General features: G+C 42.2%; 1 long non-coding RNA gene across 1 annotated transcript; it reads left to right on the forward strand.

Moving 5' to 3' along the window:
• Nucleotides 1-22065: 22065 nt before the first annotated feature.
• LOC121929734 lies at nucleotides 22066-60597 on the forward strand. Its single transcript, XR_006103730.1, has 4 exons — nucleotides 22066-22144; nucleotides 36941-37028; nucleotides 53198-53289; nucleotides 59783-60597. It is a non-coding gene; the product is annotated as an uncharacterized LOC121929734 (long non-coding RNA).
• The last annotated feature ends 2274 nt before the right edge of the window (nucleotides 60598-62871 follow it).

Genomic DNA, 62871 nt, shown 5'->3' on the forward strand with positions numbered 1-62871 from the left:
CTATTATTATTTATTATTATTAAAAGAATTAAAAATAAATTTCAAAAAAAATATTTTTTGACATTTAAAATTTTGAAATTTGAAAATTTAATTCTAAAAAATTCCAGGGCCTCACCTTTCTCCTCCCACTGAGCTTTGCCCCACTCCCACCATCTCCTAAAGCATTTTAAAGGGAATCAGATGAATGCCACAGCCCATTTCTGCCAAAAAGTAGATGTTTCAAGAGCAGTGGTGTCAACCCACTTCAGGGTGTCACCTGTTGTGGACGAAGTCCCCTGCACCCTCCAGTGATGCCACTGAATTGATCATTTGCAGAGGTTTTTTTAAAAATTCAGCCACAAGATACATTAACTAAGGCTATGGGACACATGCCATCTTTAGAGCTGCAGGTTGTCCAAGCTGGCTTAGAACAGAGATAGAATGGGACTGTCTTCTCAGTCAGAAACCATGCCTAGTTAAGCCAGGTTTCTGTGCCTTTAAATGAACAACAATGTTAAATAATGTCAAATTCTGAACTAATATAGAACAAGAAGTTTGAAAATCCTACCATTTCAGATGAATGGAGAGCCAATGTAGTGTAATAGTTTGAGGAATGTGGTGCAATGGCTTTTGCAGATGAATGGAGAGCCAATGTGGTGTAATGAGTCCCTATATTGGGAGAAAGCCGGGATATAAGATGATGATGATGATGATGATGATGATGATGATGATGATGGTTTCAGCACTGGACTAGGACATTGGGAGACTAGGGCTTGATTCCTATCTTGGCCAGGAAACCCACTGGGTGACCTTGGGCAGGTCACGCTCTCTCAGCCTCAGGATGGCAATGGCAAACCTCCTCTGAACAAATCTTGCCAACAAAAACCCATGATAGGGTTTGCCTTAGGGTCACCATAAGTCAGAAACGACTTGAAGGCAAACAACCACCAGCAAATGCTGATCATATGATGCCATTGTTCATCAAGACAGAAGGATCCATGGGACTAATAGCATACATTCCATACATCCTTACAGTAAGCACTGGACAGTCTAGTTTTGACTATGTTCCACGATTCCTCTACATCTGTGAAATGGGAGCAATTGTGGTTATTTTACTTGACACAATCACTTGTAGTTAAGGACTGTAAAGAAATATACTTCCTGGATGCATTAAAAACAGGTTACAGCAAAAAATGGCATTATAAAGATGTTTGCATCACATATATGTCATTCTGTTTGTAAAGCATAGTTGGGTGGAAGACTAGCAGCTCCCAAATAAAGGAGGCAGCAGATGAATGAGTGCCCTTTGGTGACTTCCCAGTGCCCAAGAACAGATCATGATTTATGAGGTCAGGACCTCTTTGTATCCAGAAAACTTCATTTCGCAGGAGTCATGATTTGATTTAGCGTTCTGAGAACAGCATGCAATTATCCCAGTGTGCAGAGCAAACAAGCAAACAGGCAGGCTGGCCAGCACTGGAGAAAATATGCAGGGCAGGAGAGAAGGAGCAGATTGCTTCACCACATCAAATACCCTAAGCAGAAAAACAATGAAAACCACAAACATGTGTTCCTTGTAAATGGTCTTTAAATGATGGCACAGCATTGGGGGGAGCACTCCTTTTGCATGGGGACAGGTTAGAACTACTCATTTCATGAATACTGTATGCGCGCGCACACACACACACACAAACCTGGCATCTCCTACTTTGTACCCACAATGTTGAGGAGTGGTGTCACCATGCTGTTAGTTTACCTCTAGCTACCTATTGGTGACTAGGGAGGGCATGGGTGGGAAACACATAGTGGCATGATGTTCTGACAATTTCCCATAATAAGTTGAAACACTGGTGTGACATGGCTCCATGCTATTATGAGTTTCATTTGCCAATTGTATGGAGTGGGATCAGGAAGGTGTACCATATGCGGATTTCATAATACAAAGGGAGCATTCATATATGAATACATAAACAAAGGAAATTTTTGGTAGAATCTATATACATTGATAGCCCTATGTGCTAATGCTGATAAACCACACAAAACTCTAGAGCAGGTAATTTGGCCCACTTTGAACATTTGGTACCCAAATATTTCAGGACATCCCATGAAAATCCAGATCTGTGCATTACATTGCTTTGGGCATAGGCAGTGAGTGCCTATGATGTTAGTACATGTCCATACCCATATTCTGCATGTGCATCCTTTCTTGTTAATGAGATCTTCTCACAGTGAAAAATTGATTCTTGAAGATATGTCACAATAATTTATGGTGTCATGGGTAGTTTCAAAGTGCTTTTCTATCACTGCTGGATCACAGGGTCAATGCCTTCTTCTTCTCCCAGAAATGCAGTACTGTATGTTTTTCCTCCAAAAGGAACGGGATAGTAGGGTGAAGGGAGAAGAAATATTTGAGCAAGAAGGATGGAATAATAACCTCGCATTGCTCATTGAACAGCACACAGCAATAATGAGATGAGCACTTTAAAATTACATAACTATCGTTAGCAAGGCAGCTTCAGATGCCCTTGAGTCAAATTACCAAGCTACATCAGTCAATATTTCCATATAGATGTTTACAGGATGCTATCTTTTGATTATAGATAACAGTTATAACCCACTGGGAACCGTTCTTGTAGGACAGACCTTCTGAAAGGAATGGAACTATGCTCTCATTCATGGCTGATATATTTGGGAGAAGGAGGAGGATTTTGGAGAAAAGGTGCTTTTCTTTTTTATGTTATTCTAAATTGTCTGTCCCACCTCCTACATTATTTGCACAGCAACTTGCAGCAATTACCAGACTATGATGGATCTGGGGCTAGTCTTCTTCTCCAGAACCCTATGGGGGCATTTCTCATGCACTGCCAAAAAGCCCCAAAGGGAGGGGGCAAATCCAGAAGTAGGGGTTTTTAAAAACTGAGTTCTAAAAATATTAAACAGTGGAATAGGGGAGTGTCTGTAACCTACTAGTTTATCACACAGGAGGAATCCCATGCAAAAATAGGATTTAAAGTGAAAACACACTGCAAAATTGGATTTATTATCAGATGATGTTTGGGGTAACCCAACATTTACCTGGAAAGAAAGCAGAAAAGACCTGCAAAAGCGTGAATGATTTTCAGACACATCGAGATTAACACAACTTTAACCTGGCTAGAAAGTAGACAAAACACGATTCTTTTTACTTTCGGAAAATCCCAAAAGTAAAAAAAGAATTGTGTTTTATTGATTTTCTAGCTGGTTTAATGTTGCGTTAATCCCAATGTGTCTGACTTTTGCGTGCCTTCTTAGGGTTTTTTGGGGTTTTGAATCCCATTTTAAATCCCATTTCTGCATGGGATGCCTCCCATGTAATAAACTCCCTAGGGAAAACGTGAACTGCCACGTCTGGAGGTTTCCATGAAAGGTAAAACACATTGATTTTGTGGCCAGTGAAAGATAACTCTGGGGAGTCAAGTACTGAGGGCAAGCGGCCAAAGGTATATGGGGGTGCAGCCCAATGGTCACAGTTTGATCACCCCTAGATCACACTATCGACATTGCCATCATATAGGAAATACGTATTAAAAACACAGTACCAAACAGAACAGTGAGACAGTTGATATATATAAAAAAGCCAGTGGTCAATACTCTCTCCCACTAAATCCATCACATTCCAATGTGACCAAATAATAGAATATAGTAGGGGTTATGTAGACCCTGGAGTCACTAGAGGCAGGGCAAACGTTTTCTCCTAAGCAGGCTGGACGCTCACCTGCATAAGCAGCTTCAGGCAGCTGCCAGGGTAAAGTGGGGACAGATTTTGACATCTGCCCTGGATCACCTTTTTAAAAACAATCCCTCTGATCTGACTGACAATTCAGTCTAATTCATATTTACTCAGAAAGAAAACCCAGTAGTCAACTACCAAACAGTTGGGTCCAGAATTGTATCCTTACAGTGCAATCCTATATAGTATATGCTTTACTCAGATGTAAGCCCCACTGTGTTCAGTGGAGCTTACTCCCAGGTATGTGTGGATAGGATTGCAAACTAGGTTAAAAAAAACAAGTTCTTTTCCTCTTTCTCTACAGCTATGTGCAAGAAAATGGCACATTTAATCCACGATTAAAACTTTCTGTGTATCAATGTATATAGTAATAAACAAACGACTAACCTTGGATCAGCAGAGTGACTAAAAACCTTATTTGTTCAGTCCGTATGATAATACAAGAACTGTGGATTGAAATGTGGATATGTGATTGGGTTTTGATAGTGATGATACCATTATGATTAACAGCTTATATAAATCTCCAATTTCAGGTGATGAACCAAAATTTTTACCTTCTGTGCTTAAGAGAAAAACAGTTGCTTTTGTTCAATACTATTCAAGAATCACTTATACCCGTGATGGCGAACCTATGGCATGCATCCCACGGGTGGCACACGATGCCATTTTGCCAGGCATGGAGTGAAGGAGAAGGCAGAAGAGGCACACACATGCCTGTTTCGCATCCTCCTTGCCATTTTTGGGCCTCGCGCTGTCTCTCTGAGTCAGCGGGAAGCCAAAAAATGGCACTCAGGAAAAGGAGCCAGAGGCGTGAGCTTCTTGCTAATCCTCCCAGTCCTCTCCCGGCCTCTCCCAGACAGTTGGAGGCCAGGAAAAGGGCAAAGACAGCAGGAGTGACCGGCGCGTGCCAGTGGCTCCACTCCAGAAACCTTTTTCAACCTCCAGCTATCTCCAGAGGGATAGCTGGGGGCCGGGACAAGTCTGTGGGGAAGAGGGATGGGCCACATGCCTTGGAGTCTGTTCAGGCAAAGGAAAGCCCCGGGGAGGAGACGCTTGTGTCGCGTGCCCAGTCCTTCCCCCCCCCCCGACTTCTCTTTCTCAGCCCAAAAGGGCTCCAAGGAGTCCTTTCGGGCAGAGGAAAGGCCCGGGGAGGAGAGGGCGGGCGAACGTCTCCTCCTCCTCCCCACGGGGCTTTCCAAGGACACCTCAGGACTAGCGAAACCCTGAGGAGAGGAGCAGGGGCCATGGGCCTGTTGCTCCTCTCCCCCATGGGTTCTTACTGGTCCTCAGCTGTCTCCAAGAGACAGCTGGAGGCCGGGAAAGGGCGCGGGGGAAAGTCCCCCCCCCAAAAGCCCCCCCCCCCCAGGGGGGGGTCCCCGCCCCCATCAGGCAGCCCCACCCCCAGAGGGCAGAAGCTCCGCCCCCGGCACACAGAACCAAAAAGGTTCGCCTTCACTGACTTATACTGAGATATTAGGCTTGTCTCCATTGTATATTTTGATCTAATATTACTTTACACAAGCTAAACAAAGCTGAAATTTGTGTCATTATAATGTGCAATTCCCTTCATCCCTCCATATTTGTGGCTTTGATATTTGCGGATCTGATTATTCACGGATTTCATTAATATGTTCTCTCTAGGACTGTCTAGGTCCTCCAGTGCAACTCTGTGGTCAACTTTAACTAAAAGTTGCACTGAAAGACCTAGAGATTCCTAGAGAGAATACTCTACCAGCCATTTGTAGCTACTCCAGCGCCGTTCTATGGTCAGTGTATGTTGGACATTGACCACAGAGTTGCACTGGAGGACCTAGAGATTCCTAGAGAGGTGTCCTCTCAGGGAAAAACATGGTGTTTTTGTTATTTGTGTTTTTTCCATATTCATGGGGGTCTTGTTCCCCTAACCCTAGTGAATATGGAGGGACAAGTGTATATGAAACACAAAGGTCTGTGCACAAAACAAGCACAAGGTTCAGTTAGCAGCTCAGAAGGGCACAACTTGAAGAAGTACCGTATTTTCCGGCATATAAGATGACTGGGCATATAAGGAGACCCCCAACTTTTCCAGTTAAAATATAGCGTTTGGAATATACTCACCATATAAGACTACCCCTCTTCCAATGCACACCAAATAAAAATTTTTAAAAATCAGATTTGATTTCAATATGGTAATTTTAATTCAAATGCTTATGACATGTAGGTACTTAGCAGGAAACCTTGTTATATACAAAGCCTGTTGGATTGGTCAGCTCTCCCTGCCTGCCCAGCCCTCCCTGTCTCCAAGACTATCAGAGCGGTAGCTGCTTTCATACGATCGTTGCATATGGTGGGGATGTGGCCACGGATGTTTTTGAGCTCTCCCCACCATATGCGGTGGCTCGGAAGTTTCAGCACCTGCCCTATAAGATGATACCCAGTGTATAAGACGACCCCCGACTTTTGAGAAGATTTTCCTGGGTTAAAAAGTAGTCTTATACGCCAGAAAATACAGTACTTAAACAGCCACATTTCATGAGAGAATGAAAATCCCAGCTATAGTTTCATAGAGGTTCAACATTTCTCTCTTTAGCAGGCCTGGGTGCAAGTATCTTGCTTTTGCAGGTTGTATATTTCTCCTTGGCAGGAGGGTGTACCAGGCAGCCCTTCCAACTCTATTATTCTAATTAGGTAACAATCCTGGAAATCAGCCTAATGATTTGGCCCAGAAACCAGAAGCAACACATTGATATTAATTAAGTTAACCATGTAGTGTAATTTTACAGCATTTCCCCAAAAACGATACAGAGAATAGTAGTTTCGTGTTCAACATTGCTTCTCCCCCTTTGTGCACCCATTCATTAACACTGCAGTTATCTACACAATGATCTTCCCCTTTGGAATACACAAGCAATATTTTGACCAGGTGGGGTTTGAATCATTGTCATTGGGGGTCCTAATGCTGTAGAAGTCTGTTTCAGGGTTGTTGGCTCTTAGTTTGACTTCACTTTGTTACTGGCTTTATATCCATTGTTCTGTGGCTGGAGCACTGGATTGCGATTTAGCACAAGTTCTCCATTGCTTCTTCACTAGTGCTCTTTTACAGTTATCATATTAACCAAGAATATTTTTTATTTCTTTCGTCTTTCCCGTGAACATGTAAGTATTTTTAATTGCATTCATTCCCCTCCATTTGGTGGGTGGGAGAGAAATAGTCCCCCACCAAAAACCCAATATAGCTGTCCTCTGCCAACCTTAAAGCTGTGACTAGTGGGTGGGTAGGGAGCAAAACAATGGATAGGGTTTTTCACTGTCATTCTGCTATGCTGATTTGTTCTTTTAAGTGTAGCAATGTAACATAATGTAAATTTATTTATTTGTATAATTTATTTCCTACCTTTCTCCCAACACAGGATCCATGGTGGGGATATATGCTAATATATAAATTAATTAATTAACCTAAGGCAGGATATAAATAAAAACACCAACACAGCATTAACGCCAGAGGCTGGCATCCTGTTAATGATGCTGCATCCACACTGCAGAAATAATCCAAGTTGACACCTGAGCTCTCCAAAAGAGAAGGCTAAATGTCTCACAAAACTACAGTTCCTGGAATTCTATAACACTGAGCCATTGCAGTTAAAGCGGTGTCAACCTAGCTTATTTCTGCTGTACAGATGCAGCCATGATGAATCATTCTGGTTTGTTTTGTGGAGATCAGAATTCTCTACTGACTGGGAAATAACCGAACTCTCCCCTGGCCCCACCTTTTACCTGTTTTGAGCCACTCCAACAGCCATTTACTGGCCAGTGGGGAATGATGGGAAAATATTCAGCTATATTTCAATAGCTGGACTCCCAGAACTCCTAAAGGATCCCATGGAGGTCCCAGAGGATGCTTGGCCTGTGCATCCATCTACAACAGGGATGGACAAAGAGGGGCCTATATGTGGCCCTTGACCTTCCAGATGCCCCTCAAGCCCCTCCATTTAAAAAATTTCAGACTGATTTAGTCTGAACTGCCAAAAAGTCTCCCAAAATTGCCCCAAAAGGGAACAGTGTGCTCCCCTGATCTTTCCCACCTCACCAAAACACCCGGGGGGGGGGGTTGTGGTGGTCAAAATGGTAGTCAGAAGTGATACAGTGGGTCCTTGTTATCTGCTGGGGATCGGTTCCAAACCTCCCCCCCCGCCGTGGATAACAAAATCCGTGGATGCTCAAGTCTCATTAAATACAATGGCATAGCAAAGTGGTGTCCCCTATAGAAAATGGAAAATCAAGGCTTGCTGTTTGGAATTTATACTTTTTTTGGAATATTTTCAAGCCGTGGATGCTTGATTCTGTGGATAAAAAATCCATGGATAAGGAGGGCCGACTGTATTATGCTGCTGCAGCTTGCCAGGCAGGTGCAGGAAAGGAAATTCGCCCCTGCCATGTTTGTAGTTGCCGAGTGCTGATCTGCAGGAGCTTAGCTGGACTTTCCTCTTTAGTCTCTCCCAATGGCCAGGAAGTGTCTGTGTTGGGGGGCAAGGGGTAAATGGTGTTTTTTGGAGGCAGATAAATGTGTCATAGTTCTGTCCGTATATGATATGACATATACAGACAGAACTTTATGATATACCTCCTTATGTAGGATTTTGCCCATGAGTATAATAAATATGGTGGTTTGAGCACTGGTCAGCTATGGAAACCCACTGTCACTCTCTCTTGAGTCCAATCTACACTGCGGAAACAATGCAGTCTGACACTGCTTTAACTGCCATGGCCCAATGATATGGAATTCTGGGGTTTGTAGTTTTATGAGATATTTAGCCTTTTCTATCAGAGAGCTTTGGTGCCACGGCAAACTACAAATCCCAGGATTTCCTAGCACTGAACCATGATAATCAAAGCGGTGACAAACTGCATTATTTTCTGCAGTGTGGATTACACCTCAGCCTCAGAGGATGTCAAAAGGCAACCCCCCTCTGAAGAATTCTTGCCAAGAAAACCCCATGACAGGATCACCTTAAGGTCATCATAAGTCAGAAATTATATACAATGATGATAATAAATGTACCCCTTTTAACATAAGTGTAATTAAAGTCCAGGTTTTGTTTAAAGGTTCTGAGTGTCAATGTAACTTTTACAAGTTTCCTGGACCAACCCCACTGATGCATTGAAAATGCATAATAAAGTAAGCAAAAATGCTGTACTGGAGGAGAGTCACAAGGAAGGTTCTCAGACTTTTGCCTTATGATTCTCAGGACTTGAAGTCTCATCCACTCTAGGCCAATGTTCTGTTTCCAGCTGGCCGCCAGAGCCAAAAGAAAGGAACTACTTCCTTTTGTTGATCTTGACCCTACAGCTTCACCAGCAATTAGTGACTTTTCATATCAAAAGCAGATTGTTTGTCCCTCCTCTTTCATAACACAAGAAAATAAGGGTAATCTGTTGAAGCTGACTGACAGCTGACCCAAAAACAACAACAAAAAGTACAGTCAGCCTTCTTATCCATGGATTCAACCTTCCATGGGTGGAAAATATTAAAAAAATATATACATTCCAAAAAGCAAGCCTCGATTTCCCCATTTTATATAAGGGACACCATTTCATTATGCCACTATATTCAATGGGACTTGAACATCCACAGATTTTGGCATCCATGGGTGTTCCTGGAACCAAACCCCAGTGGATACCAAGGGCCCAGTGTACTTTGCCACACAATGTATAATTAATGTAGGCACTCACTGCCATAAAATATAAGTCCAGCCTCCAGCTTGGATTGCTGTTAAAGCATGACAAATAGTCCAGCCATGACAGTTAAGTGGGCCTGACATATGCAGAGGCAATCAGGTGGAGTTCCACAATCTGGCAGCTTCCAGATGCAATGGACTGCAGCTCCCAGAATCCCTCGACTAACTGCCTGAGGGATTCTGAAAACTAGTCCGATACGTTTGGAAGGCAGGGTGTGTGTGTGTGTGTGTGTGTGTGTGTGTGTATGTGTATGTGTATGTGTATGTGTATGTGTGTGTGTTGGAGACTGCATTAAGCATCTGAATGCCAGATGCTCAGAGTAGGGGCAATACGTTACATTCCTGCCCTGCATTGGAGAGTTTCCAGACTCATCCTGTCTGGCCATTGTAGAGGAAATTGGACTAGATCTGCCTTCTCCTATTTGGTACCTTCCAAATGTGTCAGATTACAACCCCAATCATCCCTAGACAGCAATGACCATCATGCTTGAGGATGATGGGATCTGTAGTTCAATATATCTAGAAAGTGGTGAGTTGGGGAAGGATGGACTAGTTTCACCCTTGGTCTACTCTAGCAAAGCAATTTGCATGTTCCTGAAAAGTTCCTTTTTCATTTCAGAATGGTCATTAAGCAGAAATCAATATCTGGATTTGATTTTTGATTTATGGGTGACTATTAGTTTGGCTGTTAATTGTGTTTTAACTTGGGGTTTCAGAATTTAATAAAATGATAACACACAAGGAGTTGAGAGAGAGAGAGAGAGAAAGAGAGAGAAGGCAATCCTGAGTGGAGGACGGAAACAGTGTTAAAGTCCACTGGGGCCAGTTGGTGCAGAGATACATTTGCTTTAATTGATGCTGCACTCTAATGCAAAGTTATGCTCTGAAAAGTGACTCTGTAAATTAATAACACTGTTATGTTCTATATTTATTCTCCTTCAGTGATGTCCATGCCAAAATGTGCCCACTATGCAAGCAGATATGAGGTTTTGCCAACAGTCATGGCCCCGACAGCACAAACCACAATAGCTACGTCCAGATCCTGGTCTCTCATTACACTAAAAGTAAATGCAAGACTGAAGAACTATCTGGTGGAATGCTGGTTATGTGATTGGCTAAATATTGGCAATAAAACCTCTGTATTGTTAGAGTGTGGTCAAAAATTGTCTTATGAAGTCACAAATGTCCTTGTCTAAATGGCAGTCTGCCTTTCTAATTGCATTATGGAAGTGTGCAATGGCAAGAGTTAAGGTACTCTCTTCTCTAGTTGTTAACTGCTCTCAAGTTGACCTTGACTTATGGCAACCCTGTGGATGAGACATCCCCAAGCCCCCACATCTTCCACTGCTTTGCTTAGGTCCTTAAGATTCCTGTGGCCTTCCTCTCTTTCTATTACCCTCAACCTTTCCAAGGATTATAGTCTTTTCTAACGAATCATGCTTTCTCATGATGTGGCCAAAGTACAACTTCAATTTGATCATCTTGGCTTCTAGGAGTAAACCAAGCATGGGAGATTATCACACTAGCTGCCTTTTTCTGTTCTGGATATGGGCTGGGACCATGTCTTATCGCACAGCTCCATGCCCAGATCATTACAATCCCATCCTTCTCCCGTCCTTAGCTAAAAGCGCTTCTTTTCTGTAATGGGAGACGTTCTGATCGGGGATAGGATGGTAACGATGTGGGCACAGAGCTGTGTGATAAGACACGTTCCCAGCCCAGTTTCAGCCCATGCCCAGATCAGAAAAAGGCAATGCGATAATCTCCTTGATCTATTCAAGAACTCATTTGTTTGTCTTTTTGGGCATCCATGGTATCATCAACACTCTTATCCAGCACCACATCTCAAATGCGTTGATTTCCCCGTTATCTGCTTTCTTCACTATCCAATGGCTTGGATGAGTCTAATTTTAGCAATCAATTATATATCTTTTCTCTTTAGGATCGTGTCCAACTCTTTCATGGCTGCCCTTCCCATTCCTAGTCTTCTTCATACCTCTTGCCTGCAGTCACCATTTTGATCAATGTTTGATTCAAGGTACAAGAATTCTTTATTTCGATTTGCTCATTGTTACCCTGTTGCTAATGCTCTTTAGAAGTCAAGGTAACATATGGATACATCTAACATTTTTCAGGGTAGGAATAGGCAACTTCTGAGCCTCCAGAGATGTTTTTGGACCTTACCCAGCATCAGGCCTATAGTCAACACAAATAACCGCGAGGAATCATGGGAGATGCAGTCCAACAGCCTCTGGAGGGCCATGAGATGCTCACCCCTGATTTGTGGGAAGACAAGCCCCTATTTAGTTACTTTCTTCAGAGGGCTTGTTCTTCTGGTTTATCTCTGGGACTAGCTTCCCTTTTTGACAGGTGGTGTAACTGCAGGCATTTCTGAACAGGAAAACAAAAGACAAACATGAGAAGCCAGCTCATGGAAGCCCTCCTCATGGTGGCACAACAACAAGTCTGGAATATCACCCAATCATTTGAGTTTCTTAGAAGTAACATTGGGCCTCCATGTGATCTGTAATGATGCTCTCTACAGCCTCAGAATCAGGACCAGTTGGGAAAAGCTACTTTTTGGAGTACAGATCCCAGAATCTCTCAGTCAACATGGCAAGGGGTCATGCTAGTTGGGGGCTTCAAGGTATTATGAGTTTCAACAAAGTGGTTCTAAGTCTAACCTCTTCTTGGGGGCAAAGTAAAAGGCCTCATAGAAGTGACCTCTGGCCACTCCAGCCATGATCACACCAAGACTGTGGCAACTGCACAGATTGCTTCTCAAGTGATCTGTTGCTGCGGTTCCAAGGCAGTGCCTCCAGGAACCAGATTATTTTTGCTCCTTTTTGTAGTGGCAGCAGACTCCTTCTGGCAGTGCGAGAGTGGTTTCTGGCTGCTTTGGGGGTGTGCGTCCTTATTTTTGGGGGAGTGCTTCCTTATTTGCCCCATGTGTTCTGGGCCTTTGTTGCTGCAATGCTTTAAATCCATGGTACTCAAACATTTACCTTTGGGACCCCCCTTCACATCTAAATGTAGATGTCATGTCCCCAACATGGTATATGAAAAAACATTGTATTTATTTAGTGTGCATATTTTCATTCGCATATTTGTGTATATTTGTATTTTAACATTTTATAAGGAAATAACATTGTTCAAATTATAGCCATTTTATTTAAGTAAGTTAAATATGTAACTGAATACATCTGTAAATTTTATACATAAAAAAGTGTGGGGCAAGAAGGAGGGATCAGAGCCTCCAAGTCTTGTGCATCTCCTTGAGCAACTTTCGCACTTCCCTGGGGACCCCACCATTTGATAACCACTGTTTTAACTAGTTTACTCTTATCAGAACAATATTTAACTAGTTAGTGTGTTGTTATTGTCACCATTGCTGTTGTTCTGAGCAAAACCCTTCCTGCACATGTGTATGGTCTATTGGATGATCAGTAGCACATAAAATCAGAAAGAAGAGAAAAAAGTACAAATCTTACTCTCTCTGTCCCTTCAGTAAACACAGTACAGCTAAAACTTTACCATACAAAAGATCAAAAACAAATAAAGTTACACTGTGGTAAGAGTTTTCCCTATTCTTTTAAACCACAATTTTAAACCATTTCCCCCATAACACTAACCTGGAGATGTTTTCCAGTTGTAAAGATTACTCTTTGTCACAACTCATCCTCAAGAAGAAGTCAGAAAATTCAGACTGAGAGGCACAATGATTTAGCATCCATTCCCTGCAGTGTTCAAGTCTTTTACTCCAAGTTTCAAGTCAAGTCTCAAGTCTCTGCCTTCAAGTCTCAAATCAAGCCTCAAGTCCTTGCAAGATACTGTCAAGTCGAGTCTCAAGCCAACTTTAGCAGAAAAAAGGAGATGTGCTGGAGTGTTTGTGTGTAATTTCAGTAACTAGAAATCAAGAAGATGTGCACAAACCTAGGTAAAAAAATTGAAATTTATCAAGATTGCATTTTAGAAAAATGAAGTCTACTCAACAGCATCTTCCCATTGCACATTGGAGGAGCTTTCTAAAGCTTTTCTGGGGGGCAGTAGCCAAGATCACCCTGAAAGTGCAGCACATGTTTCTCAGAGAGAAACAGCACATGCGTTAGGCAGTGGGCTTGAGGTGGGGGTCTATAGGAGGTGGGAGCTTCTTGTATGGCAGGCATAAAGCACCGCTTCCCTCATGTGACTAGTAGGCAAAAACCAGTGGAATGGAAGCATTGTTTAAGGAAGGAAAACCATTTTCCATTCCGTAACATTTCTGGATGAAGTTCAGCCAGCAAATCAAGTTGCTAAAAATATACAAGTTGCAAGTCAAGTCAGTGAGAGAGACATTTATTGCTGAGTCAAGTCCAAGTTGAATAATTGAAGGGACTTGAGTCCAACTTGAGTCTGAGTCAATGACTCAAGTCTGCACCTCTGGTTCACTGTCATCTTTGCTTTGCCACCTTCACATGCTTTTAATATGCTGGCAAATTAAGGGGCTATTAAATCACATGAAAAAGTGCCTTCTCATAAGTATTTACAGTTTACTTGAAAGTATCTATGGCGCATTACAGACCGCCCTAAAGCGGGCAGTCTGCCGCTGCCGTCATTAGCTACGCCGAGAATGAAATTGATTTTATATAAGGGATGATATTTAGTCGGTCCTCCTTATAGGTGGGCTTGCCATCTGCAGCTTTGAGCTTACGCAGAAGGCAAGCCCCAGCAGAAATAATGGGGCGTGTACTTGCGCCGGGCACCTCGTGCACCACCATGAGCACATGCCCCATTATTTTCTATGGGGCTTGAGCATACACTGACTGTAATGGGACATGATCATACATGGATTTGGGTATCCACGGGGGGTACTGGAACCAAACTCCAGTGGATACCAAGGGCCCACTGTATTCTGCTGCAGCTTGAAACAATGGTTTAACACTTATATATGAGCATTTCTTCCATTGTGCAGGGGGTAGGGGGCTATTTTTCCACACTACACCTACCAAGTGGGCCAAACTGGTATGTTTCAATGTACCTGAAGTAACATGACACTTCCAGCTGCCAACTCTGGGTGAATTATTAGATTTCTTTTCTTTTGCTTTTAAAACAAACCACTATGGTTTGGGCACATTTGGGGTGGTTTTGGGGGAAAATTATTGTGGGTTCCAAGTCTGCATGTGGCCCATTGGCCATACTTTGCCTATTCCTGGGCTCAATGTATACATGCACATCAAAATTAGGGTTTCATATCGTTTCTATAAAGTGCCAATAGTGGTACTGGCCATGCTGGCTTGGGGATTCTGGGGATTGTAGTCCAAAAAGTAATTTTTCCAAGCTCTGAGAAGTCAGATGGTATGAGGGAGGACATATTAAAGACTTATTAAGATAGGGATCATAGCCCCATGCTATTTTCCTGATTAAAAACCACCACTTATCCCTGAATTGTATCTGCAGTGATGGACAAAGCATGCAGACACCTGTGCAATACTTCTGTATTGTGCTTTAGAGAATGCAAGGGATGGAACAAAGACAAGTTTAATCAGGAAAATGGGATAGGGGAAAGGTCATCCAGGGATCTGGACTATGAAATTATTAGTATGCAGATGATACCTTTCCCCTCCTCACATTTTCATCTGATGTTTGGAAAATGGCAGTGGTAACAGAACAGTTGTCTGGAAGCTCTGAGGAACCTGATGGGGCAAAACAAGCTCAATCCTGGCAAGACAGGTGTACTGATGATAATTCCCTGACTCAGGATTAGGTGCACAATCTGTCTTGCTTCCACATTCTCTGAAAGATCAGGGTTGCATTTTGGAGACACTTCTTGATACAATCTTCTTGCTAGATATAGCACTGTTTGAGAGGAATGGCTTTTCCAGCTTCGGCTGGCGCACTATCTATAAAAGAAGATCCTGCCACTGTCATTCATACTCTCCTTCTTTCCATATTACTTTGCTGTAACACACTCTACATGGGTCTCCTTTTGAAAAACCTCTAGAAACAGTAATTTGGTGAAAAATATGGCAGCAAATTCACTTGTGGAAGTTCATTGTTTTGACTAAGTCGTTATGTTCTGAAGCTCTGGGTTTATCTAGGTTGTTTGAGTTGTTCTGATTTCTGGCAACACTATTCTAGGATTTTCTTGGCAAGATTTATTTATAAAGGTTTGCTGTTGCCTTCCTCTTATTACTTTATCACATGACATTTCCTGGTTTTCTCTAGTTTAACTCTCATTTAAATCCCGTTTGCCCCCAGTGTGATAAAGCAGTTAGGCTGAGAGAGTATGACTTCTTCAAGGTCACACACTGGGTTTCTATGGCTGAATGGTGATTTGACGTCTCGTTCAATTTGATCTAGGGAGCTAAGCAGGGTCAGCTCTGGTTAGTATTTGGATGGGAGCAGCAGCAAAGATGTTCATTTTCTGACTTGGACTTCTTTTGGCTCCGGTTTTTAGCTCTGGAGTACAGCTTTGGCCTGTACCCAGCCGCTTTTGCGGTGTGCATCATCTAAACATCTCAACTTCAAAGTGGCTGGAACCCACTTTATTTTGCCCATGTGTTTCACCCCTAAGATAGACAAATGACACCATACTACTTAATGAAAAATATCATAAACCTGGAACAATTACTAAGGAAAATTAAAGAAGAAAGTGCAAAGCAAGGCTTACTTTCAATATAAAGAAAACACAAACAATGACCATGGAGGAGCTACATAAATTCAACCTAGACAATGAGGAAATCAAAATAGTGAAAGATTTCTCATAAATTTGATGAAATACTGACCAGAATAGAGACTGCAGTTAAGAAATCAGAACAAGACTAGGAATGGGAAGGACGGTGATGAAAGAACTAGACAAGATCCTAAAGTGCAAAGATATACAACTGAGCACTAAAGTCAGAATCTCCCAAGCCATTGCATTCCACATCACCATGTACAGATGTGAGGACGGAATAGCAAAGAAGAAAGAAAATCATCTCATTTGAGACGTGGTGCTGGAGAAGAGTGCTGAGGATACAGTGGATGGCCAAAACGACCGCTGCGCTGCACAGTATCCCTGCCCCAGTTTGACCCCGTTACTACCACACATACCTGTTTTAATCCAAACTGAAATCAATTTGGAGAACCAGGACGCCCATTACACAGCCACAGAGGTGTAAGGTGGTATTTGTACTGTGTGCAAATGTTTGTTGTATTGGTTTATGTCAGGTCATGCAACTACAGTGACTGTGAGAGGGTATTGACTCTCCTATGTACCTTGACTCTCATATCGTTCCTACTAACCCTCACCCCATCCCAGACTTGACATCCCTACTTATCTGTGTACTAGCACCAACACGTTACATACATCCACTCAGATCTTGAAAAGAGTGCTGAAACTTAAACAAGAGCACTTCTACACGATACTCGCATTTTGGTTTCAATTGAATTTTTTTAAACTAGAGTGCCACCTAAAATTGATCTTCAGTTTTGCTATTATAAAGAACATTGTGTTTCTCTGCCCTGTGTTTGCAAGTTATAATTTGACCAAGACAAGAGATTGAACTAGTCTACACTTAGCCTTTTTGTTTTTACAAATGGTGATTGGCCTTTGTATTTTCTCCTCCCAGAATGGATTGGTGGGCATAATCTAAATTCCTGCAACAGCACCAGTGAATGATTCATTCAGCCTCAGAATCTCAATTCTGGTTTAAACTGCAAACCTCAAGGCCATAACATCTGGCTTATTTTTTTCCCCACGTTTATGTTTCTTTATTCCATCCCTTGCTTTTTGCACCACTTAGCCTAATGAAGTGTTCTGGAGAGTCTGCATGCTTCTGTGGCATTTTAGGTAGCCTTAGTAATACTTAGCTGTGGATTTTAGCTTCTTTTAACAAGTTATTCCTTAAAATCAATGGCAATTTACGAAGGCCTTGGAGGAATAAAGAAACAGGTACTTTCTTTGACAGATATAGATAGTTGGAACCTATAAAAATGTATGCAGAATTTAATTTCCATTTTTAGGGGGTTCTCTGTGCAGGCAGCTATTTTCCCACCCCTTAAAATTTCTAAGGTAAGGGCCTTTTGTTTTTTAAGCATCCAACTACAGTACACTTTTCGGTCAGAAAAATGATAATGTGCAGTTAGAAAAATGGGAGGTAAACTAGACAAACCGAAGCATTTAAATGACAGTGTTTATCAGGCAATGTTGGTGAACAGAAGAAAAACCTCTTGCTAAATACTGCCAAAGACACCAGATCCCATGTGATCTTAGAACCTAAGCAGGGCCAGCTTTGGCTAGTATTTGGATGGGGTGCAACAGTGGCCAAAATGGCACACTTGCCCTTCTCTCCGACCATTCCTTAGTAGTTTGAGTATAAATCCCTCCTCAACCTGACAGTGTAGGAGTAGACCCAAAAGGAAACTGTGCTGAACCAGAAAGAGATCAATCCAGCAAAGGAGAGATATTGGAATAGATGAGCTATTCACTGGTGCAACATTCCCTTTGTTGTAAATGAGCTATTCAAGGCGGAGAATTTTAATTCTCCAAACAGGTTCTGTACTATGGATTGCTCCTTTAAAGTTCAAATGAAAACCCCATCAGCTGTCATTGACCCTTCCTGGAATATCAGAAAGACCCTGTCAGTTCTTGTCTCATGCTCTTGAATAGGGATTAGACCTAGGCAACCTCAGATTGGCTTCATCTTGCTTTCTCTGCTCCTAGGAAAGATCAGTAGTGGATGAGCTAGATATGAGGTGAAATGCCTAAACCTTGTTTGAATTGATACAGTGTTAAGAGGTGATATGACAGCCCTGTTTAAATACTTAAAGCAGTGGTTCCCAACCTTCCTAATGCCATTACCCTTTAATACAGTTCCTCATGTTGTAGTTACCCAAACCCATGAAATTATTTTTGTTGCTACTTCATAACTGTAATTAAATAGGTGTTTTCCAATGGTCTTAGGCGACCCCCATGAAAGGGTCATTCGACCCCCAAAGGGGTCCTGACCCACAGGTTGGGAACCACTAACTTAAAGGGATGTCATATTGAGGAGAGAGCTAGCTTGTTTTCTGCTGCTGAAGAATAGGACACAGAGCAATGGATGCAAGCTCCAGGAAAAGAGATTCCAGCTCAACATTAGGAGGAACTTCCTGACAGTAAGGGCTGTTTGACAGTGGAACACACTCCCTCGGAGTCTAGTGGAATCTCCTTCCTTGGAGGTCTTTAAGCAGAGGCTGGATGGCCATCTGTTGGGGATGCTTTGAGATTTTCTGCATGGCAGAATGGGGTTGGACTGGATGGCCATTGTGGTCTCTTCCAATTCTATGATTCTAACAACTTTCCCTTAGTCCTAGTATATGCTCGGGCCACCAGAAGAATCCTGTAATATTTAATCAGGTTCTGACTTCCAGCACAGGTTGGTTGGTTAATTCATGTCTTGAGTGTTCCCATATTCAGTGACACCATCTGGAGGTGTGATATACCCATGAATTTATTATGCTAGATTAACCAAACAAAGGATAGTCAATTTTTGTAGGGGTTGGGGACTGTGCACTCCAAAGAGCGATCTGAAAGCATATTTGCTACAAAAATATCAATTATAGAAACAGGTCAGTTTCTATAATAAAGTTGTCACCCATCTAGCAATACAAACTTAATGAGTCTGAAGCAGCAAAGATGGGAGAAGCAAGTTGGGCCCGTTATCGGCTTCTGGGAATGTAGCCAAGAAATGAATGCTATTTCAAAGATATAGCCATGTTAGTCTGTAGAATCAGTATCTACAGAGATCTTGTAGCACTTTTGAGACAAAATCTCTCTACATACTCATTCAGAAAAAAATTCTACACCCCCGCCTGCTACAATTTTGCATAGCCTTTAATATGGCTATAGGAGAAAATATTGCAAAGAGAAGCAGCAATCCTAGTGAATCTCACAGAAGCACAATAGCAATGGAAAAAAATGTTACTCCATAGCATGGATACAATGGCTTATTCATACATTATGCTTTTTATGTGTGCACCTACTTATTAAAAAGTATCCATCAAAAATCCTCTACATAAAGTCTCAGTTTCCTCTCTTAACATGGGGCCCATACAGAGAGGCCAAAATAAAGCTGCTTTGGGTCACTTTGGAGGAATGCTATTTAAATGATGCATGCGTCCTAAGAGCCCGGAAGCCATGCCAAAGCCAAGCTCCAGTCCTAAGGACTGGAGTGCAGCTTTGGCACAGTTTCTGTCCTCTTAAGATGTGTGTCTCATTTAAACAGCATACCTCCAAAGAGACCCGAAGCAGCTTTATTTTGGCCTCTCTGTACGGGCCCATGGTTACCCTTGACTCTAGAAGGCTATGCCAATGGAATACAAGCTGTGGCAGGTTCTATCAAGTTGGTAATATTTTAACTCAGTGGCTCTCAACCTGTGGGTCACAATCCCTTTGGGGGCTGAATGATCCTTTCACAGGGGTCGCCAGGGTTGGCACCATAATTTATAATACTCTAGTGCAGCAATCTGTGGGTTGTGACTCCTTTGCAGTTCCCAACCTGTGAGTCACAGCATTAGGAAGGTTGAGAACCACTGCTTTAACTATAGCCTTAATGGCAGTCTGTGGGCCTGTTGTCCAAGGATCAGCCGACTTAAGAAGAGAGACACTTCCCGCTGGAAGGCTGGCTATTGGGTCACACAGTAGTTCTCAGACTTTTTACTTGTGTGACCCTCTTTACATCTGCATGCAGACGTCACCCCTTCCCGCACTCAATCTAGTAGATGAATAAAAATATTCTGTTTGTTTAGTGTGTGTATTTTTGTTCACAGGTTCATGGATATTCATATACAGTATTAACATTTTTATAAGGAAATAGCTCTGCTCCTTCTCCTCCTCCCTCAGGGAAAGGTTCCAAGCATCCTCCTTACCTTTTTCTTCTGGTACAGGAAAAAAAGTTTGGGAAGAGGAGGAGGAGGAAAATCAGGCCCTCCAAGTCTTACACACCTCCTTCAGCAACTCTCAAGCCCCCCCCCCAGGGGGGTCCTGCCCCACATTTTGAAAACTACTGGGGTAACTAATTGGTCACAGCAATTACAAACACAGTAACAATGTTGAATCTTCATTGTTGGAGGTCTATCCAAAAATCAGAGATCTTCAAGGTATTCAAAGATATACATCAATGATGAATGATGTTAATGTGAAAAAGAAATGGTTGGAAAACTCAGACATGACATACTTTTAGTCATCTTATTTGCCAGTGAGTTCAGTCAAAGGCACAAATAAACCATACACAGTGCAAAGTATACAGGGAAGTGTGGCTCAGTGGTTAAGATGCTGACTCTGATGATTACAAGGTTGGCAGTTCGAGGCACAAACGCCATGTGATGGACTGAGTTCCTATCACTAGTCCCAGCTTCTGCTAATCTAACAGTTCAAAAGCATGTAAAAGTGCAAGTAAATAAATAGGTACCACTTTGGTGGGAAGGTAGCAACTTTCTGTGCAATCATGCTGGCCACATGATCACAGAATTGTCTTTGACAATGCTGGCTCTTTGGTTTAGTAATGGAGATGAGCACTGCCCCTTCAGCTGGACGTGACTTGATAACCTTGTCAAAGGAGAAAGGTTTACCTTTAGTGCAAAGTATATGGCAAAGGTTATTAATCCTTCTTGTGATCCTCCCGTCTCACTTTATTATCACTGTTAGTGCACATGGTGCTTTATAGGAAGGGCAGACAGACATTAGACAGAGGTTTACCAGTAGATCTCCAGATGATTTGCAGTAGATCAGAAATGATTTTCAACTTGCAATGGTTTAACAGTAACAAAAACTGCTTGCATCTTCCTTAATTAGATGCTAGCATGAAGAATTGATGGGCTGTGGAGGGAAAGTCTGAGTGCAAAAGGATTGTTGTCTGAAGCCTGTTACAGACAGCCAAAATAAAGCTGCTTCGAGTCACAGTGGAGGTATGGTGTTTCAATGACGCATGCATCCTAAGAGTCCAGAAGTCGCACCAAAGCCACGCTCCAGCCCTAAGGACTGGAACGTGGCTTTGGTGTGGCTTCTGGACTCTTAGGACGCATGCATCATTGAAACACCATACCTCCACTGTGACTCGAAGCAGCTTTATTTTGGCTGTCTGTAACAGGTTTCTATTCTGATACAGAAAAGAAACACCTGGTGATCAGAAACACATTTTGCCTGAGATCTATATCTCCCTTCCTGTGGCACTATTTTCCATTCGACTGTGGCAGGTGAATACTGAGGCTCTAGCACAAATTGTTTGGCTCCCACAGGAATAAGTATGTTTTAAAGCACGTGTGAGGAAAAGCTCAGGTGTATTCTAATTATTCTCAATTTATTATTTAGATAACACGGTCAGTGTACATGGCAGTCTAGACAGTACAAAGCTACACATTCCTATCCTTAGGAGTTTGCAGTTTAAAAACTGACATGGGTGGGAAAAGTCACTGATGGAAGGGGAAAGGAATGGCAGGGAAAATAGAGAAGAAAGATGCAATAGTTTCAAGTCAAGTCACATGTGCTCCTCCGCTGAATTACTGCCTATCTTATAGTGAGTTAATGAATTGAATAGGAGCTTCTGTTCTGTGTCACAGCAAAGCTTAGTTCTGAGGAGACATTTGAAGGAAATGAGAGAAGGACTTGCCTCACAAACAGCACTTGGAACTAATGTGCTACAAGTAATGATGTTTCCCAGGGTGTAGCTACAGCGGGGAAGAGGTAAGTTGAAAATGTTGCCCCTCCAAAGAAGAATTCTGCCCACCCTCCATGAAATCTTCCTCCATTGCATTGTTTTCAAGCACTGTTAACTTAAAACTTCATTTGACTATCTGGAAATATGGCTTAGGCATGTAAAGAAAAGGGACAGGCAAAGTAAACAAGGGAATGCAAATACAAGTAATATAACAGTTCTAGGTGTCAACAATTTTCAGCGTCTCACTGTCTGCAATGCTACAAATTTTGGGACCGAAGAAAAATTTCAGTGGGGAGGTAGAATCATTATTTGGAGGGGCAACATATTACATTTTGGAGGCAACAAAGGCTTAATGGCATAATCATCCCAGCATTTTGCATGTTAAAAGCAACATTACTACTTGTTACTTTTTAAAAAGTTACTTTTAAAGTGCAAGTGCTGGGATGATAAGGTCAGTGGTGGATTTTTGTTTACCACCGTCCTTTTTTTTATAATGGTTAAGCATATATAAAAAAGAGAGAGTCAGCGTGGCGTAGTGGTTTGAGTGTTGGACAATGGAGATTATTACACTAGTGTCCATAAAGTTCCGATCACGTCCCAGAAATGCTCTGTAAACTAACAATATGGAATAGGTGTTATCGCATTTGACTCAGAATAGCGCAATGTTAACATAATTACAACGAACGCCATCACACACCTTTTGCTGTTCTAGCAGTAATGGCAATCAAGTTGTTTGTAATGTGACCCCTTTTTTGCGCATGTGTGCTGCTGCTGTGAAGCTTGTAGTACTGCAACCCCCCCTCCTCCCATGCTGATATTTGAAGGAATGCCCACAATATGTTTTGGTTAGGAACATGCATTGTTTTTATCATTAACACAGCGCCATAATTGCAATATTTTTTTAAAAAAAATGAAAACAATGGGGGGGGGAATAAAATTACTTGTGTCACCCTTCTCATGTCACCACCGGAAGAAGAGTAGACTTTGGGGATGTTCTAAGATGGGTGCGGAGGAAGTAGTCCTGACCAATCAGAACACAAGGACGGATTGAGACCGGTAGAATTATTGCACACACATCACCTGGAACGGCCAGAAAGCAGTCATGTCAGCTATGAATGGAACAGGAGAAGGCTGGACTGGGTGCAGGATGAGTACTGAACGAGAACGGGGCTGTGTGATAACATTTGTTATGTTCAGGTTACATCCTGTGCCCAGCCCATTAGGAAAATGCTGTGTGATAATCTCCTATAACTCTGAAGGCCAGGGTTTGATTCCAAGCTCGACCATGAAAGCCACTGGGTGATCTTGGGCAAGTCACATGCGCTCTGCATCAAGGGAAGGCATTGGCAAACCTCTTCTGAATAAATCGTGCCAAGAAAACCCCATGATAGGTTCACCTTAGGGTCTCCAAAGGTTGGAAATGACTTCAGTCTACATACCGACAAATGACAAGTAAAAATAACTAAAGTAACTAAAAAATTAAAGCATTGGTATAAAAATCAATGACAAATTTGGTTTTTTGTATTTAAAAAAGTGCGCAATGGAAAAGACCAATGAGTTATCCTGAACAAAATATTGAACAATGAACTACAAATTACATCTTTAAAAAAAAAGTCCCAAACCCAGCTATAAAAAAAATAAATTTTTACACACCAGAGAAAGAATGGGTTGGAGCCAGAGAAACTGTAAAAGCAAAGATAGCTAGGGATGAGCATGAGCAAATGCAGTTACACATACACCATCTTTGACTCTATTCTGATTAATGATGAAGATTAGGAGTGGAATCCAATTAAGTTCTTCTGCTGATAGAACTGCTTCCCCATGGTCATCATGGATCTACTCCTATGTGGCTCATCCTCTGATAGAATGTCATCTGGAGGAAGCCATTCCTCTTATACATTAAACTTTTAAACATCTTTGTGCCTAAATTTGCTTCTTTTCCTGTTCCTTCTCTCTTCCGCCCTACTTTGCATTGCAATTGGCCTGTAAGAGAGAAAGAGTCATGTGCATAGACTAGGCATGGATGGTATTGGTTGTTTGTTCTTTTTAACAATAAAACTTCAGGCATTAATCAACTAAATAAGTAAATTTAAAAAGGCAACAGTTTTAAGCACGCTTACTGGAGAGCTGACTGTATCAGTATCAGGGATACTGGGCATGGGATTTGTTTCTAGATATAATATCTTTAGGACAACATTGGAAAGGCAAACACACTGGTGACTAACAATCTGGACACTGTTCTTCCATTTTGTGGTAAGTGGGCAAGTACTATTTCATTTGAGAAGTAGGGAAGCTCTATGCTGCAAGACGGCTGAACCAGAAGGGCTAGGAACTCCTCTTTTGGGGCCTTCATACTGTTTGATCCAGGCTGGTTGCATTAAACCAAACCAAAACAAGATCAGTTTTTCATTTTCTTAGCACCGGGACTGGGAAGGGAGCTAACCAGTCCTATCAGAAGGCTCTTGCATCTCCCAACCCATCACTGCAATGGAAGAAGAAGCAAGGCGATGAAGAACTCAGTGGCAACAATTCTACTGGTCTTTGACCATTCAGAGAGAAGGATTTTGCTGTCTTCCCTCCTGCCTCCATCCATGACAGGGAGGGGGGATGTATGTATGCACATGCACATACGTGGGGCTTCCTGGCATTGCAGTGGGGAAATAAGAGGGACATGGGGGGCTGGAGAGGTGCACTTCCACATATTGCCTCTAGGCCACCAGCCCCAAAGCTTTTGCAGCTGCCTGCCAGTAACCTCTTATTTCAGAGACAAAACTCCTCAGGACTTAAATAGGGCTGACAGGAAGACTGACTGTCATTTGTTTTCCAACTCCACTAACCTCTTTTTATTGCAAATTGGCAGTAATAAAGAATATTAGATAAGCAGCTGAACTGACGTCATCCCAGCTGCCCTTCCTCCACTCTTTCCATGCTCCATTCTGCCTCAGCTCGCCTTTGCCAGCTCTTGCTTTTCTCTCCATTGTGTTTTCTTAATTCAATGACATGTCTGTCTGTCAAATTAGTCCTGTTTCAGTCTTACCAGAATCTTCTAAAGGGCCTGATTGGAAAAACAGTGAGAGGGTCTACCATTTCTAAACATATTATGCTGACAAAAGTCGAGAATGGTTTAAACCCACCCCAATCTGAATGATTTAAAAGCAGGTTGAGATGATTCCATCGCATGTGCAGCTAAACAATATAAACCAGGACTCTACTACATACTGTTAGGCCTAGATTCCCAGGGCGGATTCATAGATGCATGTACATAATTTGATTTCTCATCCATTGACATTTGTATCTCAGTGTAGTGTGTGAACTCTATGAACTGCACCTTGACATAGAATGAAACATTTGTTTGTGGTTTCTGATCTGTGAGAGCTCTTCCACATATAAGCCACCACTAGAAACTGCAGCCAGGGAAGGGGGATAGCAGGGTGCCTAGCTTGCGAACAGGCATAAATCCAGCTGTTTGGACAACAAAAATCACTGTGGTATCCCTGGGGTTTCAGGGAAACACCAGGGCTTCTTGCGACTTTGCTTACTCTAGGACAAAGTCATATTAACCAAGAAAACTCATTGTATTTAATTGGATCTCACTGTGCATCATGGAAATAAACAGCACTGGTGTTGGGGTGAGCATGAGGTCTTTTGCTCATGCAGACAAGGCCTTAGTTAGTCTCAAAGACACTACAAGATCCCTTTACATACTAAGATAAAACAAGGATGGGAATAAAAACAAAAAGGGGGGAAATCAATATAATGTTTTATTCTACAAACATACAAGACAATTTTCTAAAACGAGCAACAGTTGGGTGCATGTGGGCATGGGTTGTATGTGAATGAGGAAGAAATCATGGCTGCCTTGCTGAAGAGATATTTAAGCCTTTTCCTTCTGCTATTGGCCCATGACTTGCTCCAGAACTAGTGTAATTCCAGACCTCTCCAAAGGATCTTTTGGTACTAGACCCTGATACACATTATTGCTGTAGTATAAACTTCCTCGATGATAAATGATGCAGCAGATGGCACACAGCACAGAATCATTTGAACTCTTTTGCTGATATGGTCCCACATCTCCTCAGAGCCAATGGTAAAATTAGGCTGCCAAACAAATTTTGTCCAGACTTATCCCTCCACCAGCAACCAAATCAAATCCCCATCATTGCACATATAAGAAGTATCTGGGCTGGAGTGCCCTCCCCCCGATCTTCCATGAAGCTGAAGCCAACGAAAGGGACTCACAAGGGTTATATAGGCACGGTCCAGACCAGCGCTTTGTGCTGGCCTGGCCACGTAGCAATAGCAAGTACATTTCTATACTGCTTATCTGTGCACTTAAGCACTTCCTAAGCAGTTTTACAAAGTGTAAGCTAATTGCCCCAACAATCTGGGTACTCATTTTAGTGACTTCGGAAGGATGCAAGCCTGAGTTGAGCTTGAGCCCTTTCGCTGGTATTGAACTCACAAACTTATGGTTTGTGAGTGAGTGGCTGCAGTACAGGCATTTAACCACTGCGCCACCAAGGCTCCTACTGCGCCACCATGAGCGATCGCACGCCCCGCAACCCTAGTACATGGTGGCGGCATAATAACAGCGGCCCCCTGTATATATGGGCACCACAATTGTTATGTAAGCGCCGCATGGCATCTGCACGTTGCTGCATAGTGCTTACGTAACCAGTGCACCACCAGCGCACTTGTTACACCACCCCTGCAGCTTTAAAAGAATCTGCTTTCACTGGTTCTTTTTTCGCCAGAGGGAAGCCGCACAGTTTGGCGGCTGTGGCTTCCCTTTGGAAGAAAAACCGGTTTTCGGCTGTCTGTATTGTGCCATAGTGCCATAGTGCAGAAGCAAACAAAGAAAATCAAAGTTTGAAAGTGTGAGCCATCTCCCCCCACTCCAAAAAAACTATAAGAATTGTACAAGCAGGTTAGCAACAGAGAAAAATGAACTCTCCCAACCCATTCTCAGCCTTCATATCTTTTCCCAAAGCAAATGTAAAAGGTATCCAACTCATTAACTCTTTCAGGTCACTGGACAATTGTTAACATTTGGCTATTTTGCTAACAAAGACACCAAAACTCATCTGCTTGTGGCAGGGGCCCAGGTTACTACAGCCCAGTCTACTACCACTTGTTGCTGTCTGCCTTGTGGGGAATATCTTTATACGAAGATACATGCAAGCTATGTATCTAAGGACTACCTGAGCAAAGGCTATTCCCATTTAGGAATGTAAATCTTTGCTTAATTCACTCTTCAAGAATTTCAAAGCTTTTCTTCCATCTGGATAAGAGCTTACTACAGTTTTTCATGTGCTGGAAAAATGTTTGCAAATATTTTGTCTGCGCAAAACATTCATGTACAGAAAACACTGCATTTTGCACAAACTACCATGCACAACATTCACTCCCACTGAAAGACAGAACAACACCACCAACAAAATTCACTCCCACTGAAAAACAAAACAACAAAAAACCCAAACCCCATCCCTCTTGATAGTTGCCAATTTTCAACATTTTTAAACATGTCAATCCCCTCTCATTCTCTGACAGCAAGAACATTTGTGTATATTCTTACCTCCCTACTCACAGTAACAACAATTAACAAGGCATCTCCAAAACGTATCCAAAAGATCAGATAGAGACAAGAGACAGAAAATATGACAGTCTTCCCTACCTTTCAGATATGTTAGACCATAACCTGGATCCAGCTGGTAATAGGAGCTGTAGTCCAACATACCTGGAAGTTACTGGGGAAAGCTGAAAAAGGAACTGCCACTGTTAAATAATGCCATGTTTGACAAGAGTGTGGCATTTCCGAGAAATGATAATCAGATTTCTCTCAACAATGCACATCATTCTACTTTACAGATGCTTCATCCCCAACCAAGTCCTTCCTCCTTCTAAACTCTGGCATCTTTTCATAATGGACAGAGCACGTTATGGCCTCCAGCTGAGAATTCAAACTGTCAAGAAATATTTAACATGATACAAGGCAGCTGCCCTGGCACAGAAAGATCTGTATGTCTATAGTGTTCTACTCAGAGTTTTAAAGTCTGCTGTCCATAGTTTCTTGGTTTTGATTGAGCTGCCAGTTTCCACTCAGAGGTTTTGAGCAGATTTATTTCTTTTTTCTCCTCCTCCTACAAATGTCAGAACTTGAGGCTCTGTTCTCACTTGCAGAAACCATCAGTTCACAAGACAGCATGAAATTAAAGCTTCCTGGGCCACATGCTGCTGTCCCTGTTTTGTTGCTCCATGGCAAATCCTTTATGCTTCACATGATAAAGAGGAAGAAATTCTAATTTTCACTCTCATTTTCTCAATGGTGGCCCCCATGCCTCGCTGTGCAACCTGCTGACCACCGAATGCACCTGGGAGGCTGATCCTTTTGCAGTTCTTGCAGGACTTGGCAGTTCCTCGGACTGGAGTACTAACAGCTTGGGTGCTTTTGGCATTAGCTGCCATGTCAAACCCAGAATCCCCCCCCTTTGCCCTTTAAATGACTTGCTACACTTGGAGAGAAGACAGGACTTGCTTCATACTCCTGTCTGCCTTTCTCTCCCCCTATCCCACCTGCATTGTACATTTGGAGTCTTATTCATTTCAGCAGGCAGGAGAGTGGGTGAGTTGGCAGAAGGTCTGGACAAAAGGCAGGCAGGAAAAGCCACAGCTGCCGTGACTATCATTTCAAGTGATGTATTTTAAAAGAGAGAGCCAGCATGGAGCAGTGATCTGAGTGTTTGACTATGATGCAAAGACCAGGGTTCCAATCCCTGCTCAACCATGGAAACCCAAATCTTGGGCAAGTCATGCTCTCTCTGCTTTCAAGGACGACAAGAGCAACACTCCTCTGAGCCCATTGTGCCAGAAAGACCTTATGATAGGTTTGCCTTTGGGTCACCATAGGTCAGAAATGACTTGATGGCCTACAACCTGGCCTCCCTGCTAAATGGTAACAGGGAGGCCCCTGCATTGCAGACTGCTAGTCCTGTTTGGGCATGAACTTGGCAAATGCTGATACAGTATCGAGACATGAAAGAGTGTACCTACATTGTAGAAACAATGCAGTTTGATACCACTTCAACTGCCATGGCTCCATCCTACAGAATTCTGGTATCTGTAGTTTTGTGAGGCACCATGCTTTGGCAGAGAAGGCTAGACACCCTGTAAAACTACAAGTCCCAGGATTCCATAGGATGGAGCTATAGCACTTAAAAGTGGTGTCAAACTGCACTATTTTTATTGTGTAGATGCACTCAAAAAGACTGATCAATTAATAACCACAGTTCAAATCCTGACTCTACCACAAACTGACATGTTAACCCTACGCAGGCTACAATTTCCTTGCTTCTGTGCTTTCTCTGGAGTATGCGGAATAACAACACTGTCTTATCCTACAAGACTATTGTATAACAAGGTAGCAGTCTGAATAGCTAATATTAAGAACGATCTAAAATTCTTTTCCATCACCACCATTCTGTGCTGGTTTAGATGTTTTCAGACTGCAACGTGCATGAACTTTAGCCAGAACAGCCTATGGTGACAAAGTACAGGAGCTGTAGTTCACTAGTCTCTAGAGAACCATGGCCTCATTCACACTTCACTGCTGAACCAATTCCTGGATTCAGTCCAGAAACCAGTTCAGCAGCGAGTGTGGTTTCCACTACCTTTGCACCGGAACAAGGCCAGTGCTGGAGAGGCCGCGGGAAGGCCTGGCCGACCAGGTGCAGAAGGCCAGGCCGCATGGCGGAGAAGGCCAGGCCATGTGGTGGAGAGGCAAGTCCATGCAGTGGAGAATGAGGATGGAGGAGGTAGGCCGAGAAGAAGACCGGGGATGGAGAAGGAAAGGCCAAGGTGGAGAGGCTGGGGAAGCCAGGGGGCCGGGCGGTTCCCACTTGGGCTTAATTGATTTATTCAAAAATAAATCAATTCAGCCCAAAAGGAGCAGAAAAAAACAGTGTCTTTTTGATGCAGATTAAATGGGTGCAAAGCATGGCCCCCTTTCTGAATCGCTTCAGCAATTTGGATTAAGTGGGAACAATGCTTGTTTAAACCGGATCGTGTTGAATCACGATCTGCTTTTATACCATAGTGGGAATGAAGCCCATAGTTGCCTGCCTCTGCATTGGGCTGAAAGTCCTTTCACATTACACAACTGTAGCACTATGACTCCACTAGAACTGATTCGGTTGCATCCTATGGAGTCCTGGGGTTTGTAGTTTGGTCAGGGGCAGTAAAGAAGCCCTCTGGCAGAGAACTGTAAACTTTCCTTCCTAAACTGCCAATCTCATGATTCTATAGGAAGTTGCCATGGCAATTAAAGAGGAATCATAGTGCTACAACTGTGTAGAGTGAAAACTTCAAGATGCTGAATAGTAGCCTAAGAATAGGTTTAGCACCTTTGATATCTACTCTGTAGTCTGGATTACACCCCACTAGCTGCCATTAGCTCCATGTTCTACCATCTGTTGTCCCACACTTCTTTTCTGTTTGGCTAGATGGCAATTCCGTTTGATTTGACTGCAATGAGGATACTTCCAGAGCAACCATATTACTCTACAATGATTATATTTTTCACCAGCCCTTAAAAAGATAGCACCATTTTTAACTTTAAGTCCAGCTGGGAAACCTCGAGGAAACATTCTGTATTGTTCTCTTTGTTTTGGCTCTAATCCAATATGTGACTCCACCTGACAAGGGCAAACAAAAGTGATTTCTTTCTGTTCTCTTTTAAAAGGATTCCCATGAAGTGTAAAGACTTTTTTAAAAGCCCTTAATATCTTTCTTGGATACTAAACCTCATGTTGGTGACATCTTGGTTGAAGCACTATAACCCTCACCTCAACTTTCCTTCTGCTATTTAGACTTCAGTTAGTATTCAGATTGCTTTCCCGGCTTCTTAGAGCTATGATATGGTCTAAAAATTGTTCTCTAGCACAGGGCTTCTGAAGCTATCTGATGGGGGTTGGCTCAGAGCTTCCCACCCAATGGGTCAAGGATTGGTACCATATTTGTGCCCACTGACTACAATTATTGCTTTCATTCCTGGAAACCAGACTTGCAGCCAATGGCTCACAAAATGGCACCAGTCCACAGACCACCACTTTGAGTATCACTCCTCTTGAAGAAGATCCTGCTGAATTTTAGGAATTTCCAGTTTCCTTTATACAGGATTTGTTTTTGCTTGTTTTGCAGCTGGAGATTTCGGGGATCAAAACTGATATACAAAGCATTTGTTCTGCAACTTTTTATGGTTGCTCCCTAAACTGTATATACAGTTGGCCCTCTGTTTTTGCAGGGGATCCATTCTGGAACACCCTCCCCATGAAATTGGAGTTCCACATATATTCAAGCCCTACTGGCTTGAATATAGGTGCATGACCATGGGTGTACATGTGCACAGCCTTGGGCACATGCCCCATTATTTCTCCCTCCGTTTGTCCCTCACTCATAAGCAAGGACCTCAGATTCCAAAGCCGCAAGAATGGAGGGGGGACTGTACATCTCCAACTGTACCAACTGCAAAAAGGAGCCACAAAAAGTGGTGCCATAGCTGCGGCGATGTGGCTTTATGATGCCCCTTTGGTACTGCAGCATGTGGATGCAGCACCAGAAGGGTGTCATTATGGCGTGTGCCGTGTGGACTGGTGCATGCCAAAATTTCCCCCTAGGGGTGGGGTTAGGGCATCCAGTGTGTGGATGCTGCGCCCTAACTCTGCCCCCAGTCTGTATCAGGCCACAGTCCCAATGAATTCTCTCTCATCCCACTTTTTCAGCTGCTTTTGAAATGTCACAGTTTCTCTTTCCTCCTCCTACTTTCTTCCTTCATTTTCAGTTTACAGTGGTCCCTTCATATTTGCTGGGGTTGCGGTGAAGGACCTCCATGAATGTGGAAATATGGCAAATAAAAAAACACTATTCTTTTTACCTGAGAGAACACCTCTCTAGGAATCTCCAGGTCTTCCACTACAACTCTATGGTCAACATCTGCCAGACGTTGATCATTGACTCATGCTGGAGGACCTATAAATGTCTAGAGAAGTGTTTTCCCTATGAACTTCTAGGTTCTCCAGCACAACTCTATGGTCAACGTCTGGTAGAGTTGCACTGGAGGAACTAGATTCCTAGAAAGAACATATTCATCAAAACCATAAATAATCAAATCCGCAAAAGTCAAATGTACATTTAGGCTGTGCATAGGATATTGTAATTTAAAGGTATAATTTCAATTTTGCCTGTTGTTTATGTCACAACTATTACCATTACATTCAGTAATATACTGGAATTCTGATTAATGAGTAACATTAGTACGAAAACATTACTAAGGATTTTATAGGGTGTGCTATGAGAAGAGGCCAATGAGAAGGGGGGTGACACCATGAGTTACCACACTGGGTGTCACCAAACCTAGTTATGCCACTTTTTTGCCATATGCCCTATCCCTATCCACCCACCTGCACCATCTTTAAATTATCTCAGGGCTTAACAGAGAAGCAAGGGTGATGTGATCAGAAGAAGTTCAGGCCAATGGAAGGCACAGAGGGTGGTTCCTATCCTGGTGCCTCCAAACATTTAAAAGGTACATTTAAAGTTACAACAAATTTAAAAGTATGCCACTAAACCAGAAACATATATATATTTATTTTTACATTATAAACTATCTTTTTTGCTTTATCTCAAGGACTTTAACAGAGTAACACATTTAAAATGAGAGTGAGAGAGAGGGAAAGAATGGAAAACAATGTTAAATCACTCAAATTGCTTGATCACCATCACAGATCAGCACAGTACACATTAGAAGGTAAAATGGGGGGATGCCAACCTGGTGTTTTCCTCATAAGAGTAATGTGGGGTCGGGGAAATAGCTATAGGGGGGAACCAGCAGGCAGGAATGAATTTAACAATTCCTCTTCCCCGCTCTTGGTAGGCTTCCCCCCCCCCAAAATAAATCCCCCAAGTATTTCCAGGACTAGAACATATGTCCAGCTGCTGGTGATGGGAGAGCAGAAAGAAGAATTTTGTATGGCATTGGGAGCCGGGGAAGGGTTCAATGTACTCAACTTTGGTTTTTATTTTTCTGCGATAATATGTAGTTTATGGTAACAGTAACCATGGGCATGAGGATGGGCAACTGTGGTCCATCAACCCTTGACAGCATAGTCAATAGTGTTTATAGCAGCTTCAGTCCAAAAACATTTGAAGTGTCATAGCTGACCACCCCATCACATAACTAAACTATTCCCTGCAATTTCTAAAAATGGAGAATATCTTATTTTCATAGTTTTTGTGGGTTTTTCGGGTTATGTGGCCATGTTCTAGAAGAGAAAAACCACAAAAACCTATGGATGCCGGCCATGAAAGCCTTCAGCTTCTTATTTTGATGTTTATACTACACCCTTCACTTTACCAATTCTGAACAAAAGAGTTCACATACAATTTACTGTAGCCTATCACAGTAAAGCAAAATAACATTAATGTCCCCATCCTTTAGGGATGCCAGGCATATATCTGAAGGCAGTGTGTAAATATAGTACATTATAGTAATATGGCCTAAATACCCTAAAGCAGTGCTTCTCAATTATTTTCTGTCATGCCCCCCCTAGGAAGAAGAAAACATTTCGCGCCCCCCGCGCGACTGTAAATAGTATCATTTGTCTATAAAATTGTTATAAGTACACCTCTGCATAACAGAGCTTCGCGCCCCCCCTTGGGGGCCCGCCCCACTATTTGAGAAACACTGCCCTAAAGGCACTAGAACCCATCTGATCTTGGAAGCTAAGCACGTTCTCCTCTGGTTAGTACTTGAATGGTAGACTGTCAACAAATACCATGTGCTGTAGAAACTGGCAAAAACCACCCTTGCCTTTAAAAAACCCTATGAAATTAATGAGGTCGCCATAAATTGACAGGTGCCTTGAAGGCACATACACACATATGAAAAATGCCTTTTCTTTCCTGTAGAAATCGGAAATGTGGAAGTGCTTCCATCCTCAGAAGGTGCAGTCTGAGAGGACATCATTGATGTAAAATAGGAAATATGGGTGTGCCAAGGTCCTTTGGGTCATGAGGATTATAATAGAAGGGGAATGAAATGAATTATTGAGAAAATATATGCAAAGTAGGTGAGGCAATGACTTCTCACAGGGCCGTTCTTCTCTCCTCTCTTCTCAGCTACCATAGGAGATCAATTCCCAGGAGAGGCTCATTAATTCCCAGGTCCTAGCTCACTGGAAAGGAAAAGCTGACAGGTGAAAATGAAAACAGATTGTGCTAAATCATATGCGTGTGCTCCTTCATAGAACATCTAATTCCAGGACTATTAATCTATAATTTTAAAGGGGCTTGGAGAGAAATACCTACTATCATAACCTTTATTTAGGGGGGTGGGATAGAAATAAATTTTATTATTATTATTATTATTATTATTATTATTATTATTATTAGGCCTGCAACTGCAGATCACGCAAACCATTTTTGGGGTGAGGTCACCCTGCAAGCCAATGCTTCTGTAAGGAATATGCATACTACAATCCTTAGACTGGCAGTGAAGGGGGAGGTTTTTCTTTTCCACTAGACGTCTCCGTTTTCTCTACTGCTACCAAAGGCTTTTTAAAAACATGTTTTCTATGACAGGTACAAAGAGTTCCAAAGAGACCACAGTAGAGGGAATCTCTGAGGAGAAGTATTGCCCAAGTCACAGATGTGCAGCCTGAGGGGAAACTAGCAGGAAATGACCATTTAAATCCTGACAGGACACAGGGTTCATGGTATATGGCTTGTTGCTTTTTTGTTTCAGTTTCATATCAAGACACCACAGTTCCTTCAATGCATCAAGCGCTCCAGGCATCTTGACAGGAACAGAGTGCATCAGGTTCAGAACAAGGTCAAGCATTCAAGCCAGCCCTGCAGCCTGAGCCCTAAGCACATCTTGGGATACTTGGCTTCATTCATCCACAGCATGACATCTCCTTATAACAGATAATGCAAACATGGGATTTTATCAAACCGGCAAAAAAGATGAGCACATAGTGGGATGCTCCCATTAATATTGTGCGATAATGCCATATTATAACTTCACATGACATTGACATTATTATCCCACGATTATCCTGTGAATGCAGTTTTTTTATTTATGGATAGTCCTATGAATAAAAAGCAGTGCCAGAATCTCTCTTTACTCACGGGATAAAAATGGGATATTATAGTTTATTTTATTTTTATAGTGCGGTAAATGTACAGTGCGGCATTATGTGGTAATCATGGCGTTATTGCCCAATATTGACAGGAGCATTCCGTTATGCTCCTGTCTTTTTTGCTGGTGTGATAAATCTATGCTTTTCCTCACCAGAAGTCAATGTTTGTAGGCTGGTGTAGCACAGCCAGACCCGAGGCCTCATTCACACATCATTTTTTTACCAGAACAATGCAAACAGCATTTTTTGCCAGAACAATGCAAACTCGCGCATTTTGGGTTTGTTATTCACACCACAGAACTGCATCTTTCCAGGAACCACATCATATCTCTGCGAGATCAGTTGCTCACATGCGCAGACACCCTTTCCTCATCTGTGCACACCTCAGCCGGACCGGGGGGGGGGGGGGGGCGGCATCCCTTTTTCTCTCTCCTCTTTTCCTCTCACTTTCCCTCTTTTCTCCCCAATAGTGGCTATTCTAGTGGGGAACAGGGTGGCGCTTTCCCGATCACAAGGGCTGTTGATGACGCAAATGCGTTCCAAACCCATTAAAGGCATGGAAAGTTTTATCCGAGTCTATTTAGGTCTCTTTGTATCATTACAGCCAACAATGCAAATCTTTTGCAAAAACTCGGGAAAAGTCCGATATCAATTATCCGGGAATAAGTGGGTTTTTTGGCAGGCCCCTTCCCCAAACTTAATAAAGTGCATTCGGGATGCATGTGAACAAAAAAAAATTCATCCCAAATTCATCCTGGATTATTTCCATCGTGTGAATAACCCCTCGGTCTTCAACAGTGTGCAAAAGGAAATAGAAGAGGCCTGGAGCAATGATATTTGGTATAAAAACAGAGATGTTATGAGTTGATACTGCCCCTATCCCTTCTTGGAGGATATGGTTTTATGATATGGTCTGCAGTTTTGTGTGCACTACATTTCATTTGGGTGAGCTTAACTGAATCAAAACTTTGAGCAGAATCAAATGCAACAACTATAGGGAGGTCACTGAAGCAATTAAAAAACAGTTACCTATGCAAGTTGCCCACTTAGAATAATCCAATCCAACCCTCTGCCATGCAGGAACACAGTGTCAAAGCAATATGGATAGATGGCCATCCAGCCTCTGTTTTAAAATTTCCAAAGAAGGAGGTTTGGCATGTGGTCTCACAGGCTTCTGCACAGGTTATCTGCCCAAAGAACCCAATGCCCTTTTGTGTGCAAAAGCGGCTTGTGTTTGCAGTTTCCCCTTCCAGTGCAACAGCTGGGATTGGGCATGCAAATATCTCAATATGCTAAAATCCTACCAGTCAGTCAAGAAGAAATAAGACTGGATACCTTTCCCTTCAAAAGAGCAGATCAGATATATTTTTGCTCTTTTGAAAGTATTATGCCTGTGCAGCCCTGGCTGGTTAATGCCAACTGAATCTGAATGTGACCTGCCATTATTCTATATTGAACTTCAGACGGACTATAAAATGTTTTTAGTCTTATATATGGAAGCTGTTGTGCCTAGCTACTATCACAGCACACACCCATGAGCAGAGTAATGATGTTTCCAGATGGAAGAGCTCCTCACAGTATCAGTTAAAAGGCACTGAGCAGCTATTACTATCTTTTTATGCTTAATAGATTTTTTGCAGTAAGAAAAATGGCAAAAGTAGTGATGGAAAAAAACCAAGGGAAGGTTACATGTGGAGAACAACATACATTGACTAAGGTAAGAAATCCTTATTGATTTCAAGGATGCATTTTACTGTTGCCACTACTTGTTACGCTTTTATGGATGGTATATTAAATTATAGGTTTATGAATTTATAAACCTATAAACTTATAAAGCTGTATATTGCTTTGAATATGTTTTATTCAAGAAATGCTGCAACCAAGAGAGCAATATTATGCTTGCTTACAAAGAAGTAAGTTTCACTTTTTTGGATGGAACTTACTCCCAGGTTAGCATACATAGGTTTGCAACTTAACAAATGTAATAGTAGAGATTAGAATGTAGTTGTAATGGTCAGAGTCAGCATGGTGTAGTAGTTTTAAGGCCGGACTATGACTTAGCCATAGAAACCCACTGGGTGAGATTGGACAAATCACACTCTCTCAGCTTCAGGGGGAAGCAATTGAAAATTTCAGAGTAAAAAAAGGCATGCGCACACACACACACAAAACACCCAATGATAGGAGTGTCAAAAGTCAAAGTCAACATGAAGTCATATAGCAACAACAAACATTATTATTATTGCAACTATTGTTATTACTGTTTGTAAGAAAAGCCCAAACCTAGATATGTAGATGTACCTGAGCCATATTTACTATGGATTGTTACTGTTTTGTATTCAATATATTTTTGCATTTATATCTTTTGAACTGTAACCACGCTGATCTATTCTGTGTCTCAGATCAAGATTCATTGCTCAAGTTAGGGGCTAAACAGACGAGCATAAAGTGCTGTCATTGGAGTAGAGTGGGGACATAGTGACTGAATGCCACATGCCCCAGCTCTGCCCCGATGCTGGCATCACACCGCCCACCCGACCACATGGTGGGTGGCATCACATATGTAGGGTTGATTGATATACACTGTTTTCTGGCTGGCCTTTCTTCCTTTTACAGCATCAGCCATCATCTGTATCCTGCCCCAAATACAGTTTCCTTCCACCTCTCAGAATGGACAGCTCAAGAGGTGCCCCCGCTCACCAAATCTCTATAGGTTCCACAGCTTTCTCAATTAAATTAATACAACTCTCTACAGAAAGAGCTATAACATCACCACCCCAGTGAAGCTGAGTATTTTACAATGAAATGTGGCAGGTTTGTGAAACCTTCCTCAAGCGTCTAATTCAATTCATACCTCATTTAGCAGAAAGAGTGGCCAGATGGGATTCAAACATTCTGAGTCATAGTACCTGGCAGTATCACTTAATCATTCGCTATGCATAACTAAATACTTTTTCTGTGTGTGCTGCTCTCTTCTTTTACCTCTCTATTCCACAGGAACTATATAGAACATATATTGGCAAAGTTGTGAGCCGCTTTGATTGTCTCTTCACAGAAAAGCAGAATAAAAATAAAAGTTTTATTTATTATTATTTATTAAAGTATTTCTAGGTCTGAGTGATAGCTACATTGTATGTGCAAGGATGCACATGACTTTTTTATTAAAAAAAGAAAAATCAATACGTATTATAACTATTATTATTATTATTATTATTATTGACTGTGAAAATCCCCAGAAAAAAAGATTGGATTGGCAAAAACAAACAAACCCCCCCCCCATGTGCCTTAACTGAGAATTGTTAGTTGTTAGTCCATTTAAGACCCACATTACGCATACCCTAATGTCATAGAATTATAGAATAGTAGAGTTGGAAGAGACCCAAAGGGCTACCCAGACCAACCCCCTGCCATGCAGGAACTCTCAATCAAAGCATCCCCGACAGATGGCCATCCAGCCTCTGCTTAAAGACCTCTAAGGAAGGAGACTCCATTACACTCCGAGGGAGTGTGTCCTACAGTTGAATGGCTCTGTCAGGAAGTTCCTCCTAATGTTGAGGTGGAATCTCTTTTCCTCTAGCTTGTATCCATTGTTCTGTGTTCTAGGCTCTGGAGCAGCAGAAAACAAGCTTGCTCCCTCCTCAATGTGACATCCTTTCTAAGATGAAAGCTGGGGGAGCAATATCGGGGTTGATCACACTACGTTATAAACCAGTTTGCAAACTGGTTTAAAAGGGGGTCATTCACACTTGCATTGGGTTTCCCCAACCTGAATTGGGGGGCAGGGCAGTGCAAATCCCCCTTAACCTGGTTCTTTTTGAAATGAGGATTTCAATATGTCTTTTCAAAAGAACTGGGTTTTTTTTACCAGCCACAAATGGGAACATGCTGTCAATTCAATACAGAGCACAGGAAGAGAGGGGTTAATGTGCAGGGAGCGGATCATGCCCACCCTATTGCTCTCTCCCTGCCAGCCAAAACCAAAACCAAAGCAGGGAGGTGGTTCTCCCGGGAAGATCCCATTAGACCGTGTACATTTTTTAAAAAGTAAAATTTAACAACTTATGCACATCTTTGCTGTCACATAGCCAGAGTAGACAGCACCTTTAAATACTGGTGTCATCAGTCTGACAAAGGTGCACATGATTTGATTGACATTAAAAAAAACCTATCAGAGGGGCTGGGGGCTAGGGGGTTGTTTTTTCCTCTTTCCTCAGAAATAAAACCACAACCAATTCTGCTCCCAAGTTTTGCAAACAAAGCTCTCACACACGTTTCATTTATACCTTGCATTTAAACGCGTGAGGGTTTCTTGGCTGAGAGAGTGTGACTTCCCTCAAAGCTAACCTATCCCTGGGAGTTTCTTGGCAAGGTTTCTTCAGAGGCTCTTGCCATTGCCATTGCCATCCTCCAAGGCTGAGTGAGTATGACTCCCCTCAAGGCTAACCTATCCCAGGAATTCTTCAGAGGGGATTGCCATCGCCATCCTCCAAGGCTGATGGAGGGGATTCTCCCAAACAGTGTGACGTAGATGCACATCATTTGATTGACAGTTCTAAAAAAACACCCAAGAACGATCAAAATGGCACTCCATTTTAAATCAATACAAATGGTAACATGAACTTCCTCAGGGTTAAATCGCCACAGGGAGATTTGATTCAGATAAACATAGTGGGAACTTTGATTTGGTATTGCATCATTGAATCTCCCCAGAGCTACTTGTCACAAGTGTGAATGAGCCCTCAGAGTCTGGTCAAGAAGGCAAAAATTGTTAATGAGGAAGAACAGACAAACTAGGAAAGGCTGCAGCGGTTTGCTTTTGCTTGAGTCCACTGGGAAGGGCAAGATTTTATTCCCTTCTCCCCCACCCCTGCTGCGTTCATGGAGTGCAAAGTACTTTTGCAGTTTGAATTCAGCCTGCAGCAATGGAAGTAAGCAGGGGACAAACACAGAAAGTGAGAGGCAGAGAGAAAAACACAGACATTTTAAAAGCAGCTGAAAAAGTGTGATGTGAGAAGATTAATCAGGACTGTCCCTGCCAAATTTGGATTGTTGGGGGTATGAAGTTATTTTTTGCCCCTTGGATATTATTCAGAGGTTCTGCCACTCATACAAGAGTCTAGCGGTTAAATAATAAGTCTAATTTATTCCATTGGGACTACACCACCTGGGACTATTTGGATTGAACCCATTTCAAATCCTAACTTATTTTATACTACAACTAAAAGAAAACTACAAGAATCCAAACAGGTAAATGTCAAAATGTCAAAGCAAGAAAAAGCCAGAAGTACACAGCAAAAATATACAACAGCAGGAGTAAACACTCTTTAACTATAACATTTTGTAAAAACCTAACAATACTCAGAAAAAGAGACCTTTTCTTTCAGAAAAAGAAAAAAATAAATGTTTGATTTAGGAAGTGGATGCCAATAGCAGGGCAAGAAGGAACAATTTATATTCTTGCCATCCCCAATTTTAATGTCTAGCTGCAATAGATATGAAGATTCAGTGCTGAATTAAGCTGACAATTTCTGGTGCAATGGTAATGGGAAATTCCCCTTACAGTCCACTGGTTAGTAGGGAACCTAGCTTTCCATTGGGAACATGTTTATCACCCCATGATTAAACATTTTCTCTTCTTCTTTGAAAGTGAGTTCCAGCCTCATGGAATATAAATATTGTTCACCCATTTTCTAAATTACTCTTTTTTAAAACAACTCTTAAAACAAATCTCCCCTCTTCTTTTATGTTCTCCTTTATTTTTCTGGTGACTTCAATTTAGGAGATTATCACACCAGCTCTTTTCTTCTGATCTGAACTCGGGCTAAGACCAAGTAAAAATAGATGTTATTGCACAACTCTGTGCCTAGATTGGAGGTATCCCATACCTGATCAGGACTCCTCCCATACTTTGCAAAGAATAGGGCTTTTCTGTTCTTTGCAAAGTATGGGAGAAGTCCCAATCAGGTAAGGGGTGCTTCTGATCTGAGCACGGAGCTGTGCGATAACATCCATTTTTACACAGTGTCAGTCATGCCCAGCTTGAGGGGGGGGGGAGTTGTGTGATAATCTCCTTAAATGAGCCATACTGTACATAAACATACATAGCTGCACTCCAGATTTTTTTCAGCAGAATCTTCTGATTCATCAGTTTCTTTTGCGATCCATCCATACAGACCAATACAACATACACAGCGTCCTCTATCATAACAAGAAGCTTTCATTCCCCTGCATTAGCTGCTGCAATTGTAACATCATAATATCTAGGCACCTAGTTCATCGAGGGAATGAAATTTGCTGATGGGATTGCTCAAAATTTCTTTCTGGAACACTGAAATCTTTATACTGTTGTAAAATGAGGAGATAGCTGGCCCAGGCTAGCAACTCCTTGCAGAGCTATTTTAGTGCACATAGTGCACTCTGAACAATACTTTCAAGGATGGGAAACATACATTTTTCCAGATGCTGATGGGCTGCAGTTCCAAATGTTCTTCACCATTGGCTGTCTTGTCTAGGGCTGCTGGGAGTGTAATCCAACAACATCACACAATGTCCAGCCATGCCGCAGGGGAAAACCTAGTGCATTATGCTGCCTCCTCTCACTTGCATATTAGTTTTAGAAAGTGGCTCCCTCATCCATCCCATGTGGTCTCTTAGCTTGATATGTACAACAGAACCTACTTTTCATCAGAGCTCATAAAAGTCACATTTTTGAACTGCAATTCCAAGAATCTCCCACCAGCAACTTTTCCCCTTGGATGCTGCTCTAAAGCAGGACAGTTATATACCTCAAGATCTGACAAAATCCTTTCCTCGCTATCCCATGTTATTCTAGGCAGCTGCCTCAGGTTACTTAACATTAAATATTCCTGAACTCCAGCACTATGCAGAGAGCAAAAGGTCCACTTTATCCTCATGCCCGAGAAGCCCAATTCATCATATCTTGTTGAAGTTGTTGTTGTTACGTACTTCAAATCGTTTTAGTCTTATGGCAACCCTAAGGCAAAGCTAGCATAGGGTTTTATTTGCAAGAGTTGCTTAGAGAGGATTTTGCCTGTGCCTTCCTCTGGGGCTGAGGGACTATGACTTACCCAAGGTCACCCAGAGGGTTTCCATGGCTGAGCAGGGATTCAAACTCTGGTCTCCAGAGTCCAACGCTTTAACCACCAAATCACACTGGCTTTCACTCTTGCCTAAATGCTAAACGTGGAATCAGTAAACTGTCCATATGTTTTGAGTTTCTCAAAAATGTAAGAGTATTTGCTATCACAGTGGATGATTAGTATAGATTAATTCAGACACATTCAGAGAGAGAAGATGGGTATGAACACAAAACAGTCCTGCCATCTTGTGTAAAGACAAGCAACACAACAGTCAAAAGAACCTAACTTGTCAAAAAGAGGACATACACTCTATAGTTGCCAGATTTCATGGCTCTGACCTGAATCTCCCCAATCTTCAGTTTGCTTAGGTTGGCTTCAGTTGAGAGACAGGGCTTCAAACTTTTCAGTTTTTGTGGAGTCATCTCCAGGTCAGAAACAAGGACTGTGTGCAGACCTCCAGCCAGGAATGTTTTATGCCAACCACATGTCTGTCTCTTTCTTTTTTCTTTTATACTTTGTTCTGTTAACAAAGAAAAAGCGGTCCATGCAGCTCACTGCAACCTACAAACTGTAATCAATTTAAATTGATTTGGTGCAATTAGTATGCTATTTTTCTTTTAATATTAAAATAAATGCCCCTTGTCCAGTCTCCCTATGCAGATGAGAATGAATAATCCTTTCACTTCCTTCACTAGGAATAGCCCCTTTCAGCAGCCTTTCTGTCTTGATATTCAAACCGGAAAATATGTCCTGCATGTGCATACAGTGGGCCCTTGGTATTCATTGAGGTTTAATCTAAGGAACTCCCGTGGATAACAAAATCCATGGATACTCAAGTCCCATTACATTCAGTGGCACAGTAAGATGGCTTTCCCTTGTATAAAATGCAAAATCAAGGTTTGCTTTTTGGAATTTATATATTTATAAAATATTTTCAAACCATAGATGCTCAGATCCATGGATAAAAAAAATCTGTGGGTATGAAGGGCTGACTATACTTGAATGAGAAGCTGTGAGCAAATATATATCTAATTATTCTTTTGGAAGTCCCTGTCAGGAAGCAGGGGAGTAGGTTAGGTCAGGAAATATAATGTTAGTCTGAAGATCTCATGAGAGCTTAAAATTCTGGGTTGGCTTAATACAACAAATTCAAGGCAAACCACAACAGGGATGTTATTGTTAAAGTCTACTACAGATACCCAAGCCAGACTAACTGAATGATGTCTTTCTAGAACAGATGACCACACACTCAGAAAGGAGAGATGTAGTAGTGATGGGCAACTTCAACTATCCTGATATTTGCTGAAAGTCAGACTCAACCAAAAAGTTAAGGTCCAGCAAATTCTTCACTTGCCTGTCAGGCAATTTCATTTTCCAAAAGGTGGAAGAGGCAACAAGGGGATCAACTTTTTTGGATCTGATCCAAACCAACAGGGATGATCTGGTCAATGGGGCAGAAGTGGGAGTGACCATGTTATCCTGGAGTCTGTTATACAGTGGAATAGAGAAACCAGGCATAGTCAGACACACATTCTGGACATTAGGAGAGCTGATTTTAGTAAATTTAGGGAAATATTGGGTGTGATCCAATGGTGAAGTATAATAAAAGAGAAGGGAGTTCAGGATGGATGGGAGTTTCTCAAAAGGGAGATACTGAAGGCACAATTTCAAACACTTCCAATGAGGAGGAAAAATGGGAAGTGTCTCAAAAAACCAGAATGGATGACTAAACAACTTTCAACTGAGCTAAGTTTTAAAAGGAACATGTACAGGAAATGGGAAAAGGGGGGAATCATCAAAAATAGAATTCAAACAAATAGCTAGCATGTGTAGGGGGAAAGTAAAAAAAGCTAAAGCGCAGAATGAGCTCAGGCTCTCTAGGCAGGTTGTTGTTGTAGTGTGCCTTCAAGTTGTTTCCGACTTATGGTAACCCTAAGGTGATCCTATGACAGGGCTTTCTTAGCAAGATTCTTCAGAACAGGCTTACCATTTCCATGCTCAGAGCTGAGAGAGTGTGTATTGCTCAAGGTCACCCAGTGGGTTTCCATGATAGATTAAGAACAATAAAAAGGGCTTTTGGGGGCTATGTCTGTAGCAAAGGGAAGAAGAAGGAAATGGTAGGACCATTGCATGGAGAAGATTGCAAAATGCTGACAGAGGACAGAGAAAAGGCTCAGCACCTTCTTGGCCTCAGTCCTCTTACAAAAGGAAAAGGGTGCTCAACCTGAGGGAAATGGAGCAGAGGATGAAATAGGGGAAATACAGTACAGAACAATTAAAGAGGTAGTATATGAATACTTGGTTAATTTAAATGAATTCAAGTCCCCAGGCCCAGATGAACTACATCCAAGGGTATCAAAAGAACTGGCAGAGGTAATTGCAGAGCCACTGTCAATAAACCCTGATAATTCCTGGAGAACAGGAGAAGTCTCAGCAGAATGGAGGAGGGCAAATGTTCCCATTTTCAAAAAGATAAAGAAAGAGGACCAAAACAATTGCAGCCTGGTTAGCCTGACATCAATACCAGGAAAGATTCTAGAGCACATCATTAAACATTTAAGCATAATGTAAGCATTTAGAAAGGAATGCCATAATCACAAAAAATCACATGGGTTTCTCAAAAACAAGTCATGCCAGACTAATCTGATCTGGTCTGTCTGTCCGTCTGTCCATCTATCCATCCATCCATCCATCTAATTACCAGCTTGGTAGATGAAGGGAATGCTGTGAATGTAGCATATCTTGATTTCAGTAAGACCTTCGACAAAATCCCCCATGATATTCTTGCAAGAAAGCTAGTAAAAAGTGGACTAGACAATGTAACTATTAGGTGGATTTGTAATTGCTTGACCGGCCAAACCCAAAGGGTGCTCACCAATGGCTCCTATTCATCCTGGAGAGAAGTGACCAGTGGGGTCCCACAGGGTTCTGTCCCAGCCCCCCCTCCCCTGCGAGTTCCAAATCTCATGCATATTCAAGCCCCATAGGCTTGAGTGGGGCATGTGCATGCAGGGTGTGTGTCACAGTTGCGCACGCCATTAAGATTAATGGCAGTCGCCCCTCAGCGGATTTTCAAGTCCACAGATTTCAAGTCCGTGGACTTGGAGGGGTGACTGTACATAAAAAAATATTCCACCACCACATTAGGAAGAACTTCCTGACAATAAGAATTGTTCAAGAGTGAATTGTGCTGTCTCAGAGAGTGGTGGAGACTCCTTCTTTGGAGGTTTTAAAACAGAATCTGGATGGCCATCTGTTAGGGGTGCTTTGATTGTGAGTTCCTGCATGGGAGGGGGTTGGACTGGATGGCCGTTGAAGTGTCTTCTAACTCTGTAATTCTGTGGCTCTATGATTCTATGAAATTGTCCTATACTATCAGGCCTTTAACTGGTTTCCAAAAAATGCAGATTCAGTCATGCCTTAATGGGGTGTGGGGAAGAAGGGGTTACTACGCTGATCAAGTTTCCCCAGTCTTCAGATCTAAGGAGGCTGCTTCTAGAGTGATGATAAAATGAGGATTTTCAAATTGAGCAATGAATGATCTAAGTAACACTTCTCTAAACTGGTGCAGCCCCACCTTGCTGAACCTGTTCAATATTTGATGCTTACTTCTGTCTTCCTGACCAGAGAAGTGCTGATGGTTTTATTCTGAGAAGCGGCACAGACAGGTAGAGGGCAAGGAGTTTATTAAAAAGGCAAGGCGGGAGAAAGGAGGAGGGAGCAAAGAGCAAAGAAAGAGAAAGACATGCATTAGTGATGGGCCGTCCCCAGAGAGGGTTCCAGTTGGGAGGCGGAAGCCATGAGGAGCCGCCAGCCATGCGTGAGGATGTGATATGACAGATACAAATGTGTACTACACTCTCTAGACGTGTGGGGGAATTAGGAGAGCATACAGAAGGTGTTGGCTGTTACATAGGGGAAGTTGTGCTGTGCACTCAGTGTCTGCCCTGTCTGAGCAGTTAAGGAAAGCACTATATAAATGTAAAGGTCTGCAGATAACCAGCAGACTAAACTAGCATTAGATTAGAAATCTGGAGAGTAAAAGGTGCCATTCTCAAACTGGTTGACAGTCACTGCTTTATCCTGAGGGCTCTGACTGTGTATGTGTGTGATGTGATCATCACAATCGTCGTCATCATCTTTCCCCCCCACCAGAGTTACATTTTTATGACTGAGCACATATCAAATTGGAAGTGAAATCTGACCGCCAAAAATAGTAATAGAGCTTTCTGTGTAGTTGGGGGTCTCTGTAAGTCTGCAAAGGTACACAAACTTGTGAATAAAAAGGTCTCCCAAATGGCCTGACCTTCCAGACTGGCAGAATGTTGGTGGCAGTTGAGGCACAGAAATTAAAAACATTAGAGTAATTCACCCCACAGTCTGGAAAGGTACCCTTCAGATTCACACTGAATACCAAATACACTTGTTGACAGCTTTTCCTTGGAAAATAGACAGGCTGCTAGCCAAATACAGCAATGCAAAAATCTTGGATTATAAATAGCTTTCACTTCTGGCACATGGGAGAATGGAGAGACCATATAAAGGAATCTGAACTTGAGCAGATTGTGTGAGCAGAGGTGTACCTCAGTTCACAAAGCCTCTGATAAAAAGCTACTTTTTACAAAGGTTTTTTTAATGCCTGCCCAGGCCACTTATTCCCTTAGCCACTGTGTAGCTGGAATGTTTTAGTAGGATCACTATTAGCATTGGAGGGCTGACGTAACACAGATTTTCAGTCTTAGCATGGCTGCTGTAAACAATGCACTGAAATGTACAATGGGAAAAGGCAGGATTAATTTCTAGTCCTACTGTTGCTATGTGTGTGACCTATTATTACTTGTATGCCTGCCTACAACAGACAAAAGTAAACAGCAGCTCCCTCCAGAATCCCTTACTGAGCATGCATAAACTGCAAAAAGGGGAGAATAGATAAACCTGCTTCACCAGCTTCCCCTAGTATGTTGTTGAACAAGAGAGTATAGATCCATAATAACAATAATAATAATAACAAATTTGATTTATATTTCCCGCCTCTCCCTGTGGATCAAGGCGGGATTACAACCATAAAACAGCAACAACATCTAAAATCCATACAATAAAACAATAACATCGCTCAGAAAATACAATTCAAAACAATAAATTCATCATCTAAAATACACAGTTACGACCAGAAGTGGGAGTCTTCCTTAGTTCTTTATAAAAGATCAGGTGGGTAGGCCCGCCAGTAGAGATCTGTCTTCAGCGTATCAGCTGAAGCTGGTACCAAGCACTCCTGGCCATCGCATGCACTTGAGATGATAACTGTAGAGATGAGTCCAAGAGTACTCCCAAATTGCAAACTTTGTCCTTCAGGGGAAGTGTGACCCCGTCCAGGACTGGTTGACAAATCTCCCTGCCTGGAGTTGGGGTACCTATCATGAGTATCTCTGTTTTCTCTGGATTCAACTTGAGTTTGTTTTCCCTCATCCAGCCATTACTGACCCTAGGCAGGCATCCAGAGGAGAGATGCCATCCTTAGTCACTGCAACAGTCGGAGACACAAAGAGATAGATCTGGGTGTCATCAGCGTACTGATAACACCGCACTCCATGTCTCTGGATGATCTCTCCCCGTGGCTTCTTGTAAATGTTAAACAGCATGGTTTTGGGCACCAAAATGGGAATCATAAAAAGGTGATAAAAGGGGGGGGGAATCCTTGGATGCATTTTGGAATAAGTTTTCAAGTGGTTTCTTCATACTTGCAAAAGGTTTTGTTTCTTTATGTAAGGCTTACTTGACCTGGCTTCTTCATTCCACCTATGCATAGTTATTTGCTGAAACTTATTGAACTGCTCTTCATTTTTTGTGGTGTAGGAACTTAGCCTGATTTTTTCCATGTTATTTCTGTCTCTGCTACCAAAATATGTGTTAAAGGAGTAATGCCCAGGAACACGCCTGCTTTGCTAACTGAGATACCTGTATAGCAATTAAGCCAATTACAGAGAGCAGTGGAAACATGCCAGTTTCTCTCTCCCCTTCCCACCCCCTCCTTCTCTCCCTGGCAATTGCTGCAAACAATTTCAAAGTTCAAAGTAGAGTTGGCCCTCTATATTAGAGATGGTTTGGTTCTGCCTGCTGCCCAAAAACATGGGACCTCAAATCCCATTACTATCAGTGGATGCAGATAATAATGGGGCAAGGCCATGCATGGGTGCTCCAATCCACAAATGGCTAGCTTGTCAATACGGAGGGACAGCTGTAGTTTACACTGAGTTATCTTGGGGTGTGTGTGTGTGTGTGTGTGTGTGTGTGTGTGCAGATCTTATCCTACCAAGTAGGCTCAAGGTGAAAACAAAGTCCTGAAACCTCTCCTAACTTTTGTGTTCTTCCCCATTAGTAACTTTGCCCATCTTGACCCCACTCTGATGTTGCTTGGCCACATGTGTCCTGGTTTTTGTCTGTGAAATGTTGGAAGGTTTGATACTGAAGAGGATAAAATTAACATGGAGTTGGGTGAAAACTAGATCTATTGGTAGATCTCAGGGTAATCTGGAGCAAAATCATAGAATCATAGAATTGTAGAGTTGCCCAACACCCTGCCATGCAGGAAATCTCAATCAAAGCATCCCCGACAGATGGCCATCCAGCCTCTGTTTAAAGACCTCCACGGAAGGAGACTCCTGTCAGGGACGTAGCCAAGGGGGGGGGTTCTTGGGGTCTGGACCCCCCCCTTCCATTAGAAAAATGAATGGTGTGTGCTGCTGCGCTGCTGTGCCCAAGCCCCATTATAATGGTGGCACTTTACTTCCTAAAATCCTGTACAATCCAAGGGAGTTGTTCCACTGTCGAACAGCCCTTACTGTTCCTCCAAATGTTGAGGTGGAATCTCTTTTCCTGCAGCTTCCAGCCATTGTTCTGGGTCCTGTTCTCTGGAGCAGCAGAAAACAAGCTTGCTCCCCTCCTCAATATGACATCCCTTCAAATATTTAAACAGGACTATCATATCGCCTCTTAACCTTCTCTTCTCCAGGCCAGTACATTGGCAAGGCTTTTAATAACACCACTAAATAAAATGCCCCTGTCCTAAATTGGGCTCCTAATGAAAAGAGAGCATGGGAAGAAATGAGGATTGGATTTTTGTCCTAGGCTGGGCATGTGTTCAGAGGTACCCCACCTTGAATTCTCTGTATAAATCTGTCCTGCACTCCCTCTTCTTCCTCTACACTCTCTCTCTCATACCACACAAACCTTGAATTCATTGTATGCCATGGGCAGGTTTCCTCTATCTATTTTATTGTTTGTATGTACAGCGCTGTGTAAATCTACAGCGCTATATAAATAAAACATAATAATAATAATAATAATAATAATAATAATAATAATAATTTGAGTTATGCTTGCTCTATACATGCAGCAGAAGTTGGAAGGGTTTGAGCTGCCATTGGGATGTACGTGAAGGTTGTAAATGTTTCTTTGCATTAAAAATAACTCCCTGTGAGTAGAAAGTTAGCACAGCAAGGATGGTCTTAGAGCCTGTCAATAGGATGTACTAGTATTCTTCCCATAGCAACCCAGATTGTTATATAGGGTACCATTAACAGTGAGATCTTCCACCTGCAGACTGAAAGCATGTTGTCCTTTCCTCCCCCTGACTGTGCTGCACAAAAGGTGTCATATATATATACTTTTGCTAAGGTTACTAATTGTTTATTCGGGTTTCTGTTCTTGTTTGCTGGATGGTTTGTTTTGGTTTCTCTCAGCATAAGCCAATTTGAGCTTGCAGGAAAACAGCATATACACCTTGAAAGCTAAATAAATAAATCAAAGGATTGTAAATTAGACCTCAGGAACTGCTCTTCATTTGAGTGTGATAAAGCAACAGTATGCTCTCAGGGAAGAGTTGCCTCCATTCTTGGCACTCTGCTATGCCGAACTTTCTCATGCTCTAGTTTCATTCTCAATACCACTACCATGTTGTCAAAATCTGTTCTCAATTTTGATTAACATTTCATCCTCTCCTAAGATCAAAAACCAACAAACAAAACAGTTCTTTTAATCCCCAAACCCATTTGGGGAAAAGCAGTCTAGAATCATTAACAACTACCATACGTATTCTAAAACCAGCAGGGTTTTTAAAATCACATAAAGCACAATGTCTTCCAGCTATTCCAGTGGTATGATCATAATATCAAGGCATGTTGGTTATCAAAGGACAAAAGCTGATGAAGGGCTCACTGGCTAGGAAATAGTTCAGGATTTCTAGTGTTAGAGAATGAAACTTTGGCGGTTTACAAACCGCCACTTGGGACGTCCTCAGGACATCCCAGTTTAAAAAAGGGGCATCTCTTCCAGATGCCCCTCTTCCTGTTACGGACTCTGTCCGTAACAAATGGCATCTTGACGTAACGGACGCTGTGTGTCCGCACGTCGCACGGAGCTAATGATGTCGCGAGTGTGTCATTGGCGCCTCGCAGCGTCATGAGCGCGACGCCAGAGGAAGCTCCATTTTGGAGCTTCTTTTTTGCTCCGTAAGGGAGCCGTGCGGTTTGGCTGCGGCAGCTCCCTTGCGGAGCAAACAGCAGCGCCAGGAAACTGCCGCAAAGCGGCAGTTTGTAACGCCTCCCCGTTTTTCTTTACACACCTTACCAACTACTCTGAAAACAACTATTCTTATATTCTAGAACTTTACAGAACATTAACTGTTTGATTAACATGTGTACCAGTTGATGGCAGCATATACTAATACTGGAGTATACTTGCTAGTTCTTGCTTAACACTCTAAGTTTCCATTCATAACCAGAGAATTATCCAGAGCAACATATAACCGGTTTAGTACTTGGTGACCTATCTGTGAGAATGATTCATCATGGTTCAAATATAAAGGATGCTGTGTAAAAACTAATCAGTTTATCACAACACAAGCTTTCATGAACTAGAGTCCATTTCACCAGATGCAAAAAGGATTCTGCTCCACAAAACTCTGGGTTTGGTTAATCTTTATGATGCCATGGAATTATCTTTCATTTTGATTCTGCAACATACTGAGCTGCCGTTTTGAAAATTACTACAGCTAAGACTTTCTCATCACTTCAGTCACAATTATTTTCTAAAGGATACATTCATTTGTGAATCATCAAGTGCTAAGCAATGTGTTTTCCATGTGCGAACAGATGCTAAACACATGAAACTGGTCGGTTATATTAATCCTGTTTCCCTTGCCTCTCCTATCATTCTTTTTGCTTCTTCTTAATACCGCACTTTAGACAGAAAGTTTGGAATAGGTATCCCTTACTCATTTGCTCAGGAAGCATTTAGTTTGGTGCTATCTAACTAAGAAAATAAAGAATGCTGAATCTACACCAGCAAAATAATTGAGATCTAGCGTGTGCAGTACTTTGCCCAGATTTCACCCCATTTACGTCAAACTAACTTATAAAAATCCAGCCTCACATTATATTGATAGGCTCAGCCAATTTCAAATTCAAATTGGTACAAGAGAGTGTTTCTTCCAGTGTGCTTTTCTCCCTTTCCATCATGCACAAACCTATCAACTAATAGCCTCTCTTATTCTTTGTTAATCTTACCACCCACCTAGCTCCCACATCCAATCCTCTTCTCCCCTTCAAAACCCAGAGAGTAAGTGAGGGAACTTTAAATATCTCCCAACATAGGCATCCCCAAGGAGGAGGAAGCGGGGGGGGGGGATAAAACATTTCTTCCTGTTCCACTCTGAATCCTTAAGTGAATTAAGATTGGTATCTACAGGACAAACTCCCTTGTCTCAGTTTGATATCTGGCTGGCGCTACTTCTCTCTCACACACACACCCACGCTCTTCACCCCACTTTCCAGCTGCTTCTGATGGCCAAGACCTTTCAGACGTAGGGAAAACAACCCCTGGGCTTTGATGTGAAACAGAAACAGACTTTTGATTTGAATCCGTGCTGTTAGGAGAACAGGGGCTGTATTTGTTCCTTGGGAGGAAAGAGCACAAAATGGCAAAAGACTTGCTGGATGGAGGATGCCACCCATCAACCTGTCCCTCCCCCACCTCCATGCCACACCAATCTGGCAGGACGCACATTGCAAAAAAGAAGAAAACAGGAAGAAAAAAGAAAAACCACAAAGTAAAAAGTTAAATTTTCTAAATCACATTAAAGTCTAATGGAAGCACTTTCACAATGAAAACAGTCCTACGTCGTATGTTCCAACAGCACTGGAATAAAATGAGAAAAGAATGACATTGGTGGAAAGCAATACTTTCTGTGCCATGCAGAAACTGATACAGTTGGCCCTCCTTATACATGGATTTTTTTATACACCGATTCAAGCATCCATGGCTTGAAAATATTCAAAAAAAGTACAAATTTCAAGTATCAAACCTTGATTTTTTTCATTTTATACAAAGGACACCATTTTGCTATGCCATTGTATTTAATGGGACTTGAGCACACACGGATTTTGTTATCCATGGGGGTTCCTGGAATCAAACCCCAGCGGATAACAAGGGTCCACTGTATATGAATCTGTACAGTACAGTGCTTTGAAGTCAGTATTTTGGAACAGTTTGGCATGCTATCACATGGAAGTAGCTCGTCTAATTATTACTAGCACTGTGATGTAGAGCCAGCATGGTGCAGGGGTGAAAATCAGGACTGTGCTAGGAGAAAACCTGAGTCCAGCTCATAGTCACTTATAAAGTGTGAGCTAATTCATATTTAATGCTGATACTGCATATTAGCACTGACATACTACATATATAGTAGTGTTTAGAGCACAAGGCATCGTTATTTTGCTTTTCATTCTAGATAAATGTTGCTGATTTATCTATAAGCTGGAGAGGGCTTCATCTACTGATTTCAGTAGATCATCAGAGAAGTGAGAAAAGGCACTTGCTCAGGTAAGCCAAGTTGCTTAGGTCTTTATTATATTATAAACTAATAACAAAGACTTAAATCATGTTAGGGCTTTAAAAATGAATTATGAGTCCTATAAACAAAACCCTAAAGTAATAGCAAAGGACACTAGTGCCAATACTGTTGCTTCAATGGGGCTGTGGCAAGCCACTCCACAGAACAGCTAGTTGTTACATTCTTCTGTAGTCTTTTGCACTAGCTACAACTTCCAGATCACACTTATGGATAGTCCCATTTAGAGATGTATTGAAGAAGTCCAACCTCAAGGTTATCAGCACATGGGCCACTGTGACCCAGCCAGAAATGGTCATAGCTGCCATACTAGCTGAATTTGGCAGGAGGTACTCTTGCGTATTGCAGCCACTTGGGCTTCTGAAAACAATGATGGATCTAGGAGGACTCTCATGCTCCATGCGTGTTTGTTTAGTACGAATGAAAATGGGGCATGCAGCACAGGACCCATGCATATCTACATCATAACCTGGTCATTGTAGCCCTTCATAAAAGGAGTTTCTAACCAGGACCCTAACCAGAAACGTCCCTTTTATTCCAGTGGGGATGCCGTGCCCAAAAAGACGAGTCATCATATCTTGTGCCTTTTGAGAGCCACAATCACATAAATACCACAGCTCTTAAAGAAAATTGGGATTTTCTTTTAACAAGCATATTTAAAGTGGACATTATAGTTAGCTTATTCCTCCTGCAGTTTGCAGATAGCAACTCCCGTAAGATTAAGAAAAACTACTTGCAATTTGTGAACTGGGAAACCACTAAAAATATACTACACGGAGAGAAATAGTAGGCACTTGTGTCCAAACTTTCATTCAGATATCTTCAAATGCTTTTACAAACTTTTTAATTAAGGTTCACAGCTCCCTTGGGCAAGAGGTATTATTAGCTGCTTTTAACAGATGGAACAGAGAACTAAAAAGGAAACAGGGGAAAAGAGTTGGAGAATAGACTGAATAGAAAGTTTACAGCATGAAGAAAGAAGAGAGGTGTTAAAAAAAGAAAAGATAATCAGACCCAAGAGGATGATCAGTCTGTTGACCATCTGGAGAAATGAAGCAGGATGGCAAAAGATTTTGACATAGCATACCTCCAGCGAGAGGTCCAACTGTTTAAAATGAACTTGAACAAAACTTTCCCATGCAATATGTTTTGATGGCACACACTGGTTGTTTCTTGCATCATGTACATTCACTATATTCTTCCCTGTTCTCTATTCAAAAAAAGGCCAACTAAATTGCATTGCCTAAGACAAGAAAATGAAATATCTCAGTACATTAATTATTTTGAAATATGGAAGACTACGAGTGATACAGAGCTGTTTTCTTGGCTTACCCAAATGCAATATTATAAATACAAAACTTTTGAGGCACTTAAGAAACACTGTAGGCTGATATGGACACCTATAAACAGCAGAGGACCAAGATTGTGCCTTCCTGCTTTGCTCCATTAGGCCCACTTATCCTACCTCCGTGTTTGGGTGTAATACTTGAATACTGTACTGTAAACACCAGTGAAGTCTAGCATGCTATTACAAACTGCCTAGCTGATTTTTACAATTCATCTAAAAGGCATCTAGTAATCGTAGCAGACCACAACTGGACATGAGTCAGCAGTGTGGATGAAGCAGCTAAAAAAGCCAAAGAAAGACGAGGTTGCATCAATAGTACCACTCTGTTGTGCTTCAACAACAACAACAAACATACTCTGATCATTCTAAAGTAAATGTTTTTATAAGGACTCTGCCAAATATTTACTAGTTTCCGTTTATCAGATGGAAATTGGCACTTTCAGTGAGCTTAGTGGGCTCTCTTAAGTCGTTCCTCATAAGGCATGGTTTCCAGATCCTTCACCATTTTGGTTACCCTCATCTGGACACACTCCAGTTTCTCAACATCCTTTTTGAATTGTGGTACCCAGAACTGGACACAGTACCCCAGGTGAGGCCTGACCAAAGCAGAATAGAGTGACACTATTACTTCCCTTGATCTATATGTCTATTGAGGCAGCCTAGAATCACATTGGCCTTTTTAGCTGCCGCATCACACTATTGACTCATGTTCAGTTTGTGGTCTACTAGGACTCCTACATTGTCTGGTTTAGCCAGGTGTCCCCAATTTAGGGTTGCCATATCCCGCCTGGGGGTGGGACTTTCCCGGTTTTGGGCGGGTCCTCACGGTCCCGCCTCAGTTTGGCCTTTGTCCCGGGATTTCCCCCGCCCCCGGGCTTTGTTGCAAAGTCTGCAACAGCGGTGGCAGGGGAAAGAGAGAGGCCTATGTAGGCCTCTCTCTTTTGGCAGGGGGGACTTCCCTCCCCTCTTTGGCTCCGCCAGAGCCGAGGGAGGGAAAGAAGCCTCGCCGAGGCCAGACTTCTTTCCCTTCTTGGGCCCTGAGGGGAGGATTCTTTCCCCGCCTGGGCTCCACCGCCGAGGACGGAGCCCAGGCGGGGAAAAATTTCTTTCTCCTCCTCTTCATCTTCTTCTTCTTCCTACTCTCCTCCTCCTCCTCTTCTTCTTCCTCTCTACTTCCTCTTCTTCTTCCTCCTCCTCTTTTTCCCCTCTTCCTCCTCTTCTCCTCCTCCTCCTCCTCTTCTTCTTCTCCTCCGCCTCCTCTTCTTCCTCCTCTTCTTCTTCCCCTCTTCCTCCCCTTCTTCTTCCTCTCTACTTCCTCTTCTTCTTCCTCCTCATCTTTTCCCCTCTTCCTCCTCCTCTCCTTCTCCTCCTCCTCTTCTTCTTCTCCTCTTCCTCCTCCTCTGCTTCTTCCACTCTTCCTCCTCTTCTTCCCCCCTCCTCCTCTTATTTTTATTTTATTTTTCCCATTCTTTCTCCTTCTTTTCTTCTTTCTCCTCCATTTTTCTTCTCCCTGCTTCTTCTTCCTCTATTGTTGTTGCTGCTGTTCTGTGTGCCTTCAACTCCTTTCCAACTTATGGCGACCTTGGTTATGGAATAAGCAACTGAAATATGTAATAACCTATGTTAAATATATAACCATGTTAAAGGTTAAACCCAAAGGGATTGGTTATGCAATAAGCCTCTGAAATATGCAAGAAGCCATGTCAAATGCACCAATGTGCTGTTGTGTGTTTTGGAATTGGGAAGGGGAGGGGGGTTTGGTCAGAAAGGGAAGTACATTTCTGCCATATATTAACATTTTTTAAAAAAATCATCAAATTTTTTCGCATGTCCTCTATTTTTTAAAAATGTGTCCTACATTTGAAAATGTCATCCTACATTTGTCCCGGTTTGGAGGTCCTGACTTACGGCAACCCTACCCCAATTCTATATCTATGCATTTCATTTTTCCGCCCTAAGTGCAGTACTTTACATTTCTTTGTGTTGAAATTCATTTTGTTAGCTTTGACCCAGTTTTCTAATCTATTTAGCTCTTCTTGAATTTTGATCCTGTCCCTTGGGGTATTAGCTACTCCTCATAATTAGGTGTAATCTGCAAATTTGATAAGCATGCCCTCAAGTCATTCATCCAAGTCAATGATAAAAATGTTAAATAGCACTGGGCCCAGGACAGAGCCCTGTGGGACCCCACTGGTCACTTCTCTTAAGGATAAAAAGGAGCCATTGTTGAGCATCCTTTGGGTTCAGCCAGTCAACCAATTACAAATCCATGTAACAGTTACTTTGTCTAACCTGCCTTTTATTAGACTGTTTGTAAGAATATCACAGGGGACCGTGTCACAGGCCTTACTGAAACTGAGATATGCTATATCTAGATATGCTGCAACTGTCTACCAAGCTGGTAGTTTTATCAAAAAAGGAGATCAGATTAGTTTGGCATGACTTGTTTCTCAAAAACCCATGTTGACTTATTGTGATTATGGGATTGCCTTCTAAATGTTCACAGACTCTCTGCTTAATGATCTGCCCCAGAATCTTTCCTGATATTGATGTCAGACTAACTGGACGATAATTGTTGAGATCCTCTTTTTTCCCCTTTTTTGAAGATGGGGACAATGTTTGCCCTCCTCCAGTCTTCTGGGACTTCTCCTGTTCTCCAGGAGTTCTCAAAGATTATTGCCAGTTCTTTTAATATCCTTGGATGTAGTTCATCTGGTCCTGCAGACTTAGTAAATTACCACACTACATTCTTATAGTGTTGCTATTCCACTTTTACTGCTCTGGCTGCCTCCTATTGCATTCTAGGAATTATAGTTCAGTGAGGCCTAAGAGCTCTCTGGCTGAGAATCTTAAATGCCCCCTCCCTCAACTGCAAATCCCAGAATGCAACAGGAGGCAGCCAGAGTGGTGAAAGTGGAATAGCAGCACTTTCAGAGTGTAGTGCAGTAATCTCCTTAAATTCATTTAGATTAACCAAGTATTCCTGTACTACCTCTTTACTTATTCTGTGCTGCATTTCTCCCATTGCGTCCTCTGCTCCATTACCCTCAGGTTGAGCACCCTTTTCCTTTTCTGAGAAGACTGAGGCAAAGAAAGTGTTGAGCAATTCTGCCTTTTCTCTTTCTCCTGTTAGCATTTCTCCATCTTCTCCACGCAATGGCCCTTCTATTTCCTTCTTCTTCCATTTGCTATGGACAAAATAATAATAAATAATAAAAAAAATTATTTATATACTGCCCTTCTATATAACCAGGGCGGTGTACAAGCTTCATAAAATACATAGATTGCATATACATAACAAGTACATTAAAAACAAATACATTAAAAACATTCTGGCCAGCTTGCCACTGCTGACATGGGGGGGGGGGAGAAATTAGTTGGGGCCTGTATCAGGGAATGCTTGTTTAAACAAGAAGGTCTTCAGCCCCTTTTTGAACTGGGCCAGGGAGATGGCCGAGCGGAGCTCAATGGGCAGGGAATTCCAGAGGGTCGGGGCCGAGATGGTAAAAGTCCTCCTAGACATGGAAGCTAGTCTGGCCCCTGGAACCCTCAATAGTTGCTGCCCAGATGTTCTGAGAGTGCGGGGCGGATTGTATGGGGAGAGGCGGTCCTCAAGGTATCCTGGGCCCAAGCCATTTAGGGCTTTATAGGTAATAACCAACACCTTGTATTGCGCCCGGAAGCGAATAGGCAGCCAGTGCAGATCTTTAAGCACTGGTGTTATGTGACTGGCTCTGGGTATGCCAGTAACCAGTCTGGCTGCCATATTCTGCACTAGTTGTAGCTTCCAGGTGTGGTACAAGGGTTGCCCCATGTAGAGCGCATTGCAGAAGTCCAAATGAGAGGTTATCAGAGCATGTACTACCGTTTCAAGGTCCCTCTGGCCCAGGTAGGGACGCAGCTGGCGAATCAGCCAAAGCTGATAACAGGTGCTCCTGACCGTCGCATCCACCTGAGATGTAAGGTGGAGCGACAAATTAAGGCTGCGTACCGAGTCCTTCACAGGAAGCGTGATCCTGTTCAGGACAGGTGGAACCACCGCCATCCCTGGACCAGGGGAACCTATCACAAGTACCTCCGTTTTCTCTGGATTCAGACTGAGTCGGTTTTCCCTCATCCAGCCCATTACCGACTCCAGACAGGCCACGAGAGGAGAGATGCCATCCCCAGTCACTGCATCAGTCGGAGACATAGAGAAAACTATTTGGGTGTCATCAGCGTACTGATAACCCCGCGCCCCATGTCTCCGGATGATCTCTCCCAGCGGTTTCATGTAAATGTTGAAAAGCATGGGAGACAGAATGGCTCCTTGAGGGACCCCAGATGTAAGCCAAAAAAGCCCCTTTTATTGTTCTTAACCTCTCTAATAAGCTTGAGCTCGTTCTGTGCTTTTGCTTTTTTGACTTTCCCCTTGCATGTGCTAGCTATTTGTTTGAATACCTCCTTGATGATTTGCCGCTTTTCCTATTTATTATATATGTCCCATTTAAAGCTTAATTCAGTTGAAAATTCTTTAGTCATCCATCCTGGTTTCTTGAGACACCTCCCATTTTTCCTCCTCAGTGGAACTGTTTTAAATTGTGCCTTCAGTATCTCTCTTTTGAGAAACTCCCATCCGTCCTGACCTCCCTTCTCTTTAGTATTCCTGACCATGGGATCACCCCCAGTATTTCTCTAAGTTTAGTGAAATCAGCTCTCCTAAAGTCTAGAATGTGTGTCTGACTATGACTGGCTTCTCCTTTCCATTGTATAACAAACTCCAGGAGAACATGGTCACTCCAATTTAAGGATCCCACCACTTGCACCCCATTTACCGGGTCATCTTTGATGGTTAGGATCAGATCTAAAATGTCTGATTCGCTTGTTGCCTCTTCAATCCATTCAAAACTTAAAGTCTAAATCTAATTGGTAGTACTGACTAGAGTAGTTTAATGTATCAGTTGCTGAATGCTAAGTCGACACAAATGGAAATTCCATTGCTTCAGTGAGTCTACTCTAGTTGAGCCAAGCAATTGCAGTGAGGCTGAAGACTGCCAATGCTACTTCTTTATCTAATTCCATCATTGCTCAGCCACTTTGTCTCTCTAAACCCACTGATCATTTCCTGCCTCTTTCAGATATGGGGAGCTGCATGAAGGCGCCACTATGACAACTCACATTTTCAAGAGAATGCAATTAAATAAAAGCTGATGGGGAACACGACAAGAGTAACAAGGACATGGAGAAACTCAGACTAATAGAAGATCTGGACACAAGATTAGAAATCTATTGTGAAGCTTTCTCTTTACCCATAAGAAGGAAATTGCTCTAAGAAACAGAAAATCTGTTAAGGAAACTCCTTTTGCATTATGAAAGTTATGTTTTTTTGATGTGCTTATGTTGTACAAGTGTAACACTCATGCAAACATCACCACACTGAACCAGGGAGCCCTGGCATCACCTAAGACTGGGCAGATATGTAATATCTGTCATCGAAATCCCAGTGCATACCTCCTAGCTTGAGAGCACTCCCTACTACACATCCCTCTATTAGTGCAATGCTACAAAAGTGCTTATCCAAAGACCTCTCACAGCTGAACATTTTGGCCACAATGTTCCTAAATTTTACCCTTGACTTATACATGGGTCATATCAAAATCCATAACGTTGGCCCCAAAACCTGCCCCCAAATTGTATCTGAGGTCGACTTATAGTTTAGTATATATGGTAAACTGAAAACTAAGGGAGAAAGTAGGAGGAGGAGCTTGAAACTGTTTTAAAATGTTTTTAAAATAACGGAAAAGATGTAATAGCAGAGGATTAATTTTGACTGTCCCTGCTCTATTGGGACAGTAGGACATGCATATTTGGTACTGGACATGCAGATGTAACAACTGCTTTAAGTTCAGGAGGTTGGCAGAAAGAATGGATATAAAAAGGAAACACACACATATGTCAGGGCTTACCGCAGTGGCATCACTAGGGTTGGTGTCACCTGATGTGGTAACTCATGATGCCGCCTTCCCATTGACCTCCCATACCACACCATACAGAATCCTTAGTAATGTTTTTGTACTAATGTAACTCATTAATCGTAATTCCCATATATTATTATTATTATTATTATTATTATTATTATACTTTATTTATGTAGCACTGTCAATTTGCACTGCACTGTATATACAATCAATAAAATAGATAAAAATAAACCTGCCTATGGTGTACCTTCTACAGAATAATAACAAAATACATATAAAAATACAGAATAATACATGATACAGAGATATCACTAATTGTAATGGTAATAGTTGTGACATAAACAACTAGCAAAGTTAAAGTTATACCTTTAAATTACGATATCATACACACAGAATAAATATGTTTACGTATACATAGTATCGTGTGGTTAAAGTGTCCATTTGGTAAAATGTGATATTTTTCAAGGGGATTGTGATCGAAAGATGGACATTCTGTGACCTGTGTCCTCTGAGCTACATTTCCTCAATTTGAAGAAGTTTTAAAGCTCTGAGGAGGAACTATCCGGTGATAATTTAATTTCAGATGACTGAAAGAGGAGGAAATGATTTAAAGTATTCACTTTACTTGGGAAATGTTCTCAAGGCACAACTGCCCGCTATTGCTAACAGCCACTTCTTGTAAACATGCACCCTATTAATATGGCTTTTTGGTACAGGCAGGTAATGTTTGTTTGTTGTACGTATATCCTTGAATTTATCCCAAAATGAGATTCAAGGTGGCTTGTAATAGTTAAAAAAATTACAGATAAAAGACTGATTACAAAAGTCAAAAGAGAATTAAATAACAGCATTTTAAAAACAGGGTTAAAAACAATTTAAACCCCTTACAGCATATTTAAATTTAAAGATTAAAGATTTTTAAAAAATATAGCACACTATATTACACATATGCTACATCTCCATTATTAAATAAGAATGTCTTCACCTGCTGATGGAAATAGAGGAGGAAAGGGGCCATCTGGACCTCAAATGGGAGGGAGATCCACAGCCTGGGAGCAGCCACCAAGAAAACTCTCTCCTAAGTCCTCACCAACCAAACCTACAAAGATGGTAGGACTGTGAGAAAGCCCTCCCATGCAAATTTTAATGCACATGCTGGTTTATAGAAAGAGATACAGTCTTTTCAGATAGTCCAGACCAAGCCCTGTAGGGCTTTAAAGGTCAAGAACAGCACTTTGAATTATCCTCGGGAAAAGACTGGTAGCCAATTTTTTTTTGGGGGGGGGTGAACATGATCCCTGGTCAACAGCCTAGTTGTGGCATTTTGAAGCCATTGAAGTTTGCCAACAATTTCCAAAGTCAGTCCCATGTAGAGTGTGTTACAGTGGTTCAAACAGGATGGAACCAAGGCATGTGTCACCGTAGCCAGATCAGATATCTCAAGGACCTGGCATAGTAGGCACATTGGTTTTAACTGTTTTAACCAGGCTCAGAATTAAATCCAGGAGCTCACAAAAGCTGTGAACCTTATTACCGGGGGAGTGTAACCCCATTCCCTGATCTGCCTTCCAACTGACCAGGAGCACCTCTTGTCTGGATTAAGCTTCAGTTGGTTCACCCTCATCCTGTTCATTACTGACAACAGACACTGTTTTAGTGAAGAAACAGCTTCCTTGGAATCAGATGGGAAGGAGAGATAGTTGGGTGTCATCAGCATCCAGAGCATACTGATGACACTGAAGCCCAAAACTCTGGATGACCTGTCCCAGAGGTCCCATGTAGATATTGAACAGCAAGGGAGGAAGAACCCAGCCCTGATGAACACTGCAGGGCAATGTCCAGGGTATCAAACAGTAGTCCTCCAGTACCATTATCTGAGCCTCCCCTTCTAAGAAGGACCAGAACCACTGCAAAACCGTGCCTCCAAGCCGCATCCCAAGGAGTTGCCCCAGAAGCATACTAAGGTCCATGATACTGAAAGCCAATGAGACATCCAGCATAACTAACAGGAAAACACTCCCTCTGCATAGTTCCTTATGTAAGTCATCAACCAAGGTGACCCAAGCCATCTCTGCTCCATAGCCATACTGTTGCATTGAACAGGATTCTGCTCCATTAAATAGGATTTTGCCAGGAGGGGATTAACAAAGCCAGAAGGCTGGAGGTTTCTAGGAATTGTAGTCCAATAAAATGGCTTTACCAAGCTATGCACTTTTGGTTAGGGAGATTGCTGGTTGATTTCTCTCAAC

The sequence above is a fragment of the Sceloporus undulatus genome, chromosome 4, assembly GCF_019175285.1.
Source record: "Sceloporus undulatus isolate JIND9_A2432 ecotype Alabama chromosome 4, SceUnd_v1.1, whole genome shotgun sequence".
In the NCBI taxonomy this organism is placed as follows: domain Eukaryota; kingdom Metazoa; phylum Chordata; class Lepidosauria; order Squamata; family Phrynosomatidae; genus Sceloporus; species Sceloporus undulatus.